Here is a 71,038-nt window from a genome sequence, read left to right on the forward strand (position 1 = left end):
AGGGGAGATGTTGAGAAAACCAGATTTTTTCTAAGACAAAAGAAGGTGTGTGCAGACAGCGTATATATTTTCTTAAAGATTTGATTCATTTATTTGAGAGAGAGAGCGAGCGAGCGAGGGAGCAGCAGAGGGAGAGGGAGAAGCAGACTCCCCACTGAGTAGGGAGCCCGATATGGGGCTCAAGCCCAGGACCCTGAGATCATGACCTGAGCTGAAGGCAGCCATTCAACCAACTGAGCCACCCAGGCGCCCAACAACGTGTATTTTAAAGGTGAATTCTCTGGTTCTTTTTAGAAGAGTGAAGAACGATTGTTAAATACTTCATTGGCTTTCTTATTATCCTATATGTATGCTACGTAAGCATATGCTTGAGTAATCATTTCCTGACTCGAACTGAACCCAGAAGAGGTGGCTTACCTGGGGGTCAGGAGATTAGCCTTGGAGCCGTCTGGATTCAGGGAGGAAGCTAGCACAGAATCTTCATAAAGTGTTCTTTTATTAAAAGTGTAACCTGCGGTGGTACCCGCTTTCCAACTAAGAAAATGTTACACAGTGTATGTAATGGTGCAATTTAAATCCCCCAAGGGGAGATTAATCAGGTATTTTTAATCAAGGTGCCACCATCATCACTCCACAAATCCCACTGTTAGAAGCAGCCTAACTCAAAGAAGCCATTTCTAACGTGATTGAGTGCTTTTTCCATAATTCACAAAGGTAAATTTTAACTGAGTTCTATCTGACTTTTATCTGAATTTCATCAGAACATACGGTCATGGCTTTTTAAAAATGTATTTCTTTTGATTATCCTTCCCATTTTACAGCCCTTCCGAACAGTAGAGAAAATTGAGCTAGAAGTGTTTTCTTCCTCCAGGCACATTTCTGATATTTCTTGGCTCATCTCTCTGAGACCTGACACAGACCCACAGCACAGTGTCATAGGAGTCGTTCAGCTGTGACCAAGAATTTCCAATTCTGCTTCATAGTAGTTGAAATGGAAAACTTCATTCTTTACCTCAACATCTGCTCCGTCCTGTGTTTTCATGATTCATGATTGTAGTGCTGTAAAAACTTTTCAGTGGTTCCTTAGATAAGACACCACAAGCATAAGCAACAACAAAAGAGAAAATAGATAAATTGGAATTCATCAAACTTCCAAACTTTTGTGTTCCAAAGAACAGCACCAAGAAAGTGAAAACACAACCCACAGAATGGGATAAGATACTTAAAATCATATATCTGATAAGGGACTTACATGTAGAATAAAGAATTTTTATCCCTTAATAATAAAAAGATGACCCAACTAAAAAAATGGGCAAAATGTCTGAATAGAGGAAACAGCAGATGTTGGTGAGGATGTGGAGAAAGGGGACCTTTACACTGTTGGTGGGAATGCAAGCTGGTGCAGCCACTCTGGAAAACAGTATGGAGGTTCCTCAAGATGTTAAAAATAGAGCTACCCTATGACCCAGCAATTGCACTACTAGGTATTTACCCCAAAGATACAAATGTAGTGACCCAGAGGGCCATGTGCACCCCAATGTTTATAGCAGCAATGTCCACAATAGCCAAACTATGGAAAGAGCCCAGATGTCCATCAACAGATGAATGGATAAAGAGGATGTGGTTCATATATACACAATGGAATATTACTCAGCCATTAAAAAAATGAAATCTTGCCATTTGCAATGATGTGGATGGAACTAGAGGGTATTATGCTAAGCAGAATAAGTCAGAGAAAAGACAATTACCATATGATCTCACTGATATGTGGAATTTAAGAAACAAAACAGGATCATAGGGGAAGGGAGGGAAAAATAAAATAAGACGAAATCAGAGAGAGAGAGACAAACTGTAAGAGACTCTTAATCACAGGAAACAAACTGAGAGTTGGTCAAGGGGAGGGGGTTGGGGGATGGGGTAACTGAGTGATGGACATTAAAGAGGGCATGTGATGGAATGAGCACTGGGTAGTATATAAGACTGATGGATCACAGACCTCTACCTCTGAAAGCAATAATACATTATATGTTAATTAATTGAATTTAAATTTAAAAAATTAAAAAAGAAATTTCTCCAAAGAAAATAGAAAAATGGCCAAAAGCACACGAAAGGATGCTTCACAGCCTTAATCTTCAGGGGAAGGCAAATCAAAACCACCATGAAATACCACTTCACATACACTCGGATAGCTAGAATCAAAAAGAGGGATAATAACAAGGATGTGGAGAAATTGCAGTCCCCATACACTGCTGGTAGGAATGTAAAATGGTGCCATCACTTTGGGAAACAGTCTGGCAGTTTCTCAAATAGTTAAAGATAGAGTTAACATTTGCCTCAGTAATTTCACTGCTAGGTCAATTCATTTCTCCCCGAAGAGAATTGGAAACATATGTCTCCACAAAAACTTTTTTTTTTTCAAAGATTTTATTTATTTATTCGACAGAGATAGAGACAGCCAGCGAGAGAGGGAACACAAGCAGGGGGAGTGGGAGAGGAAGAAGCAGGCTCATAGCGGAGGAGCCTGATGTGGGGCTCGATCCCATAACCCGGGATCACGCCCTGAGCCGAAGGCAGACGCTTAACTGCTGTGCCACCCACGCACCCCCACAAAAACTTTTATACAAGTGCTCATAGTAATATTATTCTTCATAGCCAAAAACGAGGGGAAAAAAACCCTTAAATATCCATCAGCTGGTGAGTGGATAAACAAAAGATGATTTATCTGAAGAATATGAAAGCACTAATTGGAAAAGATATATGCACCCCTGTGTTCATGGCAGCATTGTTTGCAATAGCCAAGTTATGGAGGCAACCCCAAGTGACCATCCATAGATGAATGGATAAAGAAGATGTGGTGTTTGGGGTGCCTGGGGGGCTCAGTCGGTTGAGCGTCTGCCTTTGGCTCAGGTCATGATCCCGGGGTCCTGGGATCAAGTCCCACTTAGGGCTCCCTGCTCAGCAGGGAGTCTGCTTCTCCCTCTGCCCTTCCCCCTGCTGTGCTTTCTCTCTCTTTCTCTCCCTCGAATTAATTAATTAAAAAAGAAGATGTGGTGTATAGATATAGTAGAATACATTTCGGCCTTAGTAAAAAGGGAGGTAATCTACCATTGCGTGACATAGACGGACCTTGAGGGTATTGTGCTAAGTGAAATAAGTCAGATTGAAAAAGACAAATTCACTTACAAGTGAAATCATAACAACAAATGAACCAACAAAAGGAAAACAAACTCATAGATACAGAGAGCAGAGCGGTGGTTGCCAGTAGGGAAGGGGGTGGGGGGACTGGATGAAATGGGTAAAGGGGCTCAGCTGTATGGTGATGGGTAGTGACTAGACTTATGGTGGGATCACTTTGTAGTGTATACAAATATCGAATTACAATGTTGTATACCTGAAGCTTATATAATGTTATATACCAATTTGCCTCAATAAAAAATATGAAATATTGAGTGGTCTATTATTCAGCATTAAAATGGAATTAGGTACTAAAGCGTACTACAGCACAACATGAATGAACCATTATGCTTAGAAGCCAGTCACAAAAGAACACACATTGTGTGATTCCATTTATATGAAATATTAGAGAAGGCAAATCTGTGGAGACAGAACATAGACTAGTGCTGTCTAAGACTGAGGGTGAGGATGAAGGGGGGTACCTGCTAATGGGTACGGGGTTCCTTGTTTGGGTGATGAAAATGTCCTAAAACTGTGGTGATGATTGGACAACTCTGAAAATACTAAAAACCATGGAATTTTACTTTAAGTAGGTAAATTTTATGGTGTGTAAATTACACTTGTAATGTAGCTGTTGTTAAAAGAACTCTTCTATGGAGATGACATAGGTACAAATCAGGGCCAGACCAAGAAGCATGAACCAGGGACCTGTTGTCATGGGGAAGTGGTGCGCGTGGTGGTGACCGAGGGCCGAGTAGCGGCATTGGCTCTGGAGTTGGGCGGGGGCGGGGCAGACTTGGGGCTTGGGCACCTTCTTCCAGGGAGGAGGCCCAGCGCAGCTGCTGTTGTGACCCAAGACCTTGATCCACATCCACAGATCGGAACATCGGTGTACCAGCCGTCCTCAGACACCGCACTGAGGACAGGTGAGGCAGCTGAGGCTTGGGGAGGTTATGAAGCTTGTCCAGAGTCACACAGCTTGTAAAGGACACAGCCAAGACTCAGCGCCAGCTTGTAAAAATTAAAATGCACACACCTTGGCAAAGTGTTAGGAGAAAGAAAGACGTTTACGTTCCAAAGGCCAGTCGTCCACATCAGTGGCAGAGAGATGAAGAAGGGGCTCATGCTGGAAAGTGTCGCTTCCCAGTGAAGGACTGTGGGCACGCAGAAGTCGATGAGTCAGAAGGAACGCGCATCAGCGAAGATGCCGTGGAAAGGTTGAAAGCTGAAAGGCAGGCCTTCCAAGGCTTCTTTGGAAAAACTGGAAAGAAAGCAGGGAAGGCAGTCCTGTGGGCATCAGCAGGTAGACTCAGATTGTGGATGAAAAAACAAAGACCTCACAGTTGAGCAGATAACACAGTTTCTTCCTGTGGCCCAGATAGGACCTTTGATAGAGGCTTCTCTGACATAAGTCGTGACGGCACCGCTGGGCGCTGGATCTGTCATTGCTTCCTGGCCATCAGGGACACGGGTGAAGGACTGAGCCACGCAGTCGGCTCTGCTTTTGCGCCTGTTTAGAACGGAAGCAGAACAGGAGAAGGAATATGGACTGACTGCTACTTATGATGCCAGTTATGAGAGTTCATTCCATGTCACAGCAGCCACCAAGCAAGCAGTAAGAGACGAGATTATGAAACAAACCCAAGATGCCAAGAAGGGGCCAGGAAGCAGAGAGTATCAGCTCCCCATGCTCACAGATCCCTAGTGCCTTCAGCACACCCTCCCAGGAGCCCTTCTCATCTGCCCCAAGGACCGAACCAGGGATGGGGTAGCGTTGCAATCTCCTGCCTTTCAAGCCACTCAGCCTTCCATGCGCCCGCTGCTCAGCTAGACCATACTGCTCTTGCAGCGCAGCAGTGCCGGTGTGTGAAACCAACCCTTGGGCTCAGACCCCCGAAGCTGCTAACAAGGGAACTGCAGCCACACATTCGGGGATGGAGTGGGGTCAGTGTTCCGGCGCCGCATCTCCTGGTCTCTCCCAGGTTAGTCGCAGACACACTCCCTCCGAGGCTGACCGCTGGTTAGAAGAGGGGTCCGAGAAAATCCAGGCTCAGCAGCCCCAGACCTCAGCTGTCCTTCTGCAGCCAGTTCTCCAGTCTCCTCCACTCACTGCCATGACCCTGCCAGCCTGCCTTTCCCAGGGAATGAATTGCTCACCTCTCAGCCCATGCCAGTGGGTGTGGTCCCACCCCTGCAGCCTGCCCTGTCCTATCCCGTGGCCAATGGGATGCCCTACCCAGCCCCGAAAGTGCCCGTGGTGGCCGTCACTCCCAGTTTGGCACTGCAGGCTACCCTCCGGCCGCCCACCCCCATCCATCTCCTGGCCCGGTCAAGCGGCAGACATTCCCTCAGTCTGAGACAAGCAGGGCTTCTGCTAGTCCCTTCTTGAAGCCGCCTGCTCAGCACCTCAACGGTTCTGTAGCTTTCAGTGGTGTAGACTATGGCAGGTGGTCCTCAGAGATAAGCACGTAGAGGTTCCTGCAGGTACCTGCCCAGTGGATCCTTTCAAAGCCCGGTGGCTGCATTAGAAAGCCAAGTTCAAGCAGCACACTCACCCCTCTCCCACCAGCCCTTTCTCCAGTGACTTACAGAAGACGTTCGAAATTGAGCTTTAAGCAGTCACTGTGGCTTCTGTATTTTGTCTGTACTTAGGCAAGGGCAGGGGCAGAGGTCAAAAGAGCAAAGGGAACTTTGTGTTCCCAATCAGTATACTTTTCACTAATACCAAAGCTCCCAAGGAGCATGTCCAGGCAGAGTTCCGTGGGAGGTGATTTTGAGAAAAATGGAAAAAAAAGCCATTCCTAGAGAAGAGCTGTCTTGCAGTTAGGCTAAAGAAGTCAAAGAAATGTTGCCCTCTGTTCCCGTCTGACTCCTTGTAGCCCCTTACAAATTTCTGATAATAGAGAGCCCGAAGTATCTGAACAGGAATCTGTATTTAAAGCATATTTACTGGAATATAAAACAGTATGGGAAGCAAAATTATTTCCCTTTGTTTTTCAAGCCATTCACCCGCCACTCCTCAGTACCAGCCTGTCTTAGCGATCAAGAACATGGTGGCCTGTGCTTGGGCTGGGGACAGGAGGGAGGCAATGCAGAATTCCCAGGAGGGCACATCAGCAGCTGCCCAGCAGAGCTACATTTTAGGGGTAAAGTTGAGCTTTGAGTAGGAGTAAATATTATAAATATTTATCAAAAAAGCCAAAATCTTTATTTTTATCCGTTAAGAATATTTTAAATAGTTCTCAATATTAAAAAGTTGTAGGAGTTGTAAGTAATCTTGCCAAAGGTAAAAGGATTAGCTGTAAGATTTATCAGTGATGCCAACTGAAGTGGGGGGAAAGGCTGGGACTTGCAGATGGGGCCCCTAGCTTATTTGGTATCGTTCATTTTAAGTAGCACATTGCAGCAACAATCATGCGTATGACCAATAGAGCCACTAGGTTGTAGTTTTAAGAAAATCAGGGGCACATGGGTGGCGCAGTTGGTTGTGTGGGCACCTCTTGGTTTCTGCTCAGGTTGTGATCTCGGGGTGGTGAGATTGAGCCCATGTTGGGCTCCACACTCAGCATGGAGTCTGCTTGAGGTTCTTTCTCTGTCTCCCTCTGCCCCTCCCACTAGTGTGCTCTCTCTCTAAAATAAATCTTAAAAAAAAAAAAAAGAAAAAATCAAAGAGCAGTATTGTCCTGGTTTTAAACCCTGTGATGAAATTCTAGTGTCATTATTTTAAGAGGATCAATCTAAATAGACTCTATAGAGAATATGTATTTCCTTTTATACAGTGCAGCAGTTTCCTTCTGTTAATTCTCTACTTCGTTTTAACACTAAGGTGACAATGACAATCATATCAATAGACTGGAGTGCAGATTACTGGTGGTTTGTCATGTGAGTTTTGGTAGGTTTTGTTTTGCCCTTTATGTTTTGTCCCCACAAGTCTTGTGGACATGGAGATTCTAGTTTTATTAGCTGTGTGTGTGTTTGCCCCCCACTTGTGGAGAACAGAACATCCCTGCCAGTTGCAGCCACTGGACCTCTGGTAACGAGAGATCCCATCTCATTTTTACTTTTGAACGTTGGTCTTACAAGCAAATGTAAGGTATATGTATTTATACTGATGAGAATTTATCATCTGCTGTAACAAAAACAAATGTTTGTGGTAGGAAAAAAAAGACATGCATGAACCAGTGTTAATTTTTTAAGTATCTTTTTTTAGTAACCAAATGTTATAAACTACCCTAAATCTTCAGTTGTGATAATCTACAATTATCATTAGTATGTGATTGTGAAAATCGGTCAGGGAAGCACTAACAAAATGTTAGCTTCATCTTTTCAAGGTCAGCAATAATTTGGAAACCGTTCTTCAGTTCTGTACAAGAATTTATATCGAAGGGTGGCTCCCAATTATTCTTTTGGCTCATGGGTGAAAAAAAAAAGTTACTGCGGGTAATCTATTTTGATTTTCCCAAGTGAATGAAGGGCAGTAATTTGAGGACCCAATAGACTTCTAAATTTCACCACAATGAGTAGTTCAGAAAGGAGCATAGCTTTACTACTGTCAAGTATTGACCTTTGCTGATTACTGACATATAACTGCGTTATCAGCACACCAGGGCTCTGAAAAATGGCACTCAGCGGTCTTTGGAGTCAAGGACGTGTGATTCAGCGAGCGGCAAACGTCCAACAGTACCCTCTTCATATTTTCCTAAGACGGTGAACCACATAGGGGACTTGGACAGAGGTCCTAGAGGATCCCAACAGAAACTGTCTCTTGACACAGGGAGTACGGATTCGCGGGGCAGGTGCAGCTGCCATTCTCCTAAGTCGCAACGGCCACGCTCGCTCCAACGGCGTCTTTGACCTTCCCCAGGGCTTGAGGCCCGCCCTCCCTGCTCGCGCACGTGGCGAGGTGGGGACAGAGCCACGTGGGACCAGTGGAAGACACTCTCCGCAGCAGCACGCTGCTTACACTCCAGGAACTGGAAGTCACTTGTCAGCTTGTTGCTACAAGATCCTGCGGTCGGTTAGAAATCAAGCGCAGACAGGTGACACGGAGATCTTCCCCCGACCTTCCAACACACACTTTCCGTTTTTCCGTCACCCCGCCCCCGCCTTCGCCGACTCTCCGCCTGCAGGCTCGGCTTGGTCTCCAGGCCAGCACTATCGGAGGGGCTGGCCAAAAACCCGGAAGAGCGATTCCATCCGGGTGCTTTGTCCTGGAGCGAGGAGGGCGTGGCTTTATGACGACTGCGGGGGAGGGGCGAGAAGCCAACTCAGGAGCTGGGACAGCCTGATGGAGGGGGGCGGTGGAAGTATGGGTTGTCCCTTGCCACGCCCCGTGGAAGCTCCATACTGCAGGAGAGGGGAGTCTCTAGCCTCAAACTCCCCTTTGAGGCGGGAATATCAACTAAGAAGTCTAACTTCAAAGACTCCCACTTTTCAAAGCTTCTTCAGACCCTCTCGCCCTGCCCTTCTTTCCTCTCTGCTTGAGACCCGGGAAACACTTTCCGCCTCCAGCCTTTCCCCCCCCATCGCCCGGCGCAGGTGGTGGCGGCCCGCACGGTGCGCAGCCGCAGAGGGTTCTGGGCGGTGCCGCTGAGGGGCGTGTGACGCAGCGGCCGTCGCTGCCATTTTAAGTTGTTTGTTCTTGCTTACCTTCTCAAACGCGACTCTGCCCCGGACCCGGGAGGCGCCCGAGGCCGCCGCGGTTTCCGCAGCCAGCGGTTGGGGGGAACGAGGCTGTGCCACCGCGGACGCTCACCCTCCGCTTCGGCTTTCCCCCTCCGGGTTTCCTCGACCTTCCTTCCTGAGAGCCGGAACCCGACCGTGGGGGGAAGAAAGACTCGAGAGCAGATGCTTGAACTGAAATAACTTTATTTTGGGGGGTTTGCTTCGCTGACAGACCCCTTAGCGCAGGGCTCCCCTCCCCTTCCTCCCCTCCCCCTCCGCCGCCAGTACCAATCCTATCCCTCTTTCTCCTCGTTTCTCCTCCTCCTCTCTCTCTCGCCTTCGCCGCCGCCTCCGCGTCCTTCCCTCCGCCGCCGCCCGGGGCGCCGAGCCAGACTATGGGTCCCAGGTGGGGGCTGAGCGGCGGCAGCAGCGCGGGCGGCCCGGTCACAGTGCGCACTGCAGCGGGGATGGAGGGGCTCAGTTGGCTGGTGGTTTTCTCTTGACATGGCTCCTGCCCGTGCTGCGAGCAGCGCCCCCGCCGCCGCCTCCTCTTCTGCCGCCGCCACCGCTCCGCCCGCAGGTTGCGGCTAGAGGGCCCGAACCCCGCCCGAGAGTCGGTCAGTGAGTCCCGGTCTCCGCGGGGACAGGGAGGGGATTTCCCCGTCACTCGCCCCCGCTGCCTCAGTTCCACCCCCTGCCCCCTCGGGAAGCAAACTAATGACCCCACCCTAAACTATCCAAACTCGGGAAACATGGTCTGTTCAACGTGAGAGAGAGAGAGCTAATCCAGAATCCGGGAACTTCAGGGTTTTTTTTGGGGGGGGGTGGGCTGGGCGTACTTTCAAAAAGTAATTAATATTAACACAACTATTTTCTTTTTTTCCCACTGATCCTTCCCATTTACCCTCTCCCGCCTACTCTACCCGGGCGGGAATTGTTTCCACGATGAAATGAGTGAAAACCTGAGTGATCCTGTGTCTCCCGTGGTGCGAGTGAGTCGCTGCCGCTGAAGGCAAAGGGTGGGGGTGGGACCTGGGGGGTGGAAGGCAGGTGGTCCCTGGGCACTGCCTGGGATCTGGGAGAAGACCCGCCACCTTTGCCTCAGCAATGCTCGCAGGAAGATAAGTTGCACTCCCCACGATCTTGAACGGGGGCAGATTCCTAGGGAAGGCTCCCTTGGGGAATGTAGGACTCATTGCAGGGCTGGGGGTTTTGGGATCCCGGGCATTAATCAGGTCTAACCACAGAGCCGGAATAATTATTATATCGTATTATATACCCCCTTTCTCTCTGCCATCATGATTTTCCATGGCAGCAGCATTAGCAGCCGCCTGAGGGTGAAAATGTGGGTGATGGGGAAGTTGGTAATGACTCCGCTGTTTTTTCTCATGGCTCCTTTGGGCAACAGCTGTCCGCCCCCGGTATACACTGTAGTTGATTGCAGGGAAACCCTGTACCTCTCCCCTTCCTTCTCTACCGATTTTGCACTTTTCTCTTTGCTCACCACCAAGTGTAATCAATAACAAGCACTGACAATATATAGCAATAGTGAAATCTGAAATAACTTAAGAATTAATTAGGTACTACAGCCATGGATCTGGCTGGGTAAAATCCAATTGGATATTTCAGTTTCATTCACCTACCCTGTTTTGGGGGGTTTGGGGGCTTTTCTTTTCTCCCTTTTTCTTTGTAATTTTTTTTTTATTTTGGTATTTGGAAAGCAGGGATCATCACACTTCCCCTTCCCGTTCCTTCTCATAATACCTTCTCTAAAGAGGGGGGAAAAATCCGTATGGATTTGAAGGATTGGACTGGTGTCAGCTGTGTTTTATTGCACACCTAAATCCTGATAATAGGCTTTTCGTTCCCCCCCCCCAAAGCCTTTATTTTGGCGTTTAAGCCAGATGTGTTTTCCAATAAGTTAGTTCCAAGTATTTTCTCCTCTCTTTCTTTCCTTCCTCCCCTTCCTTTTCCCCATAACCCCAAACGTTATTGTCCAAACATGACTGGACAGCAGCTTTTGTTTCTTGACCCTGTAATATGACAGTCTGCTAATATTGCCAGAAGGTGCAGTTTTTGGGTTACAGTCGTGATTTTAGCTATTCAATCATATTAGGAAAAAAATGACTTGTTTCTGTTGTACTTGAGTCTTAAGAAAAAGTGCCCATAGTTTAGTGACAATTTCCAAAGGCTTTAGTACCACCTGTATTTCAAAATGGGGGACCCAAACTCCCGGAAGAAACAAGCTCTGAACAGACTACGTGCTCAGCTTAGAAAGAAAAAAGAATCTCTAGCTGACCAGTTTGACTTCAAGATGTATATTGCCTTTGTATTCAAGGAGAAGGTAATTTAAAATTCTTAATGTGAATTAGCACAAGTGATTTTTGTAAGTGTATATTAAATTATTTGTTACCCGTAAATAACTGCATATTAGGTTAAAGAGTTGTTGACAAAAGTCTACGTGTGTGCTTTAACCTGCACCCTCCCGGGTAGTTCTTTGCATGTGTAGTTGCGGTCTGACTACGAATGGAAGGCTTGAGTACACCTTGATTTGGAAATACTTGCTAAAGCTCAGTAGGGTCCTTTTTAGGTAACCTGGGGTGAGCAACATTGTAAAACTCAATTATGTTTCACAAGAAATTTCATTTATGTGGAGTTACATAGAGAACATTATAGCTGAATTTAAAGATTGTCTGAAGTATGAAGTGGGATATTTGAAAGTGGTGAATTAGAATCAAAATGTTTATATGCTAAAAGTAAATAGTCTGTTCAACCTCATGCTAAGGGTTCCTTTCTTACAGTACATTTGATGAAATATAGTAACTAATTTTTAGGAACAGTTACATACTGAAATGGTTAATTTGTGTTTAGAAGTGCAATTTATTAAAATTCAAAAGGACCTGAAGAGGAAATTTAAATTTTGAGGGGGCTGGCAGACATAATCAGAATTAATTCCACGGTTAAATAGCAAATAATGAGTTGTGAGTAGTCAAGGAGAAGATGATGAAAGCAGTATTTTTAAACGATGTCTGTTTGACGTGAGATTAGGTTATGAATATAAGGAAATGCTACTTTGAATTTTGCACTTAAGTTGTGAGCTAATTTCAGATTAGAAATATATTCTTAGTGGTATGTACTTAATGTTTGGAAGTTTATCCCACTCTTAACTCTTTTAGAGGTTATTAGTACAGGCATACCTTGGTTTTATTGTGCTTCACTTCATTGCACTCTGCATATTTTGGTTTTTACAAATGGAAGGTTCGTAGCAACCCTGGGTTAAGTAAGTCCATCAGTGTCATTTTCCAACAGCATTTGCTCATTTCACGTCTATCCGCCACATTTTGGTAATTCTTGAAATGTTTTAGGTTTGCTTCTTATTAACGTATTTGGTATGGTGACCTATGATCAGTTATTACAACTTACTGAAATCATGATGGTTAACATTTTTTAGCATTATTTTTCAATTAAGATATATACATTGCTTTTTGGACATAATGCTTATTGCACACTTACTAGACTACAATGTAGTGTAAACATAATTTTTATATGCACTGGGAAACCAAAAAATTGATTCAGCTACCTATGATACTTGCTCTGTTGCTGTGGTCTGGAACTGAGCCCGCGATATCTCCAATGTATGCCTGTATTTAAGAATGCTCTTAGCAGCTCGAGTATAGTATTGTAAAGTGGTTTCAGAATGGTTTGTTTTGAAGTGATTATCCATCTCAAGATTGGGTAGTACCAGGATTTTACTTCTTCATTTTGTCTTGTTAATCTGTTGACTGCAGAATTGATATGATCAGGTTCTAATTGAAGATATTATAATGTAAGTTCACTTGAAATCCAAGATACAGGTGGTGAGATGAGTTCTTTATATTTAATATGTGAGATGCCCCAAGTTGTACTATCTAGTTCTTTCACACCATACAACCCTGTTTTTACTCTGTGAATGGACAGTACTCAGGCGATTGTCCTGAGTAGTTAATGAGTTTTACAACCTAAATTGATGAGCACTTGGTCACAACTAAATTTGAAGCTCAGTTTGGTAGACTTTTTTTGTTTCATATATTGACAGTTGCTATATAATATCTAAAAGGAGTAATGACCCTTTTAAGGAGTTAAAAAGTGTTAATTTGTACATCTTTGTTTTTAAACTGCTGAGATTTTAATTTAGCTTGTGTAGAATCAGTTAAAGTACATCAAGAGTAAATCACTTTTTTTAAACATTAGGTATTTCTCAGTGTTTAAGAAATATTGTTTAAAACAAGTTATCTGTTATTGATACCATAATACTATAAAACCGTGCAGTAAAACATTCTGGTAATAGCCTATTTGTGTTGGTTGGGTAGTGGGGCTCAGGGAAATAATAGGATCCACCTATTTGAAAATCTGTACAAAAATTATCTGCATTAGTAATTTTGCTGAGTTAGAATAAAGGTACATGGCATTGTAATATGAACTGGGTGTTAAAAGACAATGTCCTACTGGTGGGTTAATACCTTTTTTTTCCTTTTAGAAGAAAAAATCAGCACTTTTTGAAGTGTCTGAGGTTATACCAGTTATGACAAATAATTACGAAGAAAATATCCTGAAAGGTGTGCGAGATTCCAGCTATTCCTTGGAAAGTTCCATAGAGCTTTTACAGAAGGATGTGGTACAGCTCCATGCTCCTCGATACCAGTCTATGAGAAGGGTAAGGTCTGTTTTTCAGTCTTGATTTGGAGGTTTTTGTGAGTTAAGCTTGCATTTTTTCCCCCTAAGTATGGGTAGTTAATATAGTCACGAGTCTCTTTAAAAGTTTACTTCAGGGGCACCTGGGTGGCTCAGTCTGTTAAGCGGCTGCCTTCAGCTCAGGTCTAAAATCTTTTTTTTAAAAAAAGTTGACTTCAGATAAAACATGGATAACTTTTCCTATGTGGTATTATGGTGATAATGGTGTGTGTTATTGCTGGGAATAATGTTTTGTATTACTGTTATTAGATTTTTCTTTTTGGGGAGAGAACTAACATCATGCTCCTTATAAATAAGAAACAAGGTAGAAAGTATTATTGTTCCCAACCTTCTAAACTTCTGTAACTCTTTGGAAGTTGAAATGAACGTATTTAAACAAGAGATCCCAATAATTACTGGGGTTGGGGAAGGCTAGAGATAACCATGTACTGGTCTGAAAGAGGTTTATTGGCCTTTGAAAATTAATACACTGAACTCTGATAATAAGGAACAAGAATGAAAAAAAGTTTATAATCAAAATAGCATTTCAGCTGTAATAAGAATGTGAGTAATATTAGAAGTTTCAAGACACCTTTGCTTAAATATTAACTAGGTTCTGATTTTGAAGAACGGAAAAAAAATACACGGACTTCACAAGAAAAAAACATCAGCTTCAGTTGGAGTTTTTACCATGTGCTGATTAATTTAGGTTTTGGTGTGAGGAACATTGAACTGGGTGACTGTAGGTGGACTCTTACAAGATAAAAATTAGAATTAGGCCATGAGCTATTCAGATTATATACTCCTGTTACCTCTTGGAATATAAAATGATACATAGTAGGCCTTTTGTACTTGTAACATGTTTGTATAATCAAACCTATAATTTGTGACATAGCTTGTTATAGCTTTTTTTCTTTGAAAGTAATTTTTTTTTTTTTGATCCTTTTATAGGATGTAATTGGCTGTACTCAGGAGATGGATTTCATTCTTTGGCCTCGGAATGATATTGAAAAAATTGTCTGTCTCCTGTTTTCTAGGTGGAAGGAATCTGATGAGCCTTTTAGGCCTGTTCAGGTATTTTATTCTAAGTGTGGTGCGCTGAGTGAGTAAAAACTCCTGAAATAGGGCCTAACTTAAGAAATTGGAGGGGGAATATGCATTATTCTAATCAGTTTTACTTCAGAAGTTGCTCCCATCTGTTTGAATATTGTGATGCAAGAGGAGAACGCATTTGAGTGACAGAATCTCTTGAGAATGAGGTAGTCCTAACTACCCCAGTGTGTCTTTAAAATAATGGTGAGAGAAAATCTTTCAGGGTAGACATTTGTTGATTTGTAGAGGGACCTATGGATGAACTTGAGAAAGTCTCTCCCCTGCACCACACACACTCCTGAAATAATATACTTAACCATCTGGTTCTCAGAAGAATCTGATCTATGAAATGGGTTAAGAAACCCTTTTCCCAGGGGCACCTGTGTTCAGCCTAGGTTGTTAACACACACACACCCACCCACCCACCCACCCACCCCCCCACCCCCCCGGTCCTGGGATCTAGTCCTGAGTCGGCTTCTGACCCCCTCCCCCCAATTCTCTCATTCTCTCTCTTGCTTTCAAGTAAAAGCTTAAAAAAAGAGAGAAAGAAAGAAACCCTCTTCCAGGCTTCCAGGGGCATTTCAGTGGCTCAGTTGGTTAAGCTTCTGCTTCTCCCTCTCCCCCACTCATTCTCCCTTTCTCTCTGAAATAAATAAAATCTTTTAAAAAAATCATTTTCCAAAAGTAGATTTGTGTATAAAACTGTACAGGAGAGAAGTAAATCTGGTAGTGGTTCTTAAGTAATCTTCCTTGACATTGTGCTAACTTTAGACTTGTCACTTGATGTACTAGACAATTTCCAGTTTTTAAGAGCATTTGCCCAAGTGATATGATCCTAACTTTATTCATAGTACTTTTATATGCAGAGGAGAAAGTACAGTAATATCCACCAAAATGTTAGTTATGGTTAGTTCTAGGCCAGGTATAGCTAACTTTTTTTTATTGTGTATATATACATTTCATAACTCTACAATGATCATACTTTTGTTTACAATCAGAAACCTAAATAAAGACATTTAGACTAATTTTAAGCATACTAAACTACATATCAGAATGCCTATTTTAGGCTAATTGCTTAGAAATATGTAAGTTATTTAAAAAATTTTACATTCATCCATTACTATGAAGCATCTTTATGGTGCTTTTGTTTATGATAGGCAAATTGGTATACTTTTCTTTTCCCCATGGTAATGTTCTACACATCAGCTCAAATAAATTACCGTTCCTTTTTCTAAGATTAACTTGACAGAAGTAAGTTTCAAAGAATAAATATATAGCCTAAATATAGGTAAAAGTATTAACATATTTATGTTTGTATTCAGTGGACAATATCTGACTCACATGAACTTGCTGGAGAATGTAAGTTGGATATAAAAAGCAGGAAGACAGGAGTGGTAAGGCATGTTTATAGTTAACCAGAGCAGGTCTTGCACCTCAACTGTAACTGCTCTCCAGAAGCACTGTTAGGATTTTTATTATTATTTTTTTAACTCAGAAATTTCCATTGGAAAAATTTTGGTCCATTACTCATCGTATTTTTTAAAATTTCTAATACTCTATCTTTCTCTCTCAGACCTTATTTGAAATAGTTGTATTAAAATAGTCTTGTCTCAAGTTAAGTCCTACTTTTTGAAGTCATGGCTGTTTATTGACTGTTGCTTGTAACTAGGCTGTCTCCTGAATACTTTATATACATTTAATCTTCATTTTTATAAGAACTATGCAGATAGGAACCTCCTTTTGCAAAGGAAGAAACTGAGGCAGTTAGAGATTAGGTAAACAGCCCAAGATCATGCAGTTAAGTGGCAGTCAGGACATAAATCCTGTAGAGCTTATGCCCTTAATTCACTCCTATGCTGTATCGTGAAAAACCTTAAATTATGGACTGAATATAAGCGCTAAGTAGGATAGAGTTGTAATATCGTGTAATTTTGGAGTTCAGCTATAGGAAACAAGTTCAGTGTAAAGATGAATTTACTTCCCTAGTAATTTAAAATAAATGAATATCCTGAATGAGAAGCTTTAAATATAAATAACTTCTTAAGGCAAATGAGAAAAGGAAACGTAAACTTAACTTGAAAACCTTTTTTTTTTTTTTTTTTTTGTCTTGAAGCACTTGAAAATCTGGATAGTGAGATTTAGTAGGAACCAGAGTAAAGGTGGCTTTTCAGTAACAAGTTCCTGCTATATTCAGAGTACTGTGAAGTGCTGGGAGGTGCTATTAGAATCTCTTCTTTCTCTTTACCCCTAAATGCTCTTGCTGCAGGTTAGTTCTTCGTAGTATTCACATATTTCGTTACTTCTGGGCATTGCCTTCATGCCACTTATTAGAGAGGTTTTTTGTAGTGTGGACTGTTCCTTCCCAAATCTTTGTATATTCAATAGGGAGACAGTGAATGAGTGGGGAGCCGGGGCGGAGAGTGAAGGACAAGTAAACTCACCGATGAGCGTGGAGCCTGATGCTGGGGCTGGATCCCAGGACTCTGAGATCATGATCTGAGCCGAAGTTAGATGCTTAGCTGACAGAGCCACACGGGTGCCCCACGCAGTATTCTGATTTTGACACATTAGTATTTATGTTGGTCTTGTTCCAGGAATGGCATTTCCCAAATTACCTTTTATTAGTGCTTTCCCCAGGGAAAATTACTGTCCTCTTTCAAGGCCCAGTTCAGAATCACCTGCTAATACTGCCCGTAGTGTCCACTGTGTTAGTTATTTCTCTCTCCTTCACATAGCGCTTTGAAGATAAGAACCCATTTTAGGGTTTTACAAATAACGACATCTTATTCTAGAAAAGATCTGAAGCAAGTTAGGTTTTATATTTGCATGTGCTTGTCCTTTGAGCAGTATAAGAGCCCCTTAAGGGTGGGATAACCTTATTCATATTTTTTGGTATTTAATAACATTCTTTTCCTATATGGAGTGCAGTAAATATTTGAATTTGTGTAGAGGTACAATTGAATATCATATTCATACGGTCGTATATAGCATATCATCTTAGGTTATGGCTTATAAGAAGAGCTGGGTGCTAAAATTCTAGATAGCAGGAACGGATGATTTTTCCATGGTAGTATTTCCTATAGTCTTTGACATAATGGGAGAATAAAAACTGTTTGAATCAAGTGGACTAACAATCTTTCTTCTTTTTTTTTATTTTTTAAAAATAATTCTGCATTATCTAAATACGAGATTGTTTAAGGTTTCTGTTTCTTGAATTCTCCATTAGCCTAGTCATTTCACCCGGCATTTGGTCTCCACAGACATTTTGTGGGAGTATCGAGTTGATCTTTCTCATGTTAGAAGAGTAAAAGAATGTCCTGATTTGGTAATAGTTCTTCATAACTTAAAATTTTTTTAATCTGAAAAAATTGTGCATAACATTTTTAAAAATTTCGAGGGGTTCATATATCCTCAAGCCCATCTGTGTGAGGACTGGAACTATATTTCAGGTGTGGGCTTTGTATTTCATTTAATCCTCTTAACTGTTCTGATGGGTTAGAGCCTATTTATTTTACAGGAGAGGAAGCTGAAGTTTAGAAAAGTTAGGGGATATATACAAGGTCACATAAGTAGTGAGATGTGCAGCTGAGATTGGAATATATTTCTTGGCAAAAGCTATCCATAGCGTGTATTCTTTGTAAATAGGAGGGAGTAATCCTTGCGCATAAAGAACTAAGTTGGGAATCTTGAGACAAATAAGTTTGAAAAATCTCGTTTTAGGGGCATCTGGGTGCCTCAGTTGGGTGATCACCAGACTCTGTTTCGGCTCAGGTCATGATCTCAGGGTCTTGAGATTGGACTCAGCTCAGCGGGGGGGTCTGAGATATTTTCTCTCCCTCTTCCATCCTATGTTCTCTCTCTGTCTCCCTCTCTAAAAAGAATGAAAGAAAATTTCGTTTTATAGAATTTGGCCTAAAATCATTGAGAATTAGGATCTAGTCACTCTGATGCAGTTTTTCTTGAAGGTCAAGTTCTATAATGGAGTGCTATCCACTAGAACTTTCTGTGGTGAAGAAATACATCTCAGTAGACTGTTCAGAATGGTGGCCGCTGGCCACATGGGATTATTGAGCATTTGAAATGTAGCTGGAGTTACTGGAGAACTGAATTTTAAATTGCATTTAATGAATTAAATTTAAGTAGGCACGATTGGCTCTGCCATATTGGATAGCATATGGATGCAATAGATGTTTCAGGTAGGGTGACATCTTTGTAATTACATGTAAATGTATTTCTTCATTAGGCCAAATTTGAGTTTCATCACGGTGACTATGAAAAACAGTTTCTGCATGTACTGAGCCGCAAGGACAAGACTGGAATTGTTGTCAACAATCCTAACCAGTCCGTGTTTCTCTTCATTGACAGACAGCACTTGCAGGTAAGCTTTGTCTGTTTAACTACTTAACAGCTCATTTAAAAAGCTAATTTGTTAGGAAACTATATTCTATGTATGTTAATTAATTCTGTTTTGCCACTTCAGCACTGCATTATTTTTGAAGTTATTTAAAAATCAAACAGTTAATCCTGGGCCTCACCCTAGAACATGCTTCCCAAATTTGCTGCATAGTACAACTACCTGGGAGCCTTTAAAAGTCATGATTCCAGTGTGCAGTAGCGTTTAAGAAACGTTCCTGTAGAGCTTTTCTGTGTCAAGTATGGTCAACATCGTAAGATTCTTCAGTATGTAGAATTTCTTGCCCTACTCCAGTCCTACTTGGTCAGAGAATCTGTGTTTCGAACAACATCCTTAGATGAGTAGTAACACATTCTGTTTTGAGAAGCTTTGGCCCTAGACCTTTAAAAAAAAAAAATCTAAAAGGATGAAATATATCTGTATTTAAAAGATCCGTATGTGTTTTAGAGAGGCACTTCCAATTTAAGCAATCCAGGTATTCCAAATTATTTTTTATTCTCTAGAACATTATTTTCATCAACCTAAACCTGAATATCCTCACTTGGAATTTATAATACATACCTTGTTATTTAACCTTTAAAAATAGCATCATTTTAATTACCATTCATTCACCAAAGGAGTGCCTACTTACTATGTGCCAGGCGCTGTACAACGGTGAACAAGACAGAAATTCTGTCCGTGTGGATTCCTACTCCATTGTAGGGGAGGCAGTAGGGCAGAACAGTATGCAGTCGGTGAGTGCTCAGAGGAAGTGGGTGCGGGTGTCTAAGCTGTTGGGTATGAACTCTGATGCAAAGGAGGCCTCTCTGAGAAGGCGGTTTAAGTAAAGACTTTTAGAAAAGTATTTGTGATACTAATTTTGCTTTTTTTTTTTTTTTTAAGATTTTATTTATTTATTTGGGAGAAAGCAGGAACAGGGAGGGGGCAGAGGGAGAGAGAGAGAAACAGACTCCCCACTGAGCCAGGAGCCTGAGATGGGGTTTGATCCCAGGACCCTGAGATGATGACCTGAGCCAAAGGCAGACACTTAAATGACTGAGCCACCTAGGCACCCCTAATTTTGCATTTTAGAGCATGGGTGTATTTTTACTTAGAGTCTGCAAGGTAGTAAAAAATACAAAGGTGAGGGGCGCCTGGGTGGCGCGGTCGTTAAGCGTCTGCCTTTGGCTCAGGGCGTGATCCCGGCGTTGTGGGATCGAGCCCCACATCAGGCTCCTCCGCTATGAGCCTGCTTCTTCCTCTCCCACTCCCCCTCCTTGTGTTCCCTCTCTCGTTGGCTATCTCTCTCTCCATCAAATAAATAAATAAATAATCTTAAAAAAAAAAAAAAAGGTGAATCATACTGTTGTGTTCAAGGAGCTGAAGACCACTTCGCAAGATTACACATTGACTTTGTATCTTGTAAGAAAGTGTTAAGTAAATGTGGTATTATATGTACAAATAAGAGCTTTGGGAATTAAGAAGAAAGTTGATTTTAGTGGAGGCACCCCGTAAAACAGGAAAACTATGACTTGGTTGGGTTTTGGAGGTTTTCTTTTCCATTTTGTCTTTACCTTAGCTCTCCTATGGTGGATTTTTAAGTTGCCTCATTTTTCATTTTTAACTACTTGTGTCTTTAATTAATTTATTGTGATAATAGTATATAGCAGGCTCTTGACTCATAGGATGGAATCTACAACAGAGACTTTTAGTCTTAGAAGATTTAATAATGACTATATACTAATGTAGAAACGTCATTTTCCTACAAATATATAGATCAGTAATATATAGAAATGACTGGTGACTTGAAGGAGTTACTTTGTTAAATAAGTAAGTTGTCTCCTGTTTTTATATCAATGTCAGATGTTTTCTGTGGTTTATGAAACAAATAACTTAAATCTTTTAATGAAAAGAAAATTGTAAGCTCATAAACTAAATTTGGGTTTAGGTAGGTGACCAGCGGTCAGTCTGTCTGGAAGGCCCTGGTTTTTGCGCTGAAAGTCCCAAGTCCTAGAAACCTCAATCCTCATGGCAAAGTGGGATGGCTGGTATCACCCTCATTGTAGATGCATTTGGTCTTCAGTGCTCTTAGGTCCCCCTTCTTTCAGGATCTGTTCTTGATCTTCCTAAACAGGAGATGTGTTGCCATATTTGCACTATATAGAAGAATGAGGGAACTGATAGGAGAGTGGCCAACACAGGGCCTATTATGTACGAGATGCAAAGAGCTTTACAAGTAGCTCAGTTAATCCTTACAACGATCCTGTGGGGGTAGGTCTTACTACTGCCGTTTTATAGGTGAGGAAATCAGGAAACTCAAGAACTTGACTAGCAGAGGGGCGCCTGGGTGGCACAGCGGTTAAGCGCCTGCCTTTGGCTCAGGGCGTGATCCTGGCATTATGGGATCGAGCCCCACATCAGGCTCTTCCGCTATGAGCCTGCTTCTTCCTCTCCCACTCCCCCTGCTTGTGTTCCCTCTCTCGCTGGCTGTCTCTATCTCTGTCAAATAAATAAATAAAATCTTTAAAAAAAAAAAGATCATCTAGCAGAGATCTTGTGTCCTTTATCATAACCTAAGATGTATAAAAAAGCTAGACCAAATGATAATTTTGGATGGGCAAGTGGTAGAGAGGCACATTCCTGGAGTCTGGATTCTAATCCACATGCAGCCATCTACTGGCTATGAAATCTCAGACCAGTAACTTCTGTGAACGCATGTTCTTTGTTGAGCAAACGATATAAGGTTGTTGTAACATTGAAAATGAAAAAAAATATGTGCATTATGTAAAGGTTCATTACGTATATAGACTGCTTTTGCCTTTTTTTAAGAGGTGCTGTTGTGAAAAGAAGTACTTTAAAGGCGGGTCTGGGGGTAGCTTCCATCTTCATTTACTAGCAGTGATGATTTGTGAAGGCACCTAGCACATTTTGCCATAAGTCAGAGGTGAAATAGTAATAGTAATGGTAATACCTTCTCTTTCTTCCAGTCCTTCACCCCAGGTTATGCTTCAGTCTATCTTTTCCCTCACTTCGACTCTGACTACATTTGTTGTCTTTTGTGTATACAAACAGGACTTCATACCTCTATGTAGATCCTGTCTCTGTGAAATGCCTTTAAGCTTACTTTCCATCAGCAAGTTGTCCATGCTTGACTTTCCAGACTTTACATTTTTGTTTTGAATAAATTCTTTAAACATTTATTTAGTTTATAATCATGTTTATTCTTTCTGTATTTTATATGGCAAGGTTTTGTCTTCCTGACGAGACTGAGGTTGCTGTGGGTACAGACCATAATTTATTCCCTTACTCCATATGCTTGTTACTGTGTCCATAAGTGCTTAATGTAATTGTGGGAGATTGACTTCATGTGACAATTGAGCAGTTATGATAAAGCCTTACTAAGATTATTAAAATTATTCCCCTTTCAGACTCCAAAAAACAAAGCTACAATCTTCAAGTTATGCAGCATCTGCCTCTACCTGCCGCAGGAACAGCTTACCCACTGGGCAGTTGGCACCATAGAGGACCACCTCCATCCTTACATGCCAGAGTAGAGTGCTGACCAGCAAAATGGACAAGATCGGAGAGTGCAGCAGCATTTTTTTTTCTTGTTTTCTTACACTTATTCTTTCAGAGTTTAAAGAAAATGGACTCATGCACAGAACACTATGCATTTTGAAACTTGTTCATCCTGGATTTTTTTTTTTTTTTTCAATTATTTGTGTCTCAGAACTTAAAAAAAATTAGGTGTCTTCTGCACGGACTGTGTGAAAGAAGATGCTTTGCATATTTGCTGCACTGCATCAGCATCTTACTAAAAATGTGAAATGAAAGGACTATTGTACACTGAAATGCTTAAATGTATCTGAAAGCACAAGGTGATACTCATTTTTGATGGTCTTTCCATTTGTGCTGGTTTTTGCCTCTTTGACATCTGCCATCAGTATTTAGAGGGTGAGAAGTGAATGTAAAAGGTATAAATAACATTTAAAAAAACTTAATAGCTTTGCTGTAATCACCGTTGTTCCAGAGCACTGTCAGATTCATTCTAATGACCAGAAGTGGTTGTTTAAAAAAATATACATATAGATACACAACCACGGGAAAGAAATCTTAAATGAAAAAAAAAGCATCTCATTGTAGGCATTCTTGCCTCATGTTTTACTGGGCCATGTTTGTTTCCTGGTACTCATAAATGTGTGTATTTTATTTCTAGATCTCTTTCCCCAAGTTGTCGTTATAAGAGTATTCTGCTGAATGTGGATACAGTTTATACACATTAAAGCAGATCTGGAGTCTGAAGTAGCTAAAGCAGCTATAAAACTGAGAAATACATTCATAGCTGCAGAAACCATGATAGTTAGCGGACTTTCCTTTTTGGTTTTTGTTTTTTGATTTTAAAGAGAAGAGATTCTTACTACAAAGAAAGAAAATCCAGTGAATTGTGCAGAAATACTGGTTTCTACACCATCCTAAAGGAAAACTTATGAGGGTTTTTTGGAGTAGAAAAAAGTTACTAAAGTTGGGATCTTAAATTGTTTAAAAACCATTGAGTGTCAAAGCTCTAAAAGCAGAACTCATTTTGTGCAATGAACATAAGGAAAGACTACTGTATAGTTTTTTGTTGTTTTTTTCTTTTTAATGAAGAAAAGCTTTGCTTAAGGGTTGCATACTTTTATGGAGTAAATCTGAATGATCCTACTCCTTTGGAGTAAAACTTAGTGCTTACTGGTTTCCAATTGTATTTAGCTTCTGGTTGGAATTTGAAAAAATGAAAACCTAAATAAAATAGGTGAAAGTTCCCTGACTATTCAGGTGAATACACAAAACTTGAAGTGGTAATTTTTTTTTCCAAGTCAATGGGTAAGATGTTACTGATGACCTTGGGGGTTGTTTTACAGTCCATAGTTAAATGGCAAATTCAGAAGGACAAAAAATGGCAGATGGGTTTGTAATTTCAGGAATAGGAATCAAAGACATTTTGTCAGCCTTAACAGTTACCAGGTTGGCTTTGTTCCTTGCCTCATTGTAAAGAAAAATAGATTTTAAAGTAGGCTGTATACCCAGTGTGGGGCTCAAATCATGACCCCAAGATCAAGAGTCACAGGCTTCACTGACTGAGCCAGCCAGGTGCCCCAGAAAAGTATTCTTTATTTCAAAATGCTTTCACATGTTTTCTCATCAGTTGAAAATGAGAACCTATTTGAACCAATGCCTTTGAATGTTAACCATGGGCAGGTCCTGTTCAAAGCTCTGGCCTTAGAACCCTGAGTGGAAAGAGCTACAGAGGTTTAGTAACTTGCCCAAGCTCACATCCAGAGTAGGGAAGGATTTAAGACCAGGCTGGCTGGCTCTAGAATCCAAGCTCTTAACTGTTTTACTATATTGAATTATATTGAATTACACTTGCTATAGTTATTAAGTCAGGCATTTCAGCAGCCCTTGGTTTTTACGTTTTTATTTCAGAATAAATTTAGAAAAGTTGTAAGTAACAGAAAACTCCTGTATAACCTTTGCCCACGTCTTAGCCACATTTTTTTCCAGTTCTTTGACACATCTCTTCTGATTCATTTGAGAGTTTGGTACATACACCATGCATATATCTTTACTCCTTATCCCCTAGTACTTAGAATATGTCCCAAGTACAAGGATATTCTTGCATAACCACAGTAAAGTCACCAAATTCAGGAAATTAACACTGATATACCTTAATCTAGCGTCCATATTCCAGTTTTGTTAATCGTCCTAATATCCTCAGGTCCTGTCCTAATACCCTGTGTATTTTAATCCCCTACGGTTCACTACAAGGCCCTTGCATTTAGCTGTCAAATCTCTAGTGTCTCATCTGGCCTTTAATGACCTTGACATTTTTGAAGAGTAGGCTAATGTTTTAAAATAGTGTTCCCCATTTTGCATTTGAATGATGTTCTTCATGGTTAAATTTGGGATTGTGCACTCTGGCCAGTACCCAATTCAAGTGACCTCACTCCCTTCTCCAGTTAATATCCAAAAATGTACTGTCACTTTGCTCTTGGTTAATGTTAATTTTGATTGGTCAAGGTGGTGTCCTGTTTTCTGCATTGTGTAGTTAACTGTTTTTCTCCTTGCAACTAAGAAGCAATCTGGGGAACATGGACGTGCCCTTGCTCTTCATCAGGAGCACCACTGATGAATTTGATTTTTGCTGTAACCAGTCTTTACCATGATAGGTGCAAAATGGTAGCATCTACTCCTCCCCTCCACATTTAGCAGCATTCTATCATAAGGAGCCGCCTTCCTGTCTCTGCCACATATTATCTACCTAAATGAAAAGGACGCAACAATTCCCTTTTTCTCAGTGCTGCAGTTTGCATCCTCTCAAACCATTTTCTTGAACATTTGCTTACTTTCAAGCACAAGGTATGTTAACATCAATTTCCCTATCCCAGCCTCCCAGTCCTGAAATCAGCTATTATCTCCAAGAAGTCCACGTTCCTTTTATTTTTAAAGATTTTGTCAGAGCACAAGCAGAGGGAGCTGCAGGCAGAGGGAGAAGTAGGTTCCCCACTGAGCAAGGAGCTGGACAGAGCTGGACGTGGGACTCAATCCCAGGACCCTGCGATAATAGCCCGAGCAGAAGGCAGCTGCTTAACCGACTGAGACACCCCAGGTTCCTTTTAGAGGGAAATAATTAGAAGAACTGCGTGTCCACCCTGTGTGCTCACTGCTAACTGGGAAGTCTACATCTGACCTTTGAGCAGACAGCAGCATGATAAACGATAAATCAGCCTTTAACTATGGATAGTGTTTCCAAATTTATTTAACGTTGCTTCCTGTATTTCTCTAATAGCTTAATATTGGACTTTAGTTTTAAAGTAATCTCATCTCAAAATGGCCTTGCTAAGTTTTCAGAAACCCTTTCAGCTAAGAATTTTTTTCATCCAAGTATCATCTATATAAGATTACAAACAAACTGAAGAAGTTTAAAATGAAAAATAGAGACAGTCCCAGCCTATGGCCCACTTGGTTCCTCTGTCATTTTCCCCAAAGAAAATAATTAACTATTTGTGGTTGTGCTAATTTATTTTGACAGTCACGTTTGTTCAAGTCAAATTTACGCTTGGTCTTCATTGCTGGATGTCTTTAGGTCAAACTACTGGGCTCCGTTTCCCAGGTATTTTGTGTGTCTGCCTTGTGCTACTAATTTTCCCGTGGTCTTGTTCATCAGATCCACAGAGGTAAATGCCAGTGTTTTCCCTTGCTTCAGAATATGTGCTGTTATCACTAGGTCTTCTCCTACTTTAGCAGGTGACATGTACCTTGAAGGGAAACAAGTTTAAATATAGTTAACAGCAAATAATTTTTACTTTTTGAATTTTTAACCACAATATTTTAAGAGGGAAAGTTGTGTGCATCTCTCAACTGCCTTCTTAATGTGTTGCTTATTTTCCTCCTCAAAGTAGTTTAGGAATAGTGTCAGGTAGCTTTCTGTCCTATCAAATTTGAATGGCTGGTCCTGACCAAGTTCATCTTCCCCATTCCATATCCACACAAGTTTCTTTTACCATAAATATGGGAAGGCATTCCCCCCACCCCTTCTTTAAGTTTCCCATCTCATATTTATTTGGGGCTGGTGAAAGATTTCCTACAGCTTTTATTTAATCTACTTAACTTCGCGGGTAAAGTATTCCCTGGTGTCTATACTGTAGGTCCCTCTTACCTGGGGTCCAGAAGAAGCAGACGGTCCTCCTGTTCTATTGTTAGAAGGTCAACAGTAGCCTAACGCTACAGCCCTGCCTGTCACTCCCCTCACTTCATCATGCAGGCAGTGCATCTCCCGTCCTCACTAGAAGGGTGCACACAGTACAAGGTAATTTAAGAGAGACTGTGTTCATATAGCATCACAATGTATTATGCTTGTTCTATTTTATTATCATTGTTAATGTTACTGTGCCTGGTTTATAAACTTTATCACAGGTATGTATGTACAGAGAAAAACATACATAACGGGTTCAGGACTATCTGTGGTTTCAGGCATCCACTGGGGGTCTTGGAATGTAGCCCTGTGGGTGAAAAGGGGACTACTGGATCTTGTCTGATCAGTGTTTAGGATTCACTCAAGTGCACTGGAGTAAATTCTGCCCTTTAATGCACTCAAAACGATTTAAGAACTATAAGAATTGATATGAGGCCCTTAGAATCCTGGTGACGAGTTGCATATATTTTTTAAGAGACACCTGCCTACTTACCTTAATCATAAGTTGTCACTCATTTATTTTTGAAATACTTATGGTAAATCTTTGAGACTTTGTGTTTCTGTTCAAGTGAGTCAGTGTTTGAAGCTCAGGCAGTTCCTGATCGTGACCAGTACTTTGACCACATGTATGTGAAACAATGTTTGACTACTAAAAATTCCTTAGGCTTGTGAGAGCAAAGTTGTATCTCAGGAGATCATGAGATGCAGTGCTCATTTTGAAGACCTCTGCTCTTAACAGAGGCTCCTGAAGCAAAGTGGAGTCATCAGCGGGCCTTACCCTCACCACGTGGAATAAGGTAAGGACTGCAGAACCTTTGTAGATCTTAATTTCAAGAGCTTTTGCCTGTAGTCCTGTGATTGGCTAACTACACCCTCAATTTATTCCGATAGTAAAGAAGGGCTGAATTTTCCTAAGGTAGCCTTATAAAAGATTTACATTGTTTAAAAATCTGATAACTGACATTATTTCCATTGCCCTCGTGTTGCACCCTAACCCTGCCTGTCCCCCCAGCAAAAATCATTGTTGTGTAGGTGGAAAAAGCAGTTGTCTGGAAGCTAAACCCCTGGGTCCTGCACTCTGATGGACCTGCAGTGGCACTAGCTGATGCTAGAATTTTTTTACACTTGAAAAGAGATGACCCCTGTAGGCACTTTCACAGTGGTGAGTGACAGCCTGACCTCTGGGGGACTGCCACCAGATCACGTAGTTGATGTCTGCAGAGCACGTTCGCAGTTGCAGGGAGAGATGCAGGACTGCAAAACTAGACACTTGTGTTCACTTGTTACAAGGCAGTGGCAATGTACACTTTTTGAAGGTTTATCCAACTTCTCTCCGAAGTTTATTCAGGCTTTTTTCCAGGCACTCGGTACAACCCTCAGAAGACATCTGTACAAGTGGCAGTTGTAAGGACTGTGGGACAGTTCCCCCCAGGGTACATAACAGGAGCTGCATGTTCGCTGTCTGGAATGTTTAGGTCATTAGTTCCTCTAGTTCTAGATTCTAAGGCTATGGGATCTTTCAGGGCACATCTAGAGCTACATTTCAGGACGAGCAGCTCAGGGCCCCTCCAGTTTTATTTATGTTATAAATGTATTCGGTCTCAGTTGTTTGAAGTGAGTTTTCACATTAAAGTTATTTGTAGTACGGTCTGGATACATACGTTATGTTCATATCCACACTGACTCCTGGTGCTCCCCTTTCTGTGCACATCAGAGCCATTGTTGATATGTTATCCACTAAGGTGGCTGTCATACCACCGTGGAGAGTGCCGTATTTATTGGTGTGGACCTCTTCTACTTTCATTTCACAAATCACTTTCCCAGGGGCAGCAGAGACAAGAGTCACCTAAGTGTAAAAAAATAAATAAAAAATTGAACATTCTTTGGTATTAAGAAAGCCCAAACAGCCCGTCAAGAATTATCATGGGATTAAACGGAGTCACTCCAGCGGCACCTTGCTGACTCACCCGGTAGAGCGTGCAACTCTTGATCTCTCAGGGTTGTAAGTTCAAGGTCAAGACTGCTTAAAAATAAAATCTTAAACTAAGTCATCCCAAAAAAGTTGATTAGAAATTCAAATAAGTTACCAATATCTCTATGATGGAAATTAACCCATATGTCAATTATTCTTAAAAAGGAATATTTAGGGAAAGAGTAGTTTTCGTTAATCTCCACTCTGCAGAAATATTCTGAGATTTTCAGCTTTATGTGTGACAACCTGACATCTCTTAATGTCTCCACAGAAATTCTGGAACAACAAAGCTAGCTGGTTCCTGTGATCTGTTAACCCATGATAGGTTTAACTTGGATGTTCCCCACTTTTTGCAGAGTAATTTTTATAATGACTTTGTAATGAGCGATTTAAACAATTTAAAAAACACACTGGAAGAAATTCATTAATTCAGTTATTGCTAGAATCAACAAACTTATACCATAAACTCATCTTAAAATAAAAAGCTTAACAATACAATCCAGCAGAGTTGAACTTTGGCTTTTAAGGTCCTGCCCATTTATAGTAGTTTAATGAAAAAGAATTAAGTGTCTCAAGCAAATGGTTAGATTCCAGCTAACTGCTACCTTAGCATTTTCCTATGCGAGGCGCTGAACCAAACACTACTAACATGTGCTACGCAATAAGGAAGGGATAATCTCCATTCTGTAGGTGACTTAAATTCAGAGTGATCTGTTGTTGGGGTCACTTATGATGTGAGAGAACTGATTGAGATCTAGGTTGGTCTTCAGGTCTCCCTCGACACTTAACTATGAAGTCTCTGGGATATACAGTGGCCTTTAAAGGCTCCCACTAGGAAAACACTTTGGAGTTTCACAAGCCACAACTTTAGTGGTTTTCCTGTTGTTTACCCCTGAGAAGTAGGCCCTGAAGTAAAACAGAAACAGAGCCATCCAATATAAATCATCCTAAACAATTTTATGTCATATTGTGCCTAACCCGTACATCAGTGGCAAGTAAATACTAGAACAGATCAAGTGTATTCATACAACAAATGATCTAGCCACAAGATGTCCTCATAAACTAATATACACACCAAGCAGGACGACGGTGTCAACTCCCCTTATTCGGGCATTGACATGAGTATAGCAAGCACTGGCAATGCGAAGATGAATGAAATCCAATCCCTGCTCTAAGGGGTTCACAACCTAAAGGAAGAGGTGAGTACACGGGGGAGGGACTTCCTAGAGACAGAATAAATACAAGTTGCTAGAGGGATATCTAACTTATAAAAGTACGTGTTTTCAGAGAACAGACATTAGTAAGCTTTCTCTCTTACACAGGTTCTCTGCCGCCTTGAACCTGGAAAAGGGGCTACTGGAGAAGGACCGTCCCCATCCCATATGCACTGAGGTCTGTGGCAATGTCTATTCACATCTCCAGATCTTCTCTGCAGGGGGGAAAACACTGACTTGTGTAGAATTTCTGCAGGTGATCTAGATTGGAACCTAGAAGCTGAATATGGAGCCGTTCGCAGGAAGGGACAGTGCCCCGCAGGAAAGTAAACATGGTGAGCCAAGGACCAGCACACAGCTTAGTTGTCCTACGACAGTGACACGAATAAGATGGCAACAAAGAAATTTTAAGTAATCTCTGTTCACTGAGGAACAGCATTCCAGAAATTCCTGCAACTCCTATGGTGGTTGAATAAAAATTACACCGTTTTTTTTTTAAAGTGTTCTGTGCTGAATTTAAAAAATATATACATTTAATTTTTATCAAAGCTCTCAGATCACTTTCTGAGTGGAGGACTTGGATAAAAGGGCGATGTAGACAAGCGGTAGAGCATTTCACCAGCATGCCATTTCTGAGTGTGCAGGGAGCATTAAACCTCGACTGCTTCCATGGCAGAAGAAATGTAAATTCACCATTTCCTTGAACTGGTCCTCCATTCACCACTGCTAAAATTACTGATGTTCCAGATATTTGTAGTTGCTCTGAATCGATGCCAAATCCCTTTCCCCTATGGTATCAGCAACTTTTGATGAGTCCATACTTTCACTAATTATATCTTACAAATCTTATTTCTGAGCCATCTAAACTGCCATGTTCCTTCTCTTCCTTAGATTTTTAATTACCAACATTCATTTTATATGAAAAAGCAGTGTAGGGATGCTTTTCCCTACCTACCACTCCTTCAGTGTTGTGTCTCATTCTCCAGGCTTATTCAAACATGTATACGTATATAGGGTTTTTTCCCCCTTCTTTTTATAAAATGACAAAAACGGAATCACATTCTACACATTACTTTGCAACTTCCATTTTTCTCTTCCTGGTGTATCAGCCGTGCCTCTAGCTCCAATCACAGAACTCTCTTTTACTTGCTTTGTGGTATTCCCTAGTATTGGATATATTCAACTCCTGCTCGATATGTATGTTCTTTCCATATTTTTTACAATTACAAAGGTACTTTTATTTGTATAAGATAGATCACCAAAATTAGATAGCTGAGTAAAAGGGTATGTAAATTTTTAACAAGTCTGCCAGATTCCTTTTCAAAAGCAATGAAGAAGAGTGCTTCATTCCCTAATTCCTCATCAGTAATGTATATTATTACTCTGAATTACTCTTTTTACAATATGATAGGCAAAATAATATGGTATCTCACGGTTTAAATTTGCACTAGCCACATTGGGAGTGCTACTGAGCACCCTTTCACGCTTACTGGCTGACTACATCTGTTTTGTAAACAGCTTGCTGATATACTTTGGCCCACTTACAAAACTGTTTTTACAGCTCTTTTTACCATACCTGATTTTAACACCTACTCATAGAGAAATTGTTTTTCAGATAATTGTATTTTGACTTTTATTGTATCTTTTGCCATGAAGAGTTCATATTAGTAAAGTGCAGAGTGCCTGACACATAGTAAATGCTATGAAAATTTTAAGATAAAAATTTCTAATTTTATAAAGTCATACACATCATTTAGTGACATGCTCCTGTGATAATAAATCATTTTTTAAACTGACTCCTTTACATGGAGCTACAAGTGATTTCTTTTATCCATTCTTCTGTGGTTAAACATTTAGGTTATTTCACATTTTTGATATCACAAATAATGTTACAACCAGCGTTTTTGTATCTAGGTCTTTAAACAAAGCTTGCTTATTATTTTCTAGATGATTTTAATGGCCAATAATGAATTTGGAAATATCTGTTGGTATGTCATGTTGACAGATTTTCTAAATAACATCACTGCCCTTTTGTCGTGCATTCAAAGCCTCTTGGCTCTTCTAGTAAGTACAAGGTGTGTTCTTACCTTCCTACCCATTCTTGCAGTCTTCAAGGTTCAGTCCTAAACCTTAATGCTCCTCTCTAGTCTGTGTCCTTCCTCTTGAGACATCTCATTTACTTGCACATCTTCATCTTGTTTCCACAAGGGTGACTCTATACAATGTTACCTCACGTCTGAACTCCACTCCCTTATTTCTGTGCTGGATTCCACGTAGTCTTTCCAGACCCTAACACAGTGCCTGTCACTTGAAATCCCCAAGGCATGTTCCTCCACAGGTGATATTGTGGGACTTACACATGATAAAGTGAAACATGTTTACTTATGGCAGAACTAGTCAATGTTTTAATATATAAAAATGATAGAACATCTCCACCTATATGAAGTACCTAGAGTAATCAAATTGAGAGGGACGGACGGTAGACAGTGGTTGCCATGGCGGTGGCAAAGGGAATGGAGTTATTGTTTAATGAGTACGGAGTTCCAGTTTTGCAAAATGAAGAGTTCTAGATGGTGGTGATGGTTGCACAACAGTGTGAATTCAATTAATACTGAATTGTATACTTTAAAATGGTTAAAATGGCGAATTTTATGTTATGTATATTTTGCTGCAATTTGTTTTTAAAAAGGGAGGATACAACATCAATGTTTCCTGAACTTTTTATTCATGGGACTCTTTTTTTTCTCAGGGAACATCTGATGGCAGTGGTATGTTCCCTGGATCCCACTTTTCTCCTCTCCCAGGTGATGAACTCATGGAAGGCAAGGGACTGTGGTTGGTATTTCTTCATTATCTCATGGTACTTGGTTTGTTGACTAATTTTAAAGTGATCTTATAGTAAGAGCAGGACATTTGACTGTTAGTTCTTCTATATTAGTGTTTTATAAAAGATAGGTTTTGTGGGTGTTTATAAACACTGAGAAACCGGAGGTTTGTATTTTTTTTTTTTTTTTTTTTTTTTTACAAAGAATAGCCTTAAAATAAACATGTTCTAAGGTAAGATCTTGTGTGCATTAATTTGACATCTGAACCAGGACTGAGTGCAAAGTGCCTTCTTCAAAAGTCACCATTATTTAGCAGATTTGATATGCTGGTTCTAAACATTTGTCCAAAATCTAAAACTCCCATTGGAGTATTATCAAATTTTCAAGTGTTATCCTACTTTATTCATTGACTTAAAAAAATAATTAAAATGGGGTGCCTGGATGGTTCAGTCGGTTGAGCATCTGACTCCTGGTTTTGGCTCAGGTTGTGATCTCAGGGTTGTGGGATCGAGCCCCACGTCAGGCTCCACATCTCAGTGTGGAGTCTGCTTAGACTCTCTCTCCTCTCCCTCTGCCCCTCCCCACTCCTCAAAAAAAAGAAAAAAAAAAAACTTCAAAAGAATGAGAGGTTAGCACTCAGGATAGAATTGTCTTTCTTATGTTATCAAGAAAAAAAAATGCACCTCTCTTTTGGTGAGGTGGTTGTCTCTTTTGGGGTAGTTAGCTAGTAGGGCCATTGTAGGATTGGATAATGGGGCAGACTTAAATAGTACTGTACATCTTACTTGCTTCTTACACTCAATAATAAGAAGAGGGGCACCTAGGTGACCCAGTCCGCTGAGTATCTGACTCTTGATCTCAGCCCAGGTCTTGACCTCAAGGTCATGAATTCAAGCCCTACACTGGGCTTCACACTGGCCATGGAGTCTACTTAAAAAGAAAAAGAAAAAGAAGAAACATTATCCCTCCTCATCTTCACAAAAGCACTAAAGTAAGAGCACAGGAAGATCATATATACCCTTACTCCAATTTAGTTTTAACAATACACTTGCTTTAAATGCTTAAAAATAAGCATTCTTGTCTTGAAAAATCTCTAGTTTCCTGTTTAAATAACCAAAGGGCAACTATTTGACATAAAATAATTTCGTCAGTCAAGGACCAGTGAGGCAAGAAACAACATACCAGTTATTTTAACAGAGAATATAAATAATTGTTAACTAGAGATTTAGAAAAAAAATCACATTTTGTTCCACACCAAGACATGTGGGAAGGAGGTGCCACGATCTGAACAACCAAAGTTCAGTGCAAAGACATGGTTTATACTTAGAACAAAGGAGTAGCAATTTATCTAGTTTTACCCAGGACAAAGTGAGTGAGTACGAAGGTTTTTCAATGTCAGCACTGTTGACATTCGGACTGGATGATTCATTATTGTGGAGCGTGGGGGCGAGGGAGCCTGTGCACTGGCAGACAATTAGTGTCTGTGGCCTCCACCCAGTAGATGCCCCCCATGCGGTGCCTCTTCCATCCCACTCCAGTCGTCCTCAGACACTATCAAATGTCCTGTGAGGAGCAAAATTACCCCTAGTTGGGAACCACTGGTTTAGGTCACGTTAACCTTTAAATTTACAATAAAAGCAAGGGAGCCAAGTTCACAACTAGCCTTATGGATCACTACGCATAAATATATATTCTAGCCCAAGCAACTGTGCCCACACAAAACACAAACAACCACAAATCCTACTTTAGATCAAATTAATACAGAGCACCTACAATGGTATTGACCTGCGTGCAGTTAGTGTGATAGCCACTAGCCTGATGTCAGTATTGAGCCCTTGAAACACGGCCAATGGCCAGTATGAACTGAGATGTGCTGTTAAGCGTAAAATTCACACTGGGTTTCAAAGATGAAGTCCCAAAAACAGAATACTCTTGTATTGATTGCATGCTAAAATAGTATAATTTCCAATATAATGAGTTGCTTAAAATACATTAGTAAATTCATTTTACTTACTTTTTGCTTTTTTATAATTATATATATATATATAGTATGATACATGTGGCTTGCATTTGTAGCTTGCACTGTATCTCTCTACTGGACAGTGCTGGGTCTAGAATCATGGGTACCCCTATTCAACCTTACTACAACTTCTGAGAAACTCTGTACATGAGGTTTAATAGGCATTTCTTCTTGGAAGACACGGTACCACCAATGCCAACTCAGGCATACACAATTTTATGACTGTTACAGTGTATCTGTTTAAGGTATGAGATTTTTAATCAGACCACCCAAAGGCAAATCCAACCCATGGCAAAATTATCATGACAGGACACACACCCAAAATTTGGTTGTTGAAAATTTAACAATGAAAATGGCTATTGATGTTTTTAGGGAATTCAAACTTACCCTTAGTCCAATACTTCTTTTGTTGCATAATCTCTCTCTCAAAAAGTTACTGTTAAAAAGTAGCATATCCTTGGATTTTATAGTGTTTGCTATTTGAAAACATTAAATACATTTGTCTATTATTTTCCATGTTTTTCACAAAAGCCCTTGGATATAATCAGGGAAAGTTACTTACATGTTGAGAAACATAGCCCAAATGTTGTTTCCAGGAGGAAGACTTTGGTCCAACAGCCTACATTCTTCCTACAAATGATGGCAATTGGTCTGTGTTTAAGCTCCACTTTTACATTATGTATTTGCAAATTTCCCAATACTCTTTCCTAATAAGAAGGAAAACCGGCAGGGGCGCCTGGGTGGCTCTGTCAGTTAAACGTCCGACTCCTGATTTCAGCTCAGGTCATGATCTCAGGGTTGTGGATCAAATCCCACATCCGGCTCTGTGCTGGGCATGGATCTGCTTAATTAAGATTCTTTCTCTCCCTCTCCCTCAGCTTCTCCCTGACCCAACTCCCTCTCTAAAAAGAAAAAAGACAAAAAAAGAAGGAAAACAGGCATGCATTCTTTAAAATATTTAGGAAAAAAACCTAAAGGTTCTTAAGGTTGTTAAATGCCTTCCAAATCTGATATAACCAAGGGCTTCTGTTATTCATGTTTATTTATAAATGATTCCTACCTAACATGATTTCTACAAAGACACTGAAAACTAGGAATCTGGGCTAATCTTTTCATGTGCAAAGGAGACAGAGGCTATCCCTGCCTGACTCCGAAGCACCACGCTACCTGGAATTTGGCTTTCCTACCTTACTGCAATTATTTATTTTCTAATCCTCTAGGCTGCAAGTGCATCTTAAGTGTAGACATTGTCTCATACTGTTTACCTCAGAGCACTATAGGCATCTGTTTGTTGAAGGTTCGAACTTTAAAGCCCTTTCCTGCTCTGAAACCAAGCAATTCTGTCTCCACAACTGATAATCATTTAAACATTCCCTGACTTATGACGGTTTGATTTAAGATTTTTCAACTTTTGATGGTGTGACAGCGTTACATATTTCAATAGAAACTTCGAATTTTGAATTTCGATCTTTTCCCAAGCTAGTCATATACAGTACCATGCTCTCGAGATGCTTGGCAGTGGCAGTGAGCTGCACCTCCCAGTCAGCCCCTACAGCAGGAGGGTAAGCAACTAGACTTAAAATTATTCTGTAACTAAGGGTGCCTGGGTGGCTCACGGTTAAGCTTCGGACTCTTGATTTCGGGTCAGGTCATGACCACAGAGCGCCAGGCAGGCTCCATCTCACGTGAGAGCGAGCCCTGCTTTGGGCTCTGCGCTGGACCTGAAGCCTGCTTAAGATTCTTTCTCTCCCCCTCCCCCTCGCTGGCGTTCTCTCTCAAAAAAAAAAAAAAAAAAAAAAAAAAAAAAAAAGAAAAGAAAGAAAGAAAGAAAGAAAGAAAGAAAGAAAAGAAACAAATTATTCTGTACCTATATGACCATTCCGTTTTTCACTTGCAGTACAGTATTCAATAAACTACGAGATAGTCAACGCTTTACAAAATAGGCTTGGTGTTAGATGATTTTGCCCAACTGTAGGCTAAGAAATGATCTGACCACATTCAACATAGGCGAGGCTAGTTTTATTAAAATGCACTTTCGATTTACCGTATTTTCAACTGGCAGTGGGTTTAATCCGGAAGGAACCCAATCCTAAATCAGGGCAGATCTGAATTTAGTTATGTACATCCCCCACAAAGGAAACCATGCGCCCGACCTAACATAGAATGACGCTCTACGAAAGCAGTAATCATTACTACTAAGGTGAATTTACCCGGGCAGTCCAAAAGAATCTAGCGAGACACACTCAGCGCAACCCGCACCAAGCATCGTGCATTCTCTAGAAGCCAACGCTTCGACTGCAATACCTTTTCCAAAACTCTATCAAAACCGGGGACACGGGTCATCGACTTCATCAGCTCCAGCACTTCCTGAGTCAAGCGGCTCATCGCGGGCGGCTGCGGCTTCTGGGCACAACGCAAGAAGGAAGCTTGGGCGAGCCAGGCGGGGCCCCGAAGTCCGCGAAGGAGCAAGGACACGCAGGGCGAAAGAACCCACGTCCTCTCCGTCCGCTCTGCGCTCGGCGTCTGGCGTGTCGCGCACCCGCCGCCAGCGCCCCTGCAGCTCGCACTCTGACGTCCCGCCCCCCTCCCAGTTGTGACCGCGCGCGCGCACGCGCAGTGAGTCACCCGTCCCCGCCCCGGCCGGCTCTCCCGCGGCGCGGCCGCGCCTATCGCTCTCCGAGGGCGGAGCGCGTTTCCGGCCGGGCGGCTGAGGTGGGTGCGCCGGGGCGGCGGGCGCCTGCGCAGATCCGCGCGTCGGCTCTCCGGCCCTGCTGAGGGGCGCGGTGCGCCCTGGGCGAGCCCATGGAACGGCCGAGGGACTTGGAAGCGGAGCGGGCAGAGGGCGAGCCCGAGGTGAAAAAGCAGCGACTTCTGTGTGTGGAGTTCGCCTCGGTCGCGAGGTGCGACTCCGCCGTGGCTCAGTGCTACCTGGCCGAGAACGACTGGGAGATGGAAGTACGTTTCGTTGCTCTCTTCCTCCTCTTTCCCTCGGTCCGGGGGGCGCCCAGGTCTCACCGCCGTGTGTGTTTTTCAGAGAGCGCTGAACTCCTACTTCGAGCCGCCCGGGCAGGAGAGCGCCGCGGAGAGCCGCCCTCAGACGGCGGCGGCGGGGCCCGAGTCCTGGTGAGGGGGCGGGGGGCGCGCGGGCCGGGCGGGGGCGCGGGGCTGGGGCCTTCTCCCCCGGGCGCTGCGGGCCGGGAGGGAAATCTCTGAGCGCTTCGGAATGAATGAGGGAGGCAGGGTCCTCTGCTGAAGTCCCCGGCTTCCTGTGTTCATTCATTCTCCCTGCCGGCCGGCCAGGGATACTCTGCGGTTCTGAAGTCCAGGTGCCTTACGCCTTCCAGCGGTTCAACCACTACCTATCTTTCCCGGCTTGTCTCCTCTCCCCCTCTCTTTCTCCTACCCCGCAAGTTGTTACTGGGAATCAAACTTTCGCTTTCTCCAGTGGGCGTTTTCTCTTGCCTTGCATTCTTTGTAAAGATACTTATTGATGTAGAAATGGTTGGGGTTTGGAGCCCATGGCCAAGGAAATTTTTTTTTTTTTAAGATTTATTTATTTCAGAGGGAGTGAGAGCGCGAAAGCATGAGCGGTGGGAGGGGCAGAGGGAGCAGCAGACTCCTTGCAGAGCTGAGAGCAAGGTCCTGGGGGATCAACACCTGAGCCAAAGGCAGTCTCGTAACTGACTGAGCCACCCAGGTGCCCCAAGGAAGAATTCTTGAGACGTCTTTGGTGAAAAAAAGGTAGCTTTATTAAAGCACGGGGACTGGACCCATGGGCAGAAAGAGCTGGACTGGCCCATTATATGCTTTCACGTTGGGAGGGGGTTAGGGACAGCACAAGCCTTCAAAGTATTTTGGAAGCTAGGTTTCCAGGACCTTGAGGGGGCTAGCTTTTGATAGGAAAAGGTCATTTGTTACTGTCTAATAAAACCTGAGTCATGAGACCCTTCAGATATATTTGTGGGTCATGTGCTTGGGGGATGATTGCCAGCATGTATCTTGGGGGAGAGTGGTAGAGATAGAGGAAGTCTCCAAGGGAATTTTTATATGTTAAAGTAGATTTATAGGATCCTGTGGGGGGTGGCCAAGATTGACTTTTGCTCTTAGCAAAAGTACTAACATCAGCGCAGCTGAGTTCCTAGAGAAAGGTCACGGTGCCTGTTTCAAAGACTTGTCAATGAGCTGTTGGTAGTAAGGAAATTTAATTTTTCTTTTGCCTTTCTTTCCCACATCATTTATTACCTTTGCCTAGAACCTTCTCTTCGATCTTTCAACGCTAAGTAATATTTACCTTAAGGCCCAGCTTAGACATTACTTATCTCCAAGAAGCTTTCCCTGATCTCTCAAGTCTGGATAGGTTTTCCCTTGTAGGTATTCTTAACAGCATTCTGCATGATCCCGGTTATAGTAACTTAGTTTATATTATAATTGCTGTTTAATATTTTCTGTCTCCCACTAAAGTATCCATTTGGCGAAGTCAGTATCTGTTTTACAGATTGTTAATTTCCCAAAGTCTAGTACAATATTTGGCATGTAATAAACTCTGAATAAATGTATATGAAGTTCTCCCAGATATGTGGGCAGCCTGTAGAGTTAACTGTTCATAGTGAAGACACTTTTCTCCGTATGATCTCTTCAGCTGCACCAGTTTACAGATGTAATAAGATCATTTCATTAGGCTCCTTTCTCTGACTAGCCTTTTAGGGGAGTTGCCCCCCTCTCCTAACTGTGATAGAGCTCTGCCTCCCATGTTGTATTTGCCTAGCTCAAGCTGGCCAATCAGATCCTCTCTCCTGGGATTTCCAGATTGGGAGGAAGAGAATTCAGTCTGAATCTTCCTGTGGAGCTGGAACAGTAACATGTTAACCTAGTATTTGTGGGGAAAGTTGAGAATGGTGGTCTGCAGAAGGAGAATGAAGCCGAGGGAGGTTGAGTCAGTGGAGTCAGATCAGGAGAAAACGTTGATTGCACTTCCTCAGGGATAGCTGCATTCCCATACCTGGCTCTGTGACAGGTTTCAGTTTCCTTCTAAATTCCTCTGTTTTGCTTATAGGAGCTTGAGTTACTTTCTGTCAGTTGCAACCTAAAGTGTAACTAGTAAAGAAATTGGAACAAAGGCTCTTGATCTCAAGATGAGTTCAAGCCCTCACTATTTTGGGAGTGGAGCCTACCTAAAAGAAAAAAAAAAAAAAAAAAGTATGTGCTGGGGGTGCCTGGCTGGCTCAGTCGGTAGAGCATGTGACTCTTCATGGTATAGCATGCGACTTTTGATCTTGGGGTTGTAAATTTAACCTCCATGTTGGGTGTAGCGCCTACTTAAAGATAAAATCTGAAAGAGAAAGAAAGAAAGAAAGAAAGAAAGAAAGAAAGAAAGAAAGAAAGAAAGAAAGAAAGAAAGAAAAGAAGGAAGAAAGAAAGAAAGAAAGGAAGAAAGAAAGAAGAAAGGGAGAGAGAAAGAGAGAAAGAAAGAAAGAAAAAAAAAAAAAGAAATGGGAACAGAGGAGGTAGATTCCCTGAAATAGTCCCACAGAAAAAATGTGAATCCAGCCGAGTAATGGTGGCAGGGAGAACCATTAGGAGTTCCCTAACCCAGAATTGTAAACTGGAGCGTTAGTGGCGCAATTGGCAAAACTTGAATAGGTCTTAAAATTACATAATAATGTTGTATCAGTGGTAACTTTCTGATGTTCAGTAATGCTGGGTATATATGTAAGCCCGTCCTTGTTTCTAGGAAATACAAGGGTATTTATCCAGCCATTTCAGAATAAAAAGAGCAAAGCAAGTAAATATTAAAGAAGTGAAGTGTTAACATTTATGTGGGTGAATGGTGAAAAGAATTCTTTTTACTGGTTTTAGTGTTTTACTGAAAGTCTGATATTATTTCAAAATAAGTTAGAATAATAAGTTAAATAGATTTATTGTGGTGGTCACTTCACAGTGTATACAAATACTAAATCATTATGTTGTGCACCTGAAATGAATATAATGTTATATGTCAATTATATCTCAATAAAATATTTTAATTGAAAGTTAAAATATTGACATTAAATTTATTAAAGTTATAAATATAGAAACCTATTTCTTAAATTTATGTATGGTGTATAACTGCTCGGCAGTCACCCTTTAATAATGGTTTGTCCCTCCACACAAATATCTGTGCCATGGTGGGGAGGGTGTGAGGTGGTGTCAGGACCATGGACTGGGAGCATGTGCGTGTGGCCTCTCCAGCATGGTGGTCTCAGGGTAGTCAGACTTCTTAAGTGATCTCTCAGGAGAGAGAAAGTGTTAGAAAACGCTTGAGTGAAAGCTTCGAAATTTCGTATGACCAAGCCACAGAAGTGCCAGGATTTCCTTTCCACCATATTGTTGTTGGTTAAGCAAGTCAGTAAGGGCCAGATTCAGGGGGAGAGGTTTTAGACTTCACCTTTCAAGGAGGGGACTAACAAAAAATTTGCAACTATTACTCACAGTGAGATCTTATTTCATATGTTTCAAACATTTCACATATGATTTAAGGTGACTCCAAATTGGGAAATCTTACACTACGTAGTCTAATTTCAGGTCATAGTTTACAAAATCATTTTAGTGACTGACACATGTCATTGAGGGATATTGAGTCGATTCTAACTATATAAGTGAGCAAACAAATAACACAGTAAGAATGTATTTTTCCTTAGTTGTATGACTTCTGCTTTTCTATAGGCAGATACTTCTGGATTCTTTTAAAATTTATTTATCTGTACAATGAGGGCTACAAATAGTTAGAAAATAATTTAAAATTAATCAGTTCAGAGATAATTGCCGAGTTGTGTTTCATTGTGATCTTGCCAGTGTTGACCTAACGAATGAAGAGACAACTGATTCCGTTAGTTCTAAAGCCAGTACATCTGAAGGGATTCAGCAAGAAGATGGCAGCGTGTTCTCTTTCATTACCTGGAATGTTGATGGATTGGATCTGAACAATCTGCAAGAGAGGGCTCGAGGGGTGTGTTCCTATTTAACTTTGTAAGTATTACTACTTAGGTCCGATGGTAGCATGATAACGTGGCTTACCTATCTACAAAGAGGGTGACGGTCAAGATTATGAGCTTTGGAATCCGATCTGAGTTCAAAATCTAGCTCTCAGAAGAAACCTGTAAAAGAATGGAGAGTGATTGCCTCTGTGAGCGAGAGTGTGGACAAGGTGGGGAGGGAACACTTAATTTTTGTTAGAAGCCTTCTAGTACTGTTTCACTTAATAAACTTTGTAATTATTGCTCTGAAAATGAAATTACCAAAATGGTCTATATCTGCTGCGCACTGGCTCTATGACCTTCTGTAATCCCTTGGGAACCACTGAAGTTCTCGGCAGCTCAGTTTTCTCATCACGGTTAACTGTTTCATGAGGATTAATAACTTGTAAGGCATCTAATGGAGTATACGACCCTTGTAGACTCTCCATATACCGATTTCTGTTGTCAGTGATTCCAGTTCTTTTCACTTTAAAGTGTTATGACGTATGTTTTTCTGACTTAATTTGGTCTTTACGGTATTTATTAAATAGCACAGATCTTTCTCATTTTACAGTTATGAGGTATCAGTACAAACATAGAATATTAGGTGCCCTAGGAGGCAGTAGTTTTGTGTTTCTTTTATGGTGTGGTATTTTGCTAATCTAGGTGTCAGCAAATGAAATAGTATAATACTTGGTATTTATTATAAATTGATGTTTTGAATTAGGTACAACCCAGACGTGATATTTCTACAAGAAGTTATTCCCCCGTATTGTAGCTACCTAAAGAAGAGAGCAAGTAGTTATGAGATTATTACAGGTAACAATTTTCCTGCTACTGTCTTTGTCTTTGAAAAACAGTCAATAAAAGAGATAAATCAAGGTTAGCCAATAGGAGCACACACAAGAAAAAGTAAAAATTTTAAAAAGTTTGAGAAAAGTAAGCCAGACACAGGATACTAGGAAAACCATAGGAGAATATGTTATAGAGCTTAAGATATGTGAAAAGTATTGGAAATGGACGGTTTTTCAGGAAAATGTAAATTGCCAAAATTTGAGACCTGGAGTAGTTTTTTGGTAAAATTAATTTATTAAAAAATTTAAGTGTGATAATTGCATTTTGGTTATACTTTTTCAAAAAGTCTTTCTTCCTTTTAATTGATTTTGGGTTTTTTCCTATCTTTTTGCCCTGAATAGTTTTTTGATTTTCCATCTTGTTGTTGTTGTTGAGTGCATTTAATGTACCACACACTGGCTACATTCCATAACAGTTGGCTAAATCTTATGTTTTCTTTGACTTTCACTTTTACATAATGTGATTTTAATTTTGATTTATTTTAAATTCTCGGTTGCTAAGGAGAAGGTAATCTCTCAGTTTCTGTCTTTTGTGTGTGTGTGTCTTTGTGGGACAACTTTTGTGCATTCTCTTGGGGATTCTTTTTGACTCTTGCTTTAGATTTCTTGTTTTCTGAATACCATGCTATTCCTCCTCCTTGGTTTCCTTCCTTGTTTTATTGGGTCTTTTTTTTTTTTTTCCATTTATTGTGCTAAATATGTGGTAGGAACTTTCAAACTGAAGGATTGTCACCTTCAGTTCTGGAAAATTCTTTCCCTCTCTCCTCCTTCTCTGTCCCCCTCACCCTCCCCTACGTGCTTGCACAGCGCCATTTTTCTAGGCTGCCTGCTGTCCTGCTTGGCCCTCCCTTTCGAAATTTCCCTTGTTTCTTCCTTCTCCTTCTTTCCTCTTTTCCTGGTTTCCCTCTGCTCCAGTAAACCACTTTGCACTTCTTCAGCTACTTTATTTTCTGAAAAACAGTTGGAAGCTTTCATTAACTGCCTTTCTACTTCTATTCTTTTCTCTTCTTACGATTTTATACCTTTCTAAATTTTTTATTCATTTACTATAATTTTTCTAAATGCATGTTACTTTGGCTCAGTGTAAGTCTCATCTACTCTTTCAGAAATTTCTCAAATTTTCTTACTTGATATTGGCATCATTAACTATTTTTGGCACTTATGTGAATTCTTTTTTATTTTTATATTTCTTCAATACATCCAGCTACATTGTGGGAGGGGGCAGGTAAACATAGGGACTCAGTTGGCTATCTTCACCTATTTTGAAATAATAGTTTACTTTGAAGATTCAGATCCATTTAAGTATCTGTACCTGTTATAAAACCTTCAGTAGGGGAACTTGTGATAAACTGCAAATACTCTTGACTTCTCAGCCTAAATTCTTTTCCACAAACATTTGAAGGTCATGAAGAAGGATATTTCACAGCTATAATGTTGAAGAAATCGAGAGTGAAATTTAAAAGCCAGGAGATTATCCCTTTTCCAAATACAAAAATGATGAGAAACCTTTTGTGTGTGTATGTAAGTAATTTTTTTTAATTGACTTTTTTTTTTTTAATTTAAAGAATGAGTTGTTTCTTATAGTTCCATTGTGGTATCATTTTTTTTTAATTGCCACTAGAGAAAATTTTGTCTCCTCTACATTCTTTTAAATAGTCTTAAAGAACATTGTAAGTTAAGTTTTTACACAAATTTCAAATACAAATTTGTAAACATAAAATCCTGATCCATTAGGTATCTTCCTAAGAATACTCAAGAATTTACTAACAGTTCACATTTGCTTCCTTAAGTTTTTTTTTTTTCCCTAAACGCATCGCATGTGATACTCTGTTGTACAATGTAAGGCTTACGAGAATGAATCAAAAGATCTTACTCTCCTAGAGTTTATAGATTAGCAAGGGAAGGATTGCAGTATATAGTAACTAAAATAAAGGAAAGGCATAAGTGCCCCTGGAGGAGGTGTGTGCCATGGAAGTTTAGAGATAACTTTTAGCTAGATTGGTTGTGTTTGTTTTTAATTGAGGTGTAACTGGCACGATGGTAACGCTTTCAGGTGTTCAGTGCAAGATTGGATGTTCGTGTATGTTGCAAAATGATCACCGCAGTAGTCCATTTAACAGCTGGTGCTGTACACGATCACAAAATTGTTTTCTTGTGATGAGATTAGCTAGGTTGTTTAACGAAAAGTTTCATGAGGGAATTTGTATTTGAATTGAGCGCTGAAAAATATGTAAGATGTCGGCGTTAAGAACAGTCCCGGTGGTAGAACCACCATGCGCAAATTTTGGCAAAGTGCGTATTGCGGGATGTGTGTGTGTATATAAAAGTACGTGAAAAGGGACACATATAAGTATAAATGAACATTATATTCAGTTGGGTGTAGAGGGCATGGAGAGGGGTAGTGTGACAAGAAGTTGGTGAAGTAGGTTGGATCCAAATTATAGAAGGTCATGAATGCCCAGCGTGAAAGAATTTGGACTTGATTCTGCAGGCAGTTAGTTTAAATAATTAACAGATCCTGTGTTATTAGTATCTTAACTGCAAAATGGTAAATGATTCTCAGTCATTCATTTAACTGACTTTTTTTGAGTACCTATGTGACGGGCTCTTGGTAATAGCAGAAAATAAAAGAACCATCTTTGCTTTCAAATGACTCATGACTTTTAAGAGAGAAATAATTATGCTGTAATTCAGTGTAGGGAACTTTAAAACCAGTCTTTCCAGGATGCTGTGGGTTGCTTGGGGACACTGGTGGTGGTGACATTTGAGGTAGGTCTTGAAGTATCAGTGGGCACTCGCTAAGTAGTCTTCTTCGGGAGCAGGATTAGCATGTTACACCCTGACCGAGGAATAGGAGCACAGTGCTGATTTTGCTTTGGTAAATACATACCAGTCATTTGAATAATCGGTTGATTCTGTTATCAAATTTCAGATTAGTGGTTAGTGAATTTTAACAACTATAATTATTTATCCCGTTGCAGGCAAGTGTGTCGGGAAATGAACTTTGCCTTATGACTTCTCATTTGGAGAGCACCAGAGGGCATGCTAAGGAACGAATGAATCAGTTTAAAACGGTTTTAAAGAAAATGCAAGAGGCTCCAGAGTCAGCTACGGTCCTATTTGCAGGAGATACAAATTTAAGGGATCACGAAGTGAGTGACAAAGTCAGTCCTGTGCCTGTGGGCAGATTATTGCTGTGGGAACTAACTTAGGTTTCTGTTGACCAAAGCTGTTAAAATGCGTAAGTGACCTTGCGGATGCGATTCATGTGCTGTAGGCCTGGCACTGGGGAAGTGGAAGCGGGAGGAGCTCTTACATTATTGGGGGAACGCAAAAATACTGCATCTAAAACAGACAACACAAAACAATATATGTTGATCAAAAAGAGGGGTATAGAGAAAACAATAAAGAGTTAAGAAAAGATTTAAGTTTATTTGCAGTATCTCAAGTTGCAAGGTGAGAAGAACAGAAAGATTTGGCCATCACAATTGTCCCTACCTCTCTTCTGAGTTTTCTTTTTTCAACTTTTTTTTTTACCCCCTTTCCCCGGTATACCATCTCCAGGGCTGAAACAAAGTCTCTTTCCCCTTAGTTCATTTGAGACACTGGGATTTTTCCGGACCTCTGTAGACTTAGATCATATTAAATGGTGGTAAGTTGGCCTTACCTTTTCCCCCAACTCTGGCTGAACTCACATCAGATTAGAAGTGAAGTGCATGGTGCACTGGGTGTTATACGCAACTAATGAATCATCGAGCTTTACATCGGAAACCGGGGATGTACTGTATGGTGACTAACATAAAAAATCATTTAAAAAAAAAATTAGAAGTGAAGTGAAACATTCATTTCACTGCTACAAGCTCCAGGAGTGGAGGAAGAAGTGAAATGAGAAATGAAAGCCTTTCAGGACTTCCAAAGTGAAGGCAGTAGCCTAAAGAAAGGTGCTGATCTGCTTCTCTGTGTGATTTCGTGCCCTTATACACAGATCATTTTTTTTTAAAAGTCTAACTATTGGGCTGTTTGCAAATCAGTGACTTCATGGTAGCTGTTTTGTGGTACCTGGTTGACTAACTGACCTGCTTAAAAGAAAAATCCTGTTTTTCAACAAATGGTGTTGGGAAAACTCGATATCCACATGCAAAAAAGCAAACTTGCATCCTTGCTTTATACTCTATACAAAAGTTTATTCAAAATGGATCAGTGACCTATAAGTAAGAGCTAAAACTGTAAAACTCTTAGAAGTAAACAAAGGGGAAAAGCTTCATGACATTGATTTGCCAACGACTTCTTGGATGTGACACCAAAAACACAGACAACGAAAGAAAAAAAAAGATGAACTTTATCACAATGAAAAACTTACGTGCATCAGGGAACATGATCACAGAATAAAAAGGAAACCCACAGAATGGAAAAAATATTTGCAAATCCTATAGATGACAAGTGAGTAATAATAATATAATTGATATGCTATGATGTTATATAAACAATTTCTGCAATAAAGAAACAACCTAATTTAAAAATGAGCAAAAGACTTAAATAGACAGTTTTCCAAAGAAGATATACACAGATGGCCAGTAAGTACAAGAGAAGATGCTCAGTGTCAGTGGTCAGTATAGAAATGTAAATCAGAGCCATCATGAGGTATTACTTGATATCCATTAGCAGGAGTATTAGCAAAATACCAGAAAATAACAAGTGTTGGCAAGGATTTGGATTAGAACCCTTGTGCAGTGCTGATGGGAATATCAAATGGTATACCTGCTGTGGAAAACTGTGGTGATTTCTCCAAAAACAATTTCCATATGGTCCAACAATTCCACTTCTGGATACATACCCAAAACAAAGAAAAGCAGGGTCTCGAAGAGGTATCTGTACACCTGCATTTGTGGCAGCATTGTTCACAATAGCACAAACATGAAAGCAACCGAAGTGACCACTGACAGATGAATGGATAAACAAAATGTATATACATGCAATGGAATATCATTCAGCCTTAAAGACGAAGGAAATACAACATGCTACAGTATGGGTCAGCCCTAGACATGATGCTAAGTGAAATAAGCCAGTTTCAAAAGGACAAATATTTTACAATTCCTCCTAAATTCCTCTAGTTTCCTAAAGTAGCCAAATTCATAGACAGAGGGTATAATGGTGGTTACCAGGGCTGGGGGAGGATGGAATGGGTAGTTAGTATTTATTGGGTACAGAGTTTCAGTTTGGGAAAATGAAAGATTCTAGAGATGGATGGTGGTGATGGCTGCAAGTTAAGTGGATGTACTTAGTGCCATAGATCTGTGCTAACTTCTATGTTACGGATACAGGCATACCTCAGAAGTATTGCAGGTTCAGTTCCAGACTACCGTAATAAAGTGCATATCATAATAAAAGTCAAATGAATTTTTTAGTTTCCCATTGCATATAAAATTATGTTTATTCTGCTGGAGTCTATTAAGTATGCACTGGCACTATGTCTAAAAAAACAATGTATGTACCTTAATTAAAAAATACTTTATTGCTAAAAATGCTAACCATTATCTGAGTTCTCAGCCAGTCATAAACTTTTTTGCTGGGAGAGGGTCTGGCCATGATGTGGATGGCTGCTGGCTGATCAGGGTGGTGGTTGCTGAAGGTTGGGATGGCTGTAGCCATTTCTTGAGGTAAGATGATGAAGTTTGCTGCATTGATTGACTCTTGCTTTCACAATTTCTCTGTACCGTGCCATGCCTTTTGATAGCATTTTACCCACAGTAGAACTTCTTTCAAAATTGGAGTCAGTTCTTTCAAGCCCTGCCACTGCTTTATCAACTAAGTTACATAATACTCTAAGTCCTTTGTTGTCATTTCAGCAGTTTTCACCAGGCGTAGATTCCATCTCAAGAAACCACTTTGCTCATCTGTAAGAAGCAGCTCCTCCTCATTTCAAGTTTTGTCATGAGAGGCAGCCATGCAGTCCCATCTTCAGGCTCCACTTCTAATTCTAGTTCTCTTGCTGTTTCTACCACATCTGCAGTGACTTCCTCCACTGAAATCCTGAACCCCTCAAAGTCATCCATGAGGGTTGGAGTCAGCTTCTTCCAAACTCCTGTTCATGTTGATATTTTGACCTCTTCCCATGAATCATGAATGTTCTGAATGGCATCTAGAATGTTGAACCCTTTCCAGAAGGTTTTCAATTGATTTTGCCTAAATCCATCAGAGGAATCAGATGTGCTGTCATCCGGGCTTTGTGGTTCCACTTGTAGAACACAGAGTAGATTTAGCATAATTAATTCTTTTTTATTATTAAGCTTTTATTTTAATTCCAGTGTAGTTAACATACAGTGTTATATTAGTTCCAGGTATAAAATGCAGCGATTCGACAATTCCATACAGAGATCGCATCATTCTTAAGGGTCCTAGGATTTTTGGAATGGTGAATGAACACTGTCCGCTTCAAGTCAGCAGCTGCGTTAGCCCCTCGCAAGAGAGCCAGGCTGTCCTTTGAAGCTTTAAAGCCAGGCACTGACCTCTGTAGCTGTAAAAGTCTTAAATGGGATCTTTCCATAGAAGGCTCTTTCACGTACATTCGAAATCTGTTGTTGCGTGCAGCCACCTTCATTAACTCTCAGCTCGATCTTCTGGAGAACTTGCTGCAGCTTCTCCATCAGCACCTGCCGCTTCACCTTGTACTTTGTGTTATAGAGATGGTTTCTTTCCTTAAACCTCATGAACCAACCTCTGCTGGCTTCATGTTTTCCTTCTGCAGCTTCCTCACCTCTCCGCCTTCATAGAATTGAGAGTTAGGCCTTTGTTCTGGATTAGGCCTTGGCTGGTGTGATCTGTCTAGGCCACTGGAGCTTTCTCCGTATCAACAGTAATGCTGTTTAACTATCATTCATGTGGTCACCGGGGTGGCACTTTTAACTTCCTTCAAGAACTTTTCCTTTGTATTCACAATTTGGCTAACTGCTTAGGACAGACAAGAGGCCTACCGTTGGCCTATCTGGGCTTTAGATACACATTCCTCTCTAAGCTTCATCATTTCCAGCATTTGATTTAAAGTGGGAGACAGGTGACTCAATTTCCGTATTGTGTCTCAGGGGATAGGGAGACCTACGGAGAGGAAGAAGAGGGAAAGGCTTGTCAGTGGAGCAGTCAGAACACACATATTAAGTTCACCATCATATGGGCACTATTACAATAGTAACATCAAAGATCCTAATCACAGATCACTGTAACCAATATAGAAATAGAAAGTTTGAAATGTAAGGATTACCACAATGTGACACAGAGACACCAAGTGAGCAAATGCTGTTGGAACAACTGCACCAGTAGACTTGCTTAATGCAGCGTTGTCACAAACCTTCAACTTGTAAAAACCGCAATGTCTGTGGAGTGCAATAAAAGGAGGTATGCCTGTATTTTACCACAATAAAATGTTTTTGAAATCCTGGAATGTGAAGAGGGAGAAGGAAGATTTGATAGTAAATTTCAAATGAAACTGAAGGCAGTTGGCCTTAGTCAATCATATAAATGGTATATGTCTACATTTATAGACTAAAATAGAGTAAGTTTTGCCTACTTTTCAGTTGTGTTCATTTTTCAAAAACTAATAGCAATAAGAGAGGCTGTGGGTTTTCAGCCTTCTGTTTCATCTGCTGCCCAGAGTTAAAAATCTATTTATGGCAGAAGAGAAGGGCAAATTCCAGACCTCTCTGGCTGTTTAGATATTTTTATATTACCTGCTTATTACCATACAGCAAAGTACTTTTTAAAGTATATTTAATATTCATACATAGTCTTGCATTGGTGCATTAATTTGTGACATTCTGATTTGAATTGTTGCACTTAGACATAATAGTGAAACCCTTTTTACTTTAGGAGAAAAAGGACTGAATCTTAAAGAGTTTTCTTTCTCTTTTCAGGTCACCAAATGTGGTGGTTTACCCAGCAACATTTTGGATGTCTGGGAGTTCTTGGGCAAACCTAAGCATTGCCAGTATACATGGGATACACAGATGAACTGTAATCTTGGAATAGCTGCTGCTTGTAAGCTTCGTTTTGATCGAATATTTTTCAGGACAGCAGCAGAAAGTGGCCATATTGTTCCCCAAAGTTTGGAACTCCTTGGGTTGGAAAAACTAGACTGTGGTAGATTTCCTAGTGATCACTGGGGGCTTCTGTGCAACCTAGATGTAATCCTGTGAAATGCTTTTCAAATAAGAGTTTTCTATCTTCTGAGTAATTTTGTTCTGGATTTTTGCAATTGTAATTTCTACCTGTCTGGAAAGGTAGGTTATACGGAGGAATTAATATACTACGTCATTGTAACAGAAGAAAACACTACTGTGATTTTTATTTTGTGGATTGTGTCCTCAAATTTCAGGACTAAATATTGATGTTTACTTAAACTAAAGCATACAGAATATGAGACTTCTTAAAGGCCACCAGGACTGTCCGTGCTTGTAATCCTGCAGAGGTGCGGCCGGTTCTCAAGCAGGGCCACATGGTCTCTGGGCAAGCCTTTATAGTTTATTTTTAAAATCAGGCACCCAGTAGTTTATATTTTATGTAAATCCTTAAAAATAAAAATAAGAGTTTATTGTGTTTGGGGGATTGGATCTTTTAATTCAATTATCTTAAATGAAAAAGCCATGATTATGTGCATTTGAGTAGATGGCAGCTATCCTATAGCAGACCTTGTTTTTGTCAGCTAACAGTACATGATTGGTAAGCTATAAATGAATTCTTTCAGTTTGAAATTCCTTCACTTTTTAAAATCCATCTTTGTCAACATGTCACCATTCATGTTGCCAACAGAGGTAAATTTAAGCTTGATAATGATTAAAGTTGGTGTTATAGCTGCATTGGGCTTTTTTCCTAAGAGCAAAATAAGTATTTAAAGAGGAACAGCCTTTTAGTTTTACTTCTTATAAAATTGAATTATTTTACAGGAGAGGATAAGGAGCACTTTTAAATGTGCTTTAAAGAAACTTTTTTCTCTGTAAAAGAAATGTACTTTAAATAAAGAATTTTACTTGTTTATAGTTTGTTAAATTTAGTATGCTTTTGAGCCCATGACGGGATTGAAGTTTTTACCTGCTTCCTGTTTCTGGCCCACTGCTGCTACTCACCTTTGTGTGGAAGAAAACCGCTTCTACGAAGCTTCTCAACCCACCAAGAACTACGAAGCATACATCGACATCCTCAGTATAAAAAAGGAAAGCCAGGAGGAGTAATTAGAATGAGAAGTCACAGAGCCTCATTTTCATTGGGGGTGTCAAAATTAACAGCTAAAACACCTAAAAAAAGACAAACTGAATTTATATATAACATTCCCTTTGTAGTGACAATGGAAGGGAGATTTGTATATACTTATTTAATCATTTCAAATGAGAATGCTAATATCTCCACATACATTATGGAGGCAATAGTTCATTTATATAGGAAAAGGATGTTTCGGGTATAAATTGCTTACTCAATTGGAAGAACAATTGTTGAAAGAACCATACCTTATATCACATTACAAAAAAAATTTAGATGAGTGAAAGGCTAACTATAAAAAATAGAATATATAGGGCTGTGTATTAGATTAAATAATTATCAAGTTGTTTGAAAACCTTGAAAGGAGCATCATTTTTTTTTAAGATTTTATTTATTTATTAGAGAGAGACAGATAGTGACAGAGATAGCGAGGGAGAACAAGGGGGGGAGGAGAGGGAGAAGCAGACTCCCCGCTGAGCAGGGAGCCCCACGTGGGGCTCGATCCCAGGACCCTGAGATCATGACCTGAGCTGAAGGCAGACGCTTCACCTACTGAGCCACCCAGGCGCCCCGGGAGCAACATTTATATGACTCTGAGCGTTCAAGTGAAGTAACTTACCATTTGCTGTTTATAATGACGAAATCTAAGAAATCAGTTTTAACTAATGTGAATAGAAACAATTAAATCACTTTTTTAAAAAGTTTACTTATTTTTAAATAATCTCTACACCCAGCGTGGGGCTTGAACTCACAATCCCGAAATCAAGAGTCGCACACTCTTTTGAGCCAGCCAGTTTCCCTACGAGTTTTTTTTTTTTTTTTTTTAAGTAGGCTCCATGCCCAGCATGGAGTTCCATGAGGGGCTTGAACTCCCAACCCTGAGATCGAGACCTGAGCTGAGATCAAGAGTGGGACACTCAACCGACTGAGCCACCCAGGCACCCCTAAACTATTCTCAACTAATGCAAGAATTAAGAACCTACTAATTTGCACTATCTTGAATTTTTTTACTTCGAATCTCAATTTTTCCAGCATAGGAGGTCTGAGTACCTTACTTCCTTGGGGAAAAGCCAACTCAGAATCTTGTATTTATTTCAGTAGGCTAAACACCACCTTTGCCACTGTGGAATAGATGTGGAATATACTTGAAGCTTGCTAGACCTCAGTTTCTCCCACCTGCAAAATAGGGTAATTCCAGTCTTTCTTGTACAGTTTGGTAAGACAAATGTCCCAACCAACAGCATATAAATAAGAGCAGATGAAGTCAGAAAAGCTATACTAAGGATACATACTTGTATCCTTAATATTTATTACAGTCTCTGGCATGTACCAAGAGCTCAATAAATGCCCATTAAATGCTGAGAAGTGGAGAGGGTCCTAACATTAGGGTCCTAGGGAGCTGACTAACATTTTCATGTAGTACCAAAATAGATTCTAAATTTATATATGTATCAATGAATAGGTATTCATTGTAATGGCACTGATTTAAAAAGATGTTAAAAGTTGAACATCTGGGCTAAGCCCATGTATATTAAAGATCTTTGGGAACAAGCCTGTTGTCTAAATGAGGTTTGTTGGTGCAGTGAGAGGGCACTCAGGGTATTGTAGAATGCCAGGTGAGAGGAGAAAGGGAAGTGCCTTTTGCAAGGTTTGGTTTCCCACTGAAGGATTGATTCTGTGAAGGTCTTCGGATCGGAAATTGGTCCCTGTTAGTTACTGTTTCGGAGGCAGATCGGAACAGAAAGGGGTTAACTAGAGATTGGGTTCTTTCGGGAGGGGAGGAGAGTGTAGCAACTGGGCATCGCCAGTCTGGGTGGGAATAGCAAAGCAAAGGGGACGGCTGGGGTAAGAAAGCAATAGTCATTTACAGAGAGGATTGTTATGTCATTTATGGTGTGAGTTTAGGAGATGAGTTTCTTCAGGTTCTTCTGATATCTGGGGAAGTCATCCTGATTGCATGACTTTGGGAGAAACACGATTTCCTCTTAACTTGCTTCTGGCTTTATCTGTGTCTTCCAAGCCTGGTCAATGGTAGGGTTGCTTTTTTCTTTTTGGTCCAATCTGATTTCCATTCTTTCAGTCCTGGACAGGTTTTTCTTTCAGTGTTCATTATTTAATTCCCACAATCGTCCTATGTGAGTGCTAATATCTCCATTTTATAATTGAGGAAACTGGGGTTTAGCAGGATTATGTAAGTCGTCCAAGGCCCATCCGCAGCCATCGAGAAACCTAGTGTGTATGGTCTTGCTCATTGGGTCTGTGTGACTCAGTGCTGTGTGTTTCCCAGTCATGGGAATGTGCTAGGAATGCTCGAGGAATGCCCCGGCTTCTTTTTCTGCCCTATGTTACCATACCTAGATGCTTGAGCATCTTCATTATAAGAAAACAGAATAAATGCAAGAAAGAGTCTTTCTCGTGTGTTTTCTGTGGTTCAGATCATCACCTTCCCATAGACGCAAATGTAGTCTAAATACGTTGGGCACCTTTTAACCTAGAACGCATGGAGTTGATGGGGCCCCACCCAGCACCGGCGAACCTAAATCAGAAAGTAGCGCGTGCTCAAGACATAGTAGGGCCCAAAGAGGCTCCTGCCAGAGGAGTGGGACCTATGCTTGCGGGGTACCTTCCCTTGAGGGACACACTCGCAAAGGGTCTTTAACCCAGGTGGTGCGCTCTTGGCTTCCTTGAACCACTCTGGCCCGGGCATATGAAAGGCGGCTCATCCCCGAGGCCGTCTAGGATCATGGCGACAAAGGGAAGGGGTCCGCGAAGGAGAGGAGGTGGGCCTACAGACCGCCCTCCCTCGCAAAAGCCTTCCGCTAAGTCTCGTGCTCCTGGGAGCACCCAGCTGGGCAGGGACCGCGGCCCGCCCCTCGCTAGGGGCGCGTGCGCGCGCGTCGCCGTGGTAACCGCGCGACGAAAAGGCGCTGAATCACGGGCGCGCGCTTCCCCAGCTCCCGCGGAAGCTGCTGCGGGGGCCGGGCGGGGGTCCCGGGCTGTGGCGTCCTGGTCAGACAGCGGCTGACCCCCGCGAACGCTGCTGCTGGGTGCAGGCGGAGCGCCGGAGCGGCGGCCGGGCTCACGTTCGCGGCTGGAGGTAAGCGCGCCGCGGTCGCCGCCGCGGGTCGCGGTTTGGACCAGAGTCGCTCCTCCCGGGCTCCGTCCTGGGGAGAGGAGGCGAGGGCTACGCTCGGCGGGGCGGCACCTGCTGTGAGGCAGCAGCGGCGCGCGCCTGCGTGCGTGTGCGAGCGTGTGCGAGCGTGTGTGTGCGCGCCTGGCCGGCAGATGACGCCGGCGTGGAGCAGGTGGGACGGCAGGTGATGCTCCCCGCGAGCCAGCCGCGCCGGCTGGGGCTGTCTGGCGTCCGTGTCGCCTGCAGCCCGCTGGCCCAGTGACGGGAAGCGAGGGTGGCGGGGAGCCAGGTTCTGCCGCAGACACGCAGAATCAGGACGCCCTGAGTTTGGGAGGTGAGTTTCTTCGGGCTCTTCTGGACGTCTCGCGAAGAGCGTTCTCGGATGCTGCGCTGGCGGATTGTTTCAGAGTAGGGTGGAGTCGGGAAAATGTGCGTCTTTCCCCAACCTCGTGAATTGCATTTCTTAGACCTGTGGAATCGCTTTCTTTAAACTCCGTTTAGTGATATTTATGGGATATTTGCTATCATCTGCTAAATTCATTTTGTCCTTGTACCTTACCGTAATCTGAACCTCTTCATGGCTTTTCTCTCTTCCCCTTTGAACTTGCTGCACGGAATGGGTGTTAATCAAGATATTATTAAACAAGAGCATTGGCCTGACATTACGGGAGTCATCGTTCTTTCCATCATCATTTGTCTTAATTATATGGAAAGAGAAAAGAATATGATATAGATACTCATGTCCATTTTTATTGCTAGTTTCTTCATCTAAACATTTTTGTTTCTGGGTTAAATGTTAGGGGTTTAAAGGTGCTTGTGTAAAAAAGTTGAAGGATGTTTTTGATAATAGAAAAAGCAAATCATAGACAACCCTTCTCAAAAAACAAGAATTTCTGAGGTGAACGTTAGTATTGATTCTTTATTCATGAAATGCATGTTCACTGTCTGAACACTCCAAACTGTTTATGATAAGAAGCACAATCATGGAGACCACTGGACTTATGACAAATACAGTATTTTATTTTGTGTTTATTATTTTACACCACTTTTCATATAAATGAGGAAAACTGGAGATAATCAATTCAGTCACAGACTTAGGAGTCATAGAGAAATCTGAATTCCTCTGTAATTTGAAAAGGAGAGATGTGAACATGAATCAAGGCTTTTTAGAACCACAGTAGACTAATCACACCTTGCCATGTATAATGCCAATGCGGGGACTTAATTTTCTTTCAGAAAAACAAAAATAATTCAGCCAAAATCTTTACTATTGAAGTAATTAAATACATTAAAAACATATTTTAAAATAGTCAAAAGAGAGCTTCAGTGACTTTTTAATGTAAAAGAATGGATTTGCTGTCAAATTTTCTTGACTTAATTTTTTCTAGCCAAGCAGAGAAGACACATTTTCTTTAAATAAATATATGGAATCAGGCATGACTCTTTCATGTTGGGGGACAGTTGATGTACATTGCCAGGTCAGGTGGCCTGGGTTTGGTCGTGGCCTTGCCACTTTGTGGCTCTGTCACATTTGGCAAATTCCCTAATCCCTCTCAGCCTCATTTTTCTTTATCTGTAAAATAGGGGTCATAATAGGACCTACTTAATAGAACTCCTCTAAGAATTAAGTAAAGTAATGCTTATGGGAACATTTGCTCACTGCCTGGCCTGCAGGAGCACTTCAATAAAAGTTATTATCATTCTTGAAATGAGGTTTTTTTTTTTCAGGAAATATTTTCTGTCTTCAGAATAACTTGGCAGTAAAAACAATTATTTTGATGTGACAGAAGCTTGTTCTGATTTATAAGGTCAAACCATCATAAAATGCATAATTTTTCTTTGCAGTATTCTTATAACAAAACAACAATGCTAAATATAATCACAATCTTAAAGGCATGTAATTCCAGATAATTATATTTAATACCACAGGGAGGGAGTTTTGCTTTAGTAGGCCTAGAGTAATTAGTAGGTTCTTGTTCTGTTTGTTTGCTTTTTTTTAATCTGTATTTTTAGACACTATTCATGTGAATTCAATAGTGAGAAATTATTTTATTTCTAAGCGGTAAAAAGGGTTAGGCCAAAATAACATCTACTTTGGCATCATTTTTCAGACTTTTAACTATTAATAGATGTTTGAGTTTCAGAGCAAAGCTTCTTATAGAAATAATACACAGGTACATAAAGATACAGTGTTGGAGTTTAGCTCTGTGCCATTCCAAATAACCTTGGTAGAATTACGTCAGCTGCTGGAAGTTTTCGTATGTCCAACCAGCTACATTTTCTTTTCCTGAAGTTCAAAAAAGCAAGGGATTCTAGTAAACATCTATTTACTTTAAGCAGTGTAGCTAGAGGAAGGGCATAATTCAGACCTCAACATGAATTTTTAAAGATGGGGTTGTTCCGTGCTGTAATTTAAAGCATCAGAATCATGAGACTCAAGGGGAAATGAACAAATGAACTACAATGTTGCCACCCACAGATTTTCTGTATTACGTGTTGCGGTTTGTTTCTTCATGAGATGAGGAGGTACAGATTGTTCCTTTCTAGGACAACATGATCCTACTTTTCTAGGATTGTGACTATCAGCATACCTTTCCTTTTTTTTTTTGGCTTTTGTCATTAAACTCAAGTATGGGCTATATAACCTCACTGCCTTCTGGTCAATAGAACATACTTGTCTTTCTTCAAAATTTTTCAGAATAACCTCTGAAGATGTCTTACCTTTAAAAGAGCTATTATCTTTACCATTTCTCTCAAGCGTATTTGTACTTATCAGGAGGTTGAAATATTTTGTTAGTTCAGCATCTTCAACCTCCTTGTCCTACAGCCACGAAGCCTCCAAATTCTTGGTGTCGCGTGCCTCACATTTTGCTGGAGTCAGACTTCTCTAGGTAGAGGCCTGAGGTCCCCACTCCCTGTCATGTGTGTTCATGCGTCTCTGCTGACTAACAAGTCTTCACCCTCTTGCATTTGGGCTTTTCTATCCACTGCTGTGCTGCACCTGCTTTTGCCAAATCTGGAGAAACTGTTTTGACCTTATTATACCAGTCTTCTTCCACTCACTTGACCATTCTCACTTTTTTTTTTTTTTAAGGTTCATTGATTTAATTTAAGATTCATTGAGAAAGAGCTAGAGACCGGTTTTGCATTGTTTCTGCCTAGAAGTTTAGCCGTATGCAAGGTACTGGGTTGTCAGAGCAGAGTCCCCGTGAGGAGGCATGCCTTGGCAGTCCCAGGTTGCTTTCCACCTCTCCGTGGCGCGCCTCTGGTTTCTTCTAGCCCCTCGGCGTCAGCCGCTCTAGGCTGCAGTGACATCTGCGAGGCTCTCCGTAGTATTTCACGATGTCGCTAGATGTCCGCCGTCTTTCCTGCTGCACCACTTCGCTGGTGCTGCAGAACAAAATACCACAAGCTCGGGGGCTTCAAACAATACCCATTTATCAGCGTGAAGTAGGGTCTCCCTAGACCCACAGGTTATCAGCTGAGCGCATTCTCATCTGGAGGCTGTGGGGAACACTCTGTGTCCCAGCTCATTGAGGCCGTTGATGGAAGCCAGTCCCCTGTACCTCTAGGGCTGAGATCCCCCCTTCCTGCGGCCATCCCTGCGGTTGCTCTCAGCTCCTGGAGGCAGCTCTCAGGTTCCTTCCAGATCGCTCCCTTCATCATCAGAGCCAGCGACAGAAAGTTTCTGTCCTGCTCAGTGTCTTCTGTCTGACTTCCCCTTCTGTTAGCGGAGGGCTCTAATGATAGGCTCGGATGGCTCCGACGGTCTCCCTGTCTTCCAGCCAACCGATCAGTAACCTTCATTATATCTGCAAAATTATCTTTGCCAAGAATCCTAACGTAATCACGGAAGTAACACCCAGGGATGAGCGTCCGGAGGCCGCCTTAGAATTTCTTCTGTCACCCTTGCTGATTACTGTTTGTCTACCTGACCGTTTTCCTGAGTGCGCGAGGAGTCACAGTCAGCCTTGCGTTTTAATCTTCACTGTGATGCTCCTTCTTCGGTTCTGGTAGGTCCGGCAATAGTACTTGTACTTCTTTTATCATCGTTTGTGGGTCACCACTTTTCCAGAACACAGATTATACCCCAGAAAAAGAGACTGTGGCAGATAAAACAAGACCTCGTGTTCTAGAACTCACTTGGCTTGGAGCAGTGTGTGTTACGGGGAGTGTGGGAGTGTTGTGTCCTGCCTGTTTGTCTTTTGGAAGGAGGGTCCCCACGCTGGCCTGTCACGCTAGTCCCCCACAAACCCGCCTTGTTCATCTGTGTATTCCCAACATTTAGCACCGAGTTCATTCATAACAGCTGTTAAATTAATGTTTTTTGGAGAACACTTTTTAATTCCATGGAACTTGAACATTTTTGTGTTTATCTGCCTTGTCTTTCATAGCACCTAATTCCTTAATTGTCCCAACTTACTTTGCCCCTGCATTTGAAACCAAATTGTTTTCCGTCCTTCTCCCTCAATTTTTTCCCCCACTATTGACATTAATTATGTTGTTAGTCTTTTGAACATTCAGGTAAGTCTTCCTCCTCATGAGTAACATACAGTTGTCACGAGAGCATTTATTACATCATAATTCCCATCCCGCTGGTTTTGGGTTATGTTTTTGTTGTGTTTTGTTTTTGCTCCTAGTTTGTTATAGAGTAAGCCATAATTAAGTCATTTTAGTTCTTATATTTCAGATGGGTTTTGTTTTATAATGAGTATTGGAATCTACCTTTGCTTTTTCTTCTAATTCCCAAATATCCTTACATAGTTTTGCCTGTTTATTTTTGCAGATGAGTCATATTAAGTACTTGAAAGCATTTTGCTGAGTTTTGGTTCATACTCCATTTCTTTGCGGACCTAACGCCCTGTCATCTTTGACATCTGTTACCCTCCCAGGACCAACCACGTCTCACCCCCACTTCCGTCATCTCTCTCAGTACGGTCTTCGTAGTTGTGTTGAAAAAGAGATTGATTCTCTGTCGCATCTTTGTCGTGCCCCGGGCCGCGCACCCGTGTCTGTCAGTCTGTGTATTTGTCCGCCGTGCGCAGAGATGCTGCTGCTTGTAAGAAGTTCGCTAATCATCACCGGCCTGATCGCACTAACCCTCACGTCGGTGTTTCTTTCATTCATGTGGTGGATTTAATGACTCGGAAACATCTTGTGTTTCTCTTCCACCATTTCACTGGTATGATTCTTACGAAGCAGACAAAGCCGGGGAGGAAGTCCTTTTTCTCTGCCTGTATTTTCTTCCCCTTGTTCCCTGATCTGCCCTTGGGGGCCCCACAGAATCTGCTCACTCCCCATGCCACACCAATGCCCTTCTTTTTTTTTTTTTTTTAAAGATTTTATTTATTTATTTATTTATTTGACAGAGATAGAGACAGCCAGCGAGAGAGGGAACACAAGCAGGAGGAGTGGGAGAGGAAGAAGCAGGCTCCCAGCGGAGCAGCCTGATGTGGGGCTCGATCCCAGAACGCCGGGATCACGCCCTGAGCCGAAGGCAGACGCTTAACTGCTGTGCCACCCAGGCGCCCCACCAATGCCCTTCCTTGTTTAAAACCCAACACTGGCTGGATCGTGTTTCCCGTAAAGCTGTTTGATCTCCTAAGAGGGCGTCATTTTATACTGTAATTGAAAGGCATTCTTCTGTTGCCAGTAAAGTCCTGGGTAATCCTCTGTGTTGATTGGCACAGGTTTTCTATAACTTACTTTACTTTATCAGCTTCCAGGGGAGAAAGTTAGAGCGTAGAATATGGTACTGACACATGGCCAAGTTTTCTCGGTCTTGGCTTGGCCCGTAGCTGAATGTATCGTCTAGATCGCCTCCCATCTCCTTTGTTTGCCGGTGAGGATGTGGGCGCCTGCGAGCCCCTCGTAGACGCAGCAGCAGCGCCCTGTCTCTCCTGCAGGTACTCTGAGCTGCGTGTCCACACCTCTGTCCAGGCCCCGGCCGGCCAGGGGTGAGGGGGTGTGACTCCCGAACAGTTCCTCACCTGCTTTGTCAAGGGAGAGTGCTGGGAGTGAGACAGATCAGGGCTCACTTTTGTCTTCTATGTTCCCTACCCATTGAAAACTTCGAGGCTCGTTTTGGAGAAACTGGAAACTTAACTTCTGAGTGGTGAGCCACGGAACTTCAGCCAATTCACCCAGAATGTTCTGTGCACCTGTTGAGGGTCACAGTCTCTGTATCACCTCTCAGAGTGTTACTGGGAGGCTCAGGCGATGCAGAGTGTGTAAAAGTACTTTGTGAGTATAAGCACTATTATAAATGGCTGCAATATTGATGGTGATGATAAATATTACAAACCATTTATTCCCTTGTTGTTAGAAGGATAGATTAGTAGCTGACAATATTCCACTTTCTTTCCTTTGCTATCACAGGGAGTAAGTGAACTTAATGCCAGAAAGTTAAATTATTTTCTTTTCTTTTTTTTTTAGAGATTGTATTTTTAAGTAATCTCTATGCCCAACATGGGGCTCGAACTCACAATCCTGAGATCAAGTCACATGCTCCACCGACTGAGCTGGCCAGGGGCCCCCAGAAAGTTAAATTCTAAAGGAAAACTTTATGGCTAGCTGGTCCTAGGCCTGCTGATAAATAGAATTGAAAGATTGCCTTCATCTCGACAAAGCAGGTGATGAACTGTTCAGAATTGATGAATGGTTTGTCAAATTCAGAAGTTTAGTAACAAAGAGAAGGAAAAATTCTTCTCTATCCATCAAGATCTTCCAGCTAGACTAAAAATTAAGTTGACGAGAGACAGACTAACAGGAGAAAAAAAATCCAGGTTTTATTACATGTGCACCTGGAGGCCCAATGATGAAACGGAGACCTAAAGAAATTACCAAGGCAGGCAGCTTTTATACTTTTTAGACAAAGAGACAATAAATCTTTGAGAAATTGATAGGATAAAGAAAACTTAACTTTGGGAGCTTGGATTAGTAAGGAATTCTAAACAGAATTTGGGATGGGGTAGTAAATTAGTAAACAGTAACAAGGGGTGTTTATACAGCCTTCTGGGCTCTGAATTTCCTTTCTCTGGTGCTGAGGATGTCTCCTTACCTGCTGGTACAGAGAGGTACCTTTCACATAGGAGATTTATTTCCTGCTTTCAGGGGGCTGGAGAAAGGTCTGAGTGTCCTGGTTATACAGGCTGTCCCTTAAGTCACTTTTATTTAAAATGATCAACATGACAGAGTGGCACGTTTTGGGGCAGCCCACACTTAGACCCTACAGTAATCACCAGCTGTGTTCAGAATTTGACACAAAGCAGATTCACTTTCGTTGACACACATAGCACTGAACCCCTGGACCCAGCTATCACCTCGTACTGATGGGGCTTTCCTGCACAGTCACTGGCCTGCCCTTGCTGGGTGTTTGAAAGGTCCTAATGTAATTATTATAGCACAGGACTAAGCATTTACTAGGTAGCGGTGATGACCCCATTAAGTAAGAATTGAATTTAGGGAGAACTAAAAGTGCTGAGCCAATTGAAAACTAAGCTATTCCCATAATTAGAGAGATAATTTAAGGCCCCATGATGAACACTCAAGGTTTTACCTGCTGGAATTTTTCTTCTTAATGGAGGAGCAGTGTCTCCAGGAGTATAAAGCTGGTGTTATTTGCGGCGTGAGGGCTGTGAGGCAGCGTCTTAATTTTGCAGCAGTTTAGAAAAGGTGGTAAAATATTTATTCTAGCAGTTGGCCGATCGGTGCCCATATAGATATAAATATAAAGGCCTTTTTACCTTTTCTTCCTCCCAGCATATACCCTATCACTAAATGGTGTCTGTCCGTCCTTTGAGTTGTTCTTTCTGCTTTATCCGTCACGCCCAGAATGAGCAGGAAGTCACCATGTTCCTTTCTAGCCGTACTGTTTCTTCGACTCCCTGAATCCGAGGTGTTTAGGTGATATGCCCAGGGCCTGCGATCCCCCCCTGAGGTTGAAGCCTGCCTCCGAAAAGACAGTTTTTGTCATAGTGGCTGAGAAGTATGGGAGGAGGAATCATAAAAAAAGAGAACATCCCAGGCAGCCTCAGCGGCTAAGTAGTGGAAATAGAAATGCAGCCCTGGGTTGTTGGAGATTGCTAGTTCTGGAAAGCAGGAGTTTGCCAACTTAGCTTTGTTAGTCAGTAAACTGCAAAGGGACAAGCGATTAGCCTGTAGGAAAATGCTGTCCAGCAGACACGTGTGGGTCTCCGAGATGAAGCCCCTTTGGGCAGTTTTCCTTGCTCTCAGGCAGGAGAGCTGCGACTGGCTATTTTTCTGAGCCTGCGGAAGCATTTCACTCCAGCATTATTTATACAAGTCAAAAACATAACATAATAAAAAATTATTATGAAAAAAAGAAATTATAGTAAAATTAACGAAGAATTGTGTATTTAACTGATTCTGGCAATAAACTATATTATTCTCTTACAGAAATACAAAAAAAAATCAGAAACAATGTTGATTGCTTAGCAGCGAGGAAATGGTGAAGTAAATTATAATAAGCACCTCAGTGGAATGTTGTGAAATAACAAAAAAAGAATAATTATGCAGAATGTAACAGCAAAGAGTTGTTTTTGTAGCAGAAGAGTAAATGAAAATACAAACTGTATTAATCTCAGATGATAGCTTCGCTGACGTTAGTGTGTGAATAAACGGAAGGAGAACCTAAAGGAAGAAAATAGTCACTCGTTGGTATGATTTGATCATAACTTTTCTAGCTCACGTTTTTGTTTTGCTGTTTCGAGCCTCGGTCTGGGCAGTGTGCTGGAACTGTGGACACAGATTCAACCAAGAAAAGCCAGTTCTTCTGGCGTATACCTCTTTGGGGTTTAGCAATATGTAATTTTTAAAAATCATATTTATTCCCTTGATCAGAAATTTTAGCTCAAATACAGTACAGCGACCAAGGGACAGCCGTGTTTCAGTGCCGAGCATGTCTCTCGTACCTTATTTCACCTTTTTATTTCAAAAACTGGTGTCTGCCATGGTTAAGCGTCACTGTTCAACACCTACAATTTCTGGCCACGAAGAATCCTGTTCTGGAACAGGTGTTTCACATCTTCCGAGCTCCTTTGTCATGGATGCCACCATGGTTCTGTGTTGGCCTGCAGAGAGGAAAGGAAACCCCCAGTATCTGAAGGCCAGAGTTACTTTTTCTTCTCACCGTAAGATACTTGGCTTCCTTCACCCCTACACTTAGAAAATGCTCTCTGCTCTTGGTACTCCATGGGTTAGGAGAAGGGGGCAAATTCCAGAAAGCCCATCTTTTGAAAAGTACAAAGGATGGTGTTCTGGCTTGGACTGTGTCCCCCAAAAGATAGGGTGAAGTCCTAACCTCTCTACCTGTGGAATGTGACCTTATTCAGAAACAGAGCCTTTGCAGATGTCATCGAGTTAAGATGAGGTCATTAGGGTGGGCCCTTAATCCATAGGACGGATGTCCTTATAAGAAGAGGGAGATTTGGACGTGGAGGCACACAGGGAGAACACCATGGGACAACAGAGGCAGAGACGGGAGTGATGTCACCGCAGCCAAGGGATGGGAGGGACTGCCAGCCACACCTGGTGCCAGCAAGAGGCAAGGAAGGATTTTTTCATTATGTTATGTTAGTCACCATACAGTACATCATTAGTTTTTGAGGTAGTGTTCTGTGCTTTACTGTTTGCATATAACACCCAGTGCTCCACGCGATACGTGCCCTCCTTAATACCCATCACGAGGATAGCCCACCGCCCTGCCCCCTGATTCTGCCCAGCGTCCGAGGGAGCACAGCCCTGCTGACACCTGGATTTCGGACAGTTCCTCTAGAACTGTGATAGGATGGATTTCTCTTGTTTTAAGGCACTTACTTCGTTGCACTTTGTTACTGCAGCCCAGGAAACTAACACAGATGGCAAAATGCAAGGATCGTATTAAATAAATATGTACTTTGCTGAGTACCTCGTGGCGGCATAGAAATGGGGAAGGCATTCTGGACCTTGGCCAGGCTTTTAATAACAACCTGTAGGATGATTTTACCTTTCATAACTTTTGTATGAATCAGATACGATGTATTAAAATTAAAGCCACGTGAAGAAGAGAACTTCGAGGCTAGGTGTCAGGAAAACAGAGGGTTACTTTGAAAAAGTATTGCATTGAAAGCAAAAAAATAAAAAGTGAAAATACATGACATTTCCAACCAGTGCTTCCTCTAGAACAAGTTAGACTTCATAAAGGCAAAAATCCACTAATTTATTTACAGAGGAAGTGTAGATTTTTAGGAAGCCGGATGCCATCGTACGATGTTTTCGTGGCTTACGTTCTGCAGTTGTTACGGATGCTGTCTAGCACTACCTGGTTTTATCCCAACTATTCTGGTGATGTTTTATGCTGTTATTTGTGGTGGTTAATACTTTTTGAATAGTGAATATAGATGACCCACACAATTAAATGTTCCTCTTTCATATCATCTGTGGGTATTAACTAATAGTTGGTCAGATAATTTTGTGTATTTTTAAAATTTGACAGAGCGAGCACAAGCAGGGGGAGCAGCAGGCAGAGGGAGAGGCAGGCTCCCCGCTGAGCAGGGAGCCCGATGTGGGGTTTGATCCCAGGACCCTGGGATCATGACCCACAGACACTTCACTGACTGAGCCCCCCAGGTGCCCCCATTTTATCTATTTTTAAGACCATGACATTGATCCCTGAACCAAACTAGCAGATAGATTGCTGGAGGTCCTGGCCTTTTTCTCCAGTTACAGAGTAGCCAGAATTACCATGGTCCTGGATGGAAACCCCAGTTTTCAGGCTATATATCCTGTTGGTTTCTTAATTCTGCCAGGGCCACACTTGCTGTGGGTCCCTCCCTGTATCATTCATTCCTCCATCCTGATTTGTTTATCAGACAATGATCATGTCTTCAGGAAGGAAGGACAGATGGAAGGAAGGCAGGAGGGAAGGTGGGAAAGAAGGAAATACGTTTGCCCAGACCTGACCACCCTCCCTCCCAATTTATTCTCACTGTGGTTCGTCCGTGGCTATGACTGAGCTCTAAATAAACCCTCAGCAGAAATCTTGAGCAGGAAATCGCTACGTCCAGCTGGCAGTGATCTCTCAGGTGCATTTCTCCACCGCATACGTAGGGTATCTTGTCGTAGCCTGTCAGCCTGTCATGCTTATAGCATTCTCTCCAGCAACATCCTAATAGCCAACTAAAAAGAAGAGAAAGTCCTCTTTTGTCACTAAAGATCTATCACTGTTATCACTATAGAAAATTTAGAAAACAGAAAAGTAGAAGGAAGAGAAAAACAATTGAGTTCCGCCCACCTGCCGCACTCTTTGAAAGACCACACTTAACGAATTGGCCGGCTGCTTCCTTTCTGAAGTGCTCATGAATGATCTGTTCAGTGTCTCACTCTATTGTGTTGCCGGAGTTTGGCATCCAGATCTCAATCTGCAATTTCTAGAAATCCCCTTTATTGCCTTCCTGAAAATCAGAACTTCTATCTTAGAAGCCTCCTAGAACCTCCTTTTTTTCCTCCTAGAACCTCTCTTTTTCTCTATAATTCTGCACAATTTACCAAGACTAATTACACAGTCAAACCGGCAAACTCTTTGTGTATCTCGAGACATAACTTTATCTGGGCTCCCACTGGAATGTAAGCTCCTCCTACTCTTGCATATGTAAGTGCTCAATACACTTAAAAATTTTGTTTTTTTTTAGAGATTTTATTTATTTATTTGAGAGAGAGAAAGAGAGTACAAGCGGGGGGCTTAGCAGAGGGAGAGGGAGAAACAGACTCCCCACTGAGCAGGGAGCCTGATGCAGGACTCGATCCCAGGACCCTGCGATCATGACCTGAGCTGAAGGCAGACGCTTAACCAACTGAACTACCCTGTGCCCCTAGTACACTTTCTTTTAAATAACAGCTGTATTGAGCTATAATTTACACACCACAGAATTCACTGTTTTATATAAAAGTATAGTATTAGTATATTCACAGACATAACACACCTCACCCTATCTAATTTCAGAAATCTTCATCACCTCATTAAAAAAACCTCATACCCACTAAGCAGTCCTTCCTGTCAGTCCCCGGTACCACTAATTTACTGTCTATTTTTATGGATTTGCCTATTCTGGACACTTCATGTAAGTGGGATCATACAATGTGTATGAGGCCTCTTGTGACTCTCTTTTCACTTGACACAGTGTTGTTAGGATTCATCCCTGTTGCAGCGTGCACCTAGTCTTTTTATTGCCAGTAACCTTCCATTGTATGGATATACTGCTGTAAACCACATTATGTTTAGCCATTCTTTTTTTTAAGATTTTATTTGTCTAAGAGAGTGTGTGTGCAAGTAGGGGGAGGGGCAGAGGGAGACAGAATCTCGAGCAGACTCCATCCTGAGTGCAGAGCCCCATGTGGGACTCAATCTCATGACCCTGAGATCAAACCAAGAGTCAGCTGCTTAACTGCCTGAGCCACCCAGGTGCCCCTGTTTATCCATTCTTAATTTGGTGCACACTTGGGTTATGTCTACTTTCTGGCTACTGTGAATAATGCCATTGTACCATTTTACATCCCCACCAGCAATGTACAAGGGCTCCAGTCTCTTCACATCTTCCAGACTTGTTTATTAAAGCTATTTGATGATGTCATCTTGGTGGTTGTGAAAGGGTATCTCATTGTAGTTCGGGCTTGCATTTCTCTACTGACTGATAATGTTGAGCATCTTTTCATGTGCTGTTTGGTCAATCTGTGTCTTTTTTGGAGGAATGTCTACTCAGATCCTGTGCCCTTTTTTTTAACTGGGCTATTCGTCTTTTTGTTGTCAAGTTGTAATTCTGGGTAGAAGTCCTTTATCAAATATATGGTCCGTAAGTATTTCCTGCCATCTGTCAGTTGTGTGTTCATGTTCTCAATAGTGTGGTTTGAAACATAAATGTTTAAAACTTTGGCGAAGTCTATTTTGTCTAGTTTTCCTTTTGTTATATGTGCCTTTGGTACCATACCTAAGAAACCATTGCCCAATGCAAGGTCACAAAGACATATATATCTGTTTTCTTCCAAGAGTTTTATAGGTTTCACTTTTATAATTTTGGTCTTTGATTCATTTCAAGTTAATTTTTATATATGGTGTGAGGTAGGGGTCCAACTTCATTCTTTTGCATGTGGCTATCCAGTTTTCCCAGAACTATTTATTGAAAAAACTATTTTTATTCAATTGTTCCACCTTTGTTGAATATTAGCTGACCAGAAATGTAAGGGTTTATTTCTGGATTCTCAGTTCTATCCCGTTGATCTGTTTGTCTGTCTTTATGCCAGTGTCATATAGTCCTGATTACTGTAGCTTTGTAGTAATTTTCGAAACTGGTACGTGTGAATCCTTCAGCCTTGTTCTTTTTCTCCCCCAGATTTTTGTGGCTATTCTGGGTACCTTGTATTTCTGTATGAATGTTACAATAACTTTGTGCAAAAAAGACAGTCATGATTTTGACAGGAATTGTGTTGAATCTGTACATCAACTTAGGGAATAGTGCTATCTTAATCATATTCAGTATTCCAATCCATAAAATAGGTTATCTTTCCATGCATTTAGGTCTTTAATTTCTTTAAAATACTTTATGGTTGTCACTGTGCAAATTTTACACTATGTTAAATTTATTACTAAATATTCATTATGATGCTATGGTAAATGGAATTGTTTCTTAATTTTATTTTTGCTTGGTCATTGCTATAGATATACAGTTGACTGATATATTGATCTTCTATCCTGCAACCTTGCCGAACTCTAATAGTATTTTCATAGACTCCTTAGGATTTTCTATATGTGAGATTGTGTCATCTGCAAATAGAGATATTGTTACTTCTTTCTAATCTGGATGCTTTTATTTTACTTTCTTACTAATATCCCACCTAGAACCTCCAGTACAGTGGAATAGAAGTAGGGAGAGCAGACGTCCTAATCTTGTTCCTGATCTTGGAGGAAAAGCCTTCAGTCTGTAGTGATGAGTCTTCATAGATTCTGTTTATCAAGTTGAGGAATCAATATATACTTGAGAATGAACAGATTTTTATATAATCATTTATATATTCTTTACACTTGTTGCTTTTTCAGTCTTGTTAATAGAGCTATTTCTAATCAGAGGTTATAAAGATATTTCTGTTATATTTTCTTTTAATCATAAAACTTTGCGTTTCACAGGTCTGTAATTCATCTAAAATGTATTTGGTATATGGTTTGAGGTTGACATGATAACTTTATCATTTCTCTAGAAAGCCAATTTTCCCAGCACTGTTTTTATTCTCATTCTACTATCGTCTACTCAGTGGACGATTTGATTGAAACATAAAAGGAAAATAGGACTGGTTACAGGAAGCTGTGCCATGTAACTCTCAAGGCTGAGCACAACTCTGAGTAGGACGGGACCGTGTGGGAAACGACCACAGGTTCATTATTCCTTCCACGTTGAGGGAAACCAGGAGGGAGCCAGGGTTGCACTTCCAACTTCCAAATCTCACTTGAGTGTATTTCAGCGGTTCTAAACTACATTCAGAAGCCTAAGTGCAAGGAAGTCTGAGCAACATATTTTTACATTTCCATCTCTACTCTGGGGAGGGATAGATGACAATGTACAAATGGATTCGGAGTGTTAGGGTTTTTCCATTGATCTTCTAAGGGTCATCTTCTGTTTTCTTTTCAATGATTTCCGCTTCTGCACTGCACTGTTTCTCATAGATCGGTTCATTCATCTTTATTTCTCAGGTTGCCTTTTTCTCCCATCTGTTCAAATGTCCTGCCTGCCGTCTCCCTTTCTTTTTATTTTTTATTTTATTTTTTTTATGGGAACGTTAGAAAGGGGAGATAGATCGATGTGCAGTCTGCCATGTTGAACTAGAAAGTTTTCTTTTTATTCTTAGCTTGCCAAAGTTCTTTTAACGAAGCTGATTTCCCCCAGAAAGATTAGCATGAATCTATCTGCTGCATGTGCTGCGTCCCTGGACAGTCCCTGGAATAATGGTGACCTTGTCTCCAGGACCTGCCTCTTTACAGAGATCCGATATTTTGAACATCGAGGATGGAACCATCCCTCTGTTCATCCCAACCATGGAGTGAACCCCTGGGTATTTGGTCTGTTACTACAGCATCCTGGTTCCCTCAAGCTTTGATGATAACATAGGCATGTCAAGTAGTAGCTGTGATTAGAGAACCTAAGACAAGTACCTGTCCCCCCACATCTCCCATACCACTGTCTGCCAGAGGTGCCTTTGGTGCCCAGGAGTCTCCTTATGAAATTGCTAGCATCCTCAGAAAGAATAAGACTTCAAGGCTTCCATAATAGTCACAACCAACACCTCTCCGGAAGCTTGGGTTTATAGAACCCTAAAGGAAAGGAATCGTGGGAGGGGCTGAGGAGGACCTGAGTGAGACCCCCTCAGAGGAGAGGTGAGTGTAACTCTCTGCTTCTCAGCATCCTGTGAGCCAGCTCTGGCTGATATCATGTTGCTTCCGTTTCTTGCTGTGAAATGAAATAGCAGAGAGACTTGGCGGGAGGTGAGTCGTCTGCATGCATTGGGCGTAAGGCTAGGAGTTCCTGAGGGATAGGCTGAGGATAGAAAAAGCAAAACACGATTGTGAATGGTCTGCATTTCCTCCACGGGAAGACTGAACAGGCCCTCATGTTTGGAATCTTCCTAGCTAAGATGAAAACTAAGCTCCGGAGTGCTGCAGCCCTGCTTGCAAAAACGGTCTTTGAAAAAAATGTCCAAGTAGGATTGCGTATCGTTGCGTGTCCGAACGTTGGGTTCACGGAGCTCAGCTCTGCTACTCCCCACCACAACGTGGATGAAATAGACGGAGGAGGAATTGCTAACTTTACCCCCCGCCCCACTGGTGTATTATTAACCGAGGAAGCACAGAACAGGGTTTGAAAGCAGGGATGCTGGCCATGTTAGGATTAGCAGAGCTTGGAGTCCGCTTCCTTGTCCTTTCCGTCAGTTGCTGCTTTGATTCAGGCCAGCCCTACGTTTGGTTCGCGTCGGCTG

At 41.4% G+C, this 71,038-nt stretch overlaps 3 protein-coding genes and 1 pseudogene across 4 annotated transcripts; 3 read left to right on the forward strand and 1 right to left on the reverse strand.

The window, feature by feature from the left end:
* Positions 1-3,698: 3,698 nt before the first annotated feature.
* On the forward strand, positions 3,699-5,912 carry LOC103665025 (annotated as a pseudogene).
* Positions 5,913-9,676: 3,764 nt separating this feature from the next.
* CUNH6orf62 (chromosome unknown C6orf62 homolog) lies at positions 9,677-23,862 on the forward strand. 2 transcript variants are annotated; one of them, XM_008692934.2, is made up of 5 exons: positions 9,677-9,830; positions 13,355-13,531; positions 14,500-14,622; positions 18,884-19,018; positions 22,462-23,862. In XM_008692934.2, the coding sequence occupies exons 1-5, from the start codon at positions 9,789-9,791 to the stop codon at positions 22,585-22,587; spliced, it is 603 nt and encodes a 200-aa protein (XP_008691156.1). In that variant the 5' UTR covers positions 9,677-9,788; the 3' UTR covers positions 22,588-23,862. The 2 variants fall into 2 exon arrangements, with proteins under 2 accessions (XP_008691156.1, XP_008691155.1); XM_008692933.2 differs by lacking the exon at positions 9,677-9,830 and adding an exon at positions 9,893-11,182.
* A 2,214-nt stretch (positions 23,863-26,076) lies between these two features.
* On the reverse strand, positions 26,077-37,381 carry ACOT13 (acyl-CoA thioesterase 13). Its single transcript, XM_008692932.2, has 3 exons — positions 37,104-37,381; positions 28,430-28,614; positions 26,077-26,331 (listed from the first exon to the last, which is right to left on the reverse strand). Exons 1-3 carry the CDS (start codon positions 37,182-37,184, stop codon positions 26,166-26,168), a joined length of 432 nt encoding a protein of 143 aa, XP_008691154.1. The 5' UTR covers positions 37,185-37,381; the 3' UTR covers positions 26,077-26,165.
* Positions 37,382-37,531: 150 nt separating this feature from the next.
* TDP2 (tyrosyl-DNA phosphodiesterase 2) lies at positions 37,532-51,665 on the forward strand. Its single transcript, XM_040644920.1, has 7 exons — positions 37,532-37,754; positions 37,834-37,922; positions 41,631-41,804; positions 42,519-42,610; positions 44,048-44,166; positions 45,627-45,797; positions 50,550-51,665. Exons 1-7 carry the CDS (start codon positions 37,602-37,604, stop codon positions 50,829-50,831), a joined length of 1,080 nt encoding a protein of 359 aa, XP_040500854.1. The 5' UTR covers positions 37,532-37,601; the 3' UTR covers positions 50,832-51,665.
* The last annotated feature ends 19,373 nt before the right edge of the window (positions 51,666-71,038 follow it).

Source organism: Ursus maritimus, unplaced genomic scaffold (assembly GCF_017311325.1).
Source record: "Ursus maritimus isolate PB19 unplaced genomic scaffold, ASM1731132v1 scaffold_30, whole genome shotgun sequence".
In the NCBI taxonomy this organism is placed as follows: domain Eukaryota; kingdom Metazoa; phylum Chordata; class Mammalia; order Carnivora; family Ursidae; genus Ursus; species Ursus maritimus.

Coding starts and splice junctions, on each gene's coding strand:
- CUNH6orf62 (XM_008692933.2), top strand. CDS start 11,054: ATGGGGGACCCAAACTCCCGGAAGAAACAAGCTCTGAACAGACTACGT. Junction 13,532..14,499: donor GATACCAGTCTATGAGAAGG/GTAAGGTCTGTT, acceptor ATCCTTTTATAG/GATGTAATTGGCTGTACTCA. Junction 14,623..18,883: donor AGCCTTTTAGGCCTGTTCAG/GTATTTTATTCT, acceptor TTTCTTCATTAG/GCCAAATTTGAGTTTCATCA.
- ACOT13 (XM_008692932.2), bottom strand. CDS start 37,184: ATGAGCCGCTTGACTCAGGAAGTGCTGGAGCTGATGAAGTCGATGACC. Junction 28,615..37,103: donor TTGATAGAGTTTTGGAAAAG/GTATTGCAGTCG, acceptor TTTTACACTTAG/GTGACTCTTGTCTCTGCTGC. Junction 26,332..28,429: donor AGTGTGGATATGAACATAAC/GTATGTATCCAG, acceptor TTTCCCTTCAAG/GTACATGTCACCTGCTAAAG.
- TDP2 (XM_040644920.1), top strand. CDS start 37,602: ATGGAACGGCCGAGGGACTTGGAAGCGGAGCGGGCAGAGGGCGAGCCC. Junction 37,755..37,833: donor AGAACGACTGGGAGATGGAA/GTACGTTTCGTT, acceptor TGTGTTTTTCAG/AGAGCGCTGAACTCCTACTT. Junction 41,805..42,518: donor GTGTGTTCCTATTTAACTTT/GTAAGTATTACT, acceptor GTTTTGAATTAG/GTACAACCCAGACGTGATAT.